Here is a 72,089-nt window from a genome sequence, read left to right as displayed (position 1 = left end):
GAACCACCTGGGAATCCTCAATGTCTTTCTCCCCTCCAGGAGATTGACCCATTCCTCTACGGAATGTACTGTCATTTTGTATAATTCTCATCTTTTCTGCAATAAAATCTGTTTCTGTGGAATTGCTTCCTATCTATGGTCACTCCATCACAGGGGCCAAAGAACCAGGACTTGACATTCACCTCAATTTCTGCTTGGCTTCATTTTGCAGATCGGTTCCTTTCTTACAGTTTGAAAGATGGCTACCAAACAAACGGCTTGGGCTTAGAAATCCCATGCTATGGTCTGAATATTGGTGTCCCCCAAAATTCATATGTTGGAACATAATCTCTAATGTGACAGTATTAAGAGATGGTGGTCTTTGCAAAATGATTAGATCATGAGGGTTCCACCCTCATGAATGCAATGAGTGCTCTTATTAAAAAAAAAAAAAATAGGGAAGCTTGAGTGAGCTTGCCTGCCCCTTCAGCCACATGAGGTCACAGCAAGAATTCTCCATCTGTGAGGAATGGGTGCTCAGTAGACACTGAATCTGCTGGTGCCTCCATCGTGGACTTCCCAGCCTTCAAAATAAATTTCTTTTGTTTGTAAATTACTCAGTTTAACGTATTTGTTATAGCAACCCAAACAGAGCAAGAAACATCAGTAATTAGAATTATTTTTTATTTATTTGTTTCCCTCTCAAAATCTGAGGGGACACCGTGATGTTCCCTGATGGGCTTATGTGCCATCTCACTGTTGTGAAGGAACTCAAGCCACAGATCAAGTGACATCAGGGGAGTTTTGTTATTCAGGAAGAGAGATGGGAGAACTTCCTGGGCTGATAAAAAAAAAAATAGTAGTCAAGAGTCCACCAAAATATCTGAATTATTCTTGTCTCAAACACAATCAGACTTTAGTCGGAGTCTTTGTATTTTGTTAATCGACATTCTTAAAGATACTTTCATTTATGTTTTACTTGGTATGCCTTTAAAGTTAGACTTTTGGTTAAAAATATCATACCAAGTTAATATAGCATGATTATTTTTCAAATGAGTTTTTTTTGGGGGAAGGAAGTTATACTCTTATTTAACATATCTTTCAAATGTTTAAAAGACTATTAGAATTTTGTATAAAAATGCTTTCAAAACCAGTTTTCAAGTTATACAAGAACTCAGCAGAAGGGGAGGTCAGAGCAAAAAGAAAAGAAATCCAAGCCAAGGTAACATTGTGTAAAATGCAACCAGGCAGAAACTGGAAGCAGTTCACTGTGGATAAAGACCAGGGTGTCAGGCCTTGAAATATCCTGGCTGGTTAAGGAATTTGGACTTCACTCTATAAATCACGGGGTCTGTTTGAAATAGAGAATCAATATGAGTGGGCTGCCATTCTGCAGAATCAATCTTGCAGTTAGAGGATGGATGCAGGTGGATGTGATTAGAAGTAGGGATGAGAGTTAGCCAACTTTATTCCATGGGAGAATAGGTGACAGACCTGAGCTCATGCAGGAGCAGGGAGAACAGAAAGTAAATCTATCTGTTGGATATGAGGATTGAGCGAGAAAGAGAGAGAGAGAGAGAGAGAGAGAGAGAGAGAGAGAGAGAGAGAGAGAGAGAGAGAGAGAGAGAGAGAGAGGAGTTCTACATCCTACACTCAGAAAGATCTTTGCAAAAAGTAATTATGATAATCTATTTACCTTGCTTAAAATGGCTTCATAGTCTTGTTGTTTTTAGATAAAAAAGAGAACATTCCTTATGTATTTACTTTTGCATGTCTGGTACTTTATAGTAGACACTTAATAAGTACAAATATTCTGCCTCAAACCTCCTTCTCCCTCTCCTATGAGTATGTGCCATTTAAATTGATCTATTTTGCCCCCTGAGGGTGGAGAGTGATTTTAAAGGAGATAAATTGATGTTACTGCCAGTGGCTGCAAGCAGCACTTGAGACTCACAGTGCCAATTTTGAGGCATATCTTGTTCAAATAAGATAACTGAGATAAAATTCTCAATAAACTATATATTTCAATACAAATATTAAAAATATTATTATGCTTTTTTGCACATTTTTCACTTACTAAATTGGTTCTTAGTCTGTGGTAGAATATTAGAGTTTTGAGGGTCAGAGATATGAATCTTCTAATCTTAGCATAACTGCAAGCTAAGACTGTTTATTATTTTAAAGCACTTTTTTCCTATAAGCAAAACGCAGGGGTATTTTACAGTGAGAAATTTTGGCAAGGTCATCTGACATATTCCTATAAATGCATGCCTTGAGGTCTTTCTCTAAACATGGTTAACCCATTTGGGATAAACATTCTTAAAATAAAATGATCTTATGTCAAATAAATATTGACATGCTTTTTAAGGTCATTTGATGCAAGGCTAGAATATTAACAGGAGGCTAGATTTGATGCATGTGCTTTCACCAATAAGTGGAATTAAAATTCACTGCATTTATTTTATAAAATAAATCTCAAGTATGAAAAATTGCATGAACTCTCTTTGAGTTTCTGTAGCCCTTGTCACACCTTAAGCATCTAGTAACAGTACACAGGCTATTCATATACAAAGCTTGTAAAATGTTTTTCATATCCCATTTTTAAAAATAATTGTACAGAAACCTGAGGACCTGAGATGATAAAACAGAAGTTATTCAAGCTATTATTTATCTCTGCATATTTCATTTTTTCTTTTCTATACTGTGCTTCATAGATAATAAAAGAAACAAAAAGAATGAGAATTGAGTTTAGAAAGGCAAAATTAGAGAAGAAAAATAATTTTTAATATTGAGATAGATGATGGATTTAGACAGGCAGGACAAAAGATCCAGTTATTCTTATAATGAATATTTTTGTTCCACATCAAAGCACAAATATGTTCCAGGGTTTTTGTGTGAGAAGGCATTCATTATGATGAGGAATGTTTCTACTTGGGTGCTAAATAGCAGGGAATAAACTTCATCTCATTATCAAGCTAGATACACATATTTTGTTTATTTAAAGAGAGTTAGTGATATCTTCAGATCCCATAGAGTAACCTCTTAGTTTCTAGGTTCCCAGGAACAATTTCAAATTCTCTCTCCACCTCCTAGGAGGCTTTTGGCTAAAATTGATTTTGAGAAACTACTATTATATATTTCCCAATTTTTGTTATTGTTTGTATGTACATGTGTGTTGGAAGGAAGGCTGCTCGATTTACAACAATTAACGTGTAATTTCTTGATAAGGGAAGAAATGGATCTAGCAGTTTCATTTTCTAAAATGAAACAAGGTGAAACCTATATAAGATGGTCCACTCTTTTTCCAAACCCACTCATGATCACTCTTGTACTATTTGCTCTCTAATGTCAACTGCTGAGGTCTGCTTTGTTGTCATGGCTCTCCTTGCATTGGCAGCTCCTTTCTTCTCTCCTTCTTCTCTTCTTTCTCCTATTTAAAGGAGTGTCCTCCAACCAAAATACCAAGTGAAAACAGATTGCCATAGTCTATGGCAGGTCATAACGGTTTTAAATGAGAATGTTAGATGAAGACAATATAATAGATAGATTCAGATATATTCCACATTTCATAGATGGTATGGGAGGCAGAATGTCCCCACAATCCTGTGATTGCCCTAATCCTGGGAACCTATAAATATGCCATGTGACCTGGCAAAAGAGACTTTGCTGTTATAATCAAAGATAAATTAAAATAGGGAGATTTTTCTGGATCATTTGAGTGGGCCCAATCTAACTACACAAACTTTTATAAAAGCAGAGTACTTTCTCTGGCTGGAATCAGAGGATGCAACAGAAAGAAAAATCAGGGAAATGAGAAATGTGGGAGAGGCTTGACCCCATGAACCTGTTGCTAGAGGAGGACAAATGAAAAGCATGAGAAGGAATGTGGATAGCTTCTGAGAGCAAAGAGCAGCCCCTGGGGGATAGTCAGCACAGACAGAAAAACCTCAGTTCTACAACCATAAGGAACTGAATTGAAACATCGACCTGTATGAGGTTGAAAGAGGATTCTTCCCCATGGCTTCCCATAAAGAATGCAGCCCTCCTGACATCTTAATTTGGGCCCTGTGAAACCCAAAGCAGAGTAGCCTACCCAGACTTCCAACCTGCAAAAGCTATGAGATAAAAAAAATAAAATTGTGTTGTTTTAAGCAACTGAAGTTTGTGGTCATCTGTTATAGCAGCAATAGGAAGCTAACACATATGGAGAGAGATTCTAATCAAAATCTGCACTTCTATTTTTACCATTAAAGTTTAAAACCTATTTGGGGTGGGTTTTTTCTCAACTTTTACCTTATTTTTATCAGGAGGATTCAGTTATCCAGACAAGAGAAACCATTGCAGGTATTTTAAGCAGGAAGGATTCAACATAACATATTAGGCACTTTAAAAACAAAAAGAAAAAACAAGGATTGAGGGAACAAAAGTCAGGAAAAGCACCCCCCCCCATGAAATATGGAAGTTGAAGGAATCATAGGAAACTACCACTGATGATCTCAGTCATCTGTGGCACCAATGAGTGATCACTCATCAATGAGTCATCACTCACCAATGAGTGATTTTCAGGAGAAGGGCTGGAGGCCACTTGTAGAACTCCACTTCTACTCTCTGCCAAAGCTGTGTTCCTGCCTTGCTCTGCCTGAGGAATAGTAATGGCTTCCGCTTCTATTCTGCTTGTCAAATGTGACTGCCTCTTACTGGTGGAAGCTAAAGCAGGACCCAGGCTTGCAGCCCTTGCACAGAAGAAGAGAGATGGCCCTGAGAGGCTGGCACATTTCTCTGTAAAGTTGTTTCCATTGCATCAATATTCATGTGTGCAAAATTAAATAAGGAAAAAAATAAGGCAGGAAGAGGAAAGAAACACCATCCACTAGAGCACTTAATGATTTAAGATTCAGACATTTTACAAGGTGAGATTGCAAAAGAGTTTCAATTCTTTCCAAGCTCCATTTTATCTGCATGAATGCCATCACTCTGGGTCTCAGGATATTTTTTTCTGTGTTTACACAATATAGAATCATGGAATGTTAGAAACTGTATACTTCAATTCTCTCCTTTTCAATTTTTCTTTTTTACAAAGAACTGGAAAGTCTGTAGAGGTTACTGCATAGTCCAAGGCACGATATTTAGAACTAAATAGGGCCAAGGTCTTTTGAAGTCTTACTAGTCTCCCAACTTACTGTCAAGGTCTATGAAGAGTCTGGGATTTGATTCTATTTTCAGGCTAACGAGTTAGCCTGTTGCTGGTTTATGGATGCTGGCAGAGGACACAAGACTTTTGAGTTGCAGCAAAGGACTTTAGTACTTATGGGACAACAGTGGCCGGCATGTCAGCATGGCCTTATCAGTTTCCCTTGATTCTCAAATGTCACAGAAGTGATATAGACTGGCCAAGTAGATACGATGCACACAGTAGGTTTGCATCACAGTGAGGAACACTGAGTTTTAATAATTTACTGTTTTTCTTTTTTTCCCAGCAAGTGGAAGCAAGCCTGTTCTTTGGTGAGATACATTACCTCAATCCTCAAGTTCACTCACTGCCAACATAATGCTAAGAAATGGGCCAGCTAGTGCAGCTAGCTCAGTCAGTAGAGCATGAGACTCTTAAATCTCAGGGTTGTTGTGGGTTCCTGCCCCATGTTGGGTGCCAAAATCTTAAAAAAAATAGACCAGCTAAAATGCCTTTCATTCTTGGCACACCAGCAAGAATATGGGCCCAAATTGCCTCTCCCAACACTGACCAAGGCAGGGAGGACTGAGAGTGTACACAGGCAATCATTCACATTTATACTTAAGAGTATTTCATATTTGCTACATATAAAATACATGTGATACATATGTATAATATATATAATAGTATATTTTCTGAAATTTACCCACAATTCTGCATATTTTTATAGCTCATTCATTTTTACTACCATAAAACATTGTATTGGGTGAATACATAACAGCTACCCCATTCTTCTGTTGAACATTTGAGCTGGTTTGCTGTATTTTTCTATTATGATACTATGAATATTCTTACATACACTTCCTGCTTCATATGTGCAGAAATTTCTGTAGAGTGTTTGACTAGGTGTGACATTACTTGATCATTAATGAGGCTAATATAGTTTTATGTATTTATTCACAATTTGTGTTTTCTTGTCTATGAATTCCTTGTTCAAATCCTTTGCCCATTTTTCTATTGGGTTGCTTGTCTTTTTAAATTTATTAAGAGTTCATGATTTCATTGCTGATTCACAGTTAAAACCAAGCAACATTCTTAAACCCTCACCTGCCAAAAATGGGGGTTGTATGCTAAAACCAATAACTTCAAACACCATGTTAATAGCAGTATGATTAAGAGACCAGACAATGACACCCTCTATCATACCTTCTGTTAAACATTGTATGAGGAGTTCAACCCAGATCAATAAGGCAACAAAAGGAAATAAAAGAAGATAGAAAGATAAAAAGAAAATAGTCATTAGTTACAGATAATAAAATTGTCTATTTAGAAAAGACAAAATGATTTACAGAAAAATTATTAGAAATGGCAAGATGAATCACATTTGTAGTTCTTTTGTTTTTGTTTTGTTTTTAGTATTAGACAACTTTGATGATCTTTTATTATGATCTCCCATGCTTGGCTGGTTTTAATCTGTGGAAAGTCTGGAGACCTAAATGGACAATCCTTTCCTCCAGTGAGTATTTGTATTTGCTTTTCACTGGAGTCAGGGAGCACCACTGACCTGGAACTTTCACTGTCTTCAAGGTTGCAGGTTAGAACCTGAGCCTTTGATTGAGTACCTTGAACTAGTGCTGGCAAGAGATTTAATCTTCTCTTGGCCATGCCAATGTTGGTTTTGCCCTCAGACAACATGCCCCTTATGTGTAGGCTTACATTTAACACACTGGTTGCAGTTTCAAGCTTTTTTCAGTGATAAAAAGGTGGGTGGTGGTCATAAGAGATTTTCTTTACTTCCTGTGAGCTCAGCAACACGTTAAAAATTATGTTTCATGCAGAATCTAATTGATTTGTACTGGAAGAGGTTTTTAACCAACATTGTGTTCCATTTGGACCCAGTTTTATTTTAAAGGCCATTCTTCTTATAGTTTCAGATTTCCTGTCTTGTGGAATATCAAATATCAAGGTGTGGCCAACACGGCTAGTTAATGCCCATCATCCATTTCTGCCTTAATAACAGAACCCGATTTTATTAGGGTTTATAGTTTTCAGCTAAACGAATATATGTTATTTGCCAGTTTTTCTGGCAGCTAGCCATGCTCATGTGACTCAATTCTGGTGAATTATCTGAAGCCAGAGTCATTTGGATGGGCTTTCAGAAGAGCTTGTTGACAAAGGTTGACTTCGTTGTTGTGTTTCTTTTTGCACTTTTCCTTCTTCCTCAATTTTCTTGCCCAAAAGGTTGCTAGATGCTGATTATTTTTGAGAGCAAGGACAAAAGAATCCCAAACATTTCTTGAGCCACCGTACCTGTCCTGGACTTCTTGTAACATGAAAGAAAAATAAACTACTTGTTTAATCCATTATTATTTGTATTTTCAGTTACATGCAGTTAAATGTAGTTTCCAACTGATATATTTGGTATATGATTTTGATGTAATATTTAATTATTGTCTTAACATCTTTACATAGGCTTCAGAAAAAAGTCACAGTAACAAATCACATTTATTTTATATGTTTGGTAATTTAAAGTGTTTTGCATTATTATGGTTAATTATAGAAGCAGCTAGGGATTAGATGCACCTATGGTTGTTATTTCAAAAAATACTTATTGAGGTTATAATTTGATTCATTTCTATGAGAAATGAAACTATAATTTAAGTCAGTAGTCATTATCTGATATTGGGCATTTGTCATGGTCAACACATTTATACTCGCAGTTAGAAAATGATCGGATTCTATTATAATAGTGTTATTTCTTCCAAATATAACCATTAATGTGCTTCAATATTTATCATACTGCATCTGCTTTAAAGGCACTGAAGGTTATTTACACATTGTTCTTCCTCTAGATCCCAAGTAGGAAAGTAATAGACTGGACTATCCCTTTAACTGTTTTCAGTTATTTTAACTTACTTTAATTTTTTTGACATCTGGTAACTGTTGTCATCCAGATGGCTATATTGGATGAAAATCACATTCTATATTCAAAATTAACAGTAAATGGCTCTTCAGGTTTGGAAGATAGGGGCAGTTTGACTTTGCTGTATAATCTTTATTGTCAATATTTTAACCAATTTTTAAAAACTCATTCCATCTCAAGTTCTATCCTCAGGCAGAGTTGTAATAATGATTATTCTTGAAGTGAAGGGAAGAAATTGAAGGAGAGGAAAGTATAAAAGTGGATGCTTCCCCCACTTTGCATTGAGCCTTCATGGTATAACCTCAAGCTGTCCAGTCTGATTTAAATGTCTCATTTCAGTGCCCTGGAGTCCCATGTGCTACCAAGATAATACCTCGCTGAATAATCTGTAGAACCCACTGGAGACAATTGGAGGACTGTAGTCTCAAGGACCAGAAAGGCAGGACTAAAAGGTGAATAGAGGGCTAAGCCATGAGCTAGTCTCCTACAGCCAGGTAGCAAAGGAAGAAGGAACTTAGCATTTAACGTTTCCCATGTGCCAGGCACTGTGCTAAGGGATATATATATATATATATATATATATAATCATCATATATATCATATATATATATATCATATATATATGATATATATATCATCATCATACTTAATCGTCCCAATAAGCCTGGGAAGAAGAGACTCAGTAACTGTGGACCAGGAACATCAAACTTTATGAATGTTCTTGAATCTCTTCAGCTTCCTCGTATTTGTTATCCTTATTCCACTGTAGAATACAGTGGTGAAAACCTTAAAATTAAACAAACTAGAAATATACTTGAAGGTGGACTCATGGTTGGGACTTCCTTTGTGGTGCTTTTTTCTTTATCTTTTCCCACTCCACTAAAAGACAAAGGCAACACGGGGAATTAATCCTACTAGTTTTCTCTCTAATGCAACTTTTTTTTTAAGCTTGTTTTTGCACTGAGGGTGTTGTCCCTTGTAAGTCCTAGCTTTATGCAAGAATCTCCAATTCAGCTCCTACTCTTCTTGGCCACAGAGCCTCTCTCTCCAGTACATAAGCTACTCACTAGAGTCCAAGTTTAGGTAACTGGGGATTTCCAGACAGTCCCAAACAAATGCCAGCTCCAGAGCTTGCTTACTATCTGCATCCTACTTTCTCATTCACCCTGGTCTCCTTGAACGTTTTTATTACTTTTTTTACCAGTTTAGTCATGCCCTGGAAAAAGTTTGTGATTCGTTTGCTTTTGTTTTGTCTTGTCCAGAATTTTGTGTACTCTGTTTTTACAGAGTTTCTCCAGATAGCTTGCCAGAAATAGAGATTTGGGCTTTATTGATGGGATGTATTAATACTTGACAGAAAATTTTGAGGTCATATTATAAAACCTTAGTGATTAGGCTGATGGGTTAGAGAGATGAAAGTACCTGGGTTGACTCCAAGATTTCTGATTTAAAACAGATGAATTAGTCCTCTGTGTTCACTGAGTTAAGACACCAACGAGTTTTGGGGAAAAGATGATAAATTCAATTTTGAAAACATGTCATTTCTCATGACAGATATAATTTCACCTTCTATTTGTAAAGTGGAGATAATATCACATATTACAATAGCAACTGAGTTTTTATGGGTATTAAAAATAATAATAGACCCATATCTAAGAGATGTGGTGGTGAGCATTGTGGAGGGGAAGGGCATACCTCTAACCCTAGCTAGGGAGGGGCAAGGATATAAAATGCAACCAAAATGTTTGTACTCTCATATTTTCTTGAAATAATAATATGAAAATCTTAGTAAACTATGAAGGAAATAGAGGTAGTAGATACTCAGAAATCCTGTCCCTCTTCCCAGAGCTAATTGCTCAAAAGAGGTACTGAGAGCATTTATTACAATTCATCTGGCCAGTGGATAACAGGGTGTGATAACTAGAGAAAAAAGTTGCTAGGCGAGTATGAATGGTAAAAGGCTGCTCCAAAACATACAAAACATTTGTTAAAAGATCATTTATCAGCCTAACTAAAGAATGTGATACTTTAAAATAACTGAGATGGAATCATCATCCAGTTATTTTGTGAACCACAAATATTTCCCTTCTAATTCTTAAGGACAGTGGAATGCACAAAAGGTGGACAACATAGGTGTCTGAATTGGGAATGTAATTTTATGAGCTGGAAAATGAAAAAAAATGTATGTATTTTATTGTCGTAAGAATACTTAACATGAGATCTATCCTCTAAACAGGTTTTTAAATTCACAGTATAGTAGTGTTATCTATAGGCACAGTGTTGTACAGCAGATCTCTAGAACTTACTCATCTTGTATAACTGAAACTTTATTCGTGCTGATTAGCAACTTTCCATTTCCCACTCCCCTCAGCCCCTGGCAAACACCATTCTACCATCTGCTCCTATGAGTTTGACTTTTTAAAATACCTACATATAAGTGGAATTATGCAGCATTGTTTTTCTGTGTCTGGGATTTATTTCCCTTAGTATTATGTCCTCAAGGCTCACTCATCTTGTCACATAAGACAGGATTTCCTTCTTTTAAAAGGCTGAATAATTATTCCATTGTATGTATATACCATATTAGAAAATGAACTTTTATTTGCAGAATTAAACAAACTTTAACTCCTTAAAAGAAGGCAAACTGAGAAGCATTTATAGAGTAGGTTGAGGAGTTCTGTAGTCCAGAGATCTCCACACTATCTGTCTCAGCACATTTTTGTGCCGCAAATGGATCAAAAGTGTGCCTGGACCTGAGCCCTTGAGTTGGGGACCAGAAATGAAAAAATCCTCTTGCTGCTAAAAACAATAGGTATGAGAAGTGCATGTCATATAAATGCAAACTTTTCAGGAAGGTAGACAAGTATGGATTTTACCTTCCCACCAAAAGAAGAAAATGAAAGGGAAAAAATAAGTCACAAACAGATCTGTCATATTTATCCCTGTGTGCCCTATAAATATTATTTTCTATTTATGTCACAGCAAGTAAATGTTTGGAATGAACTGCTATAAAGAGCAGCTCTCTAGATCTGTACAGCAGATCTCTAGAACTTACTCATCTTGTATAACTGAAACTTTATTCGTGCTGATTAGCAACTTTCCATTTCCCACTCCCCTCAGCCCCTGGCAAACACCATTCTACCATCTGCTCTTAAGGCTTTCATCTGGATTTTCTGCCTCTATTTTACTTAGTATTTTTTAAAAAAATAACTTGTAACAAAAGAGAACATATATAAATCATAAGTGCACAGATTGATGAAGGGTCACAGAATGAACACAATTATCATAAACAGGATATTTCCAGTATTCCAGAAACCCTGCTCGTGACCCTTTTCTGTCACTGCCTTCTCCCAAAAGTAAACCCTATCCTGACTTCCAACTTGATTAGTTTTGACTATTTTTGAACTTATGTAAACAAAATTATAGTGTGCTTTTTTTCATTGTGGGCTTCTTTTGCTTAACATTATTTTTGTGAGATTCATCCATATTGTTATGAGAGCTTGTATTGTGTCCATTCTTGTTGGTGTATAATATTTCCTTATATAAATATGTCACGTTTCATTTATTCATTCTCCTGTTAAGGGATAATTGGGTGGCTTATAGTTTTGAAGCTATTAGTATTGTTCTGACAACTAAAAGTATAGCTAATGCCCCACTTCATATATCTCTTCTTCTTCCCTCTCCAGGGATAACCAAAATATGAAGTTAGTGTCATTTCTAGGCATCTTTTGGTACTTTCACTAAATGTGTACATATCCATGAATAAGTTATACAATTGGTTTTTTGCTGTACACTTTTACCTATATGATATTATTTCAATTTGCTTTTTCTTTCACCAAACATAATGTTTTGGGATTACCCATTTTGATAATAAGAGCTAATGAATTTTAATTGATATATGAAGAGCACATATTATAATTTGTTTCTTTTCCTAATAAAAGATAGTTTAAAAATTTTTGATATTGAAGAGTGCTGTGATATCATTGTATATTTGCACATAAATTTTTTATGGTAGAGACCTAGAAGGAGAATGGCTGAGTTTTTGGTTTGGCACGTTTACCTTTAATCAACATTGCTAATGGTTCTTCAAAATACGTTTAACAATTTAATACTTCCACAAGAATTTCTTAAAATTTGTTTTTCCACTTTTCATTAATACTTTGAATTGCCAGGCTTTTAAAATTTGGCTTGTCTTATAAGTGTTAAATGATGTTCCACTGTGGTATTGGTTTGAATATTTTACATGCTATTTAGATTTCTTATTCTATAAAATCTTCTGTTCATGTCTTTTACCTATAATTCTTTTGGGTTGTTTGTAGTTGGCTAACTGAAATGGTAGTTCTCCATTTCTTCTGTACACAAATCTTTTGTCAGTTACATGGGTGTCAAACCTCATCCCCCTCATTTTGATTTGCCTTTTTATTTCATTTATAATACCTTTAGTCATGCTAAAGTTCTAAATTTTAATTTAGTTAGATAGATTATTCATTTTTTAAAAATTTGCTTTTTGTGTCTTAAGCAATCATTCCTATCATAAAGGCATTCTCATATAGTTTCTTATAATAGTTTTATATTTTTACTTTGTATATTTAGGTCTTTAATCCATCTGGAATTTATTTTTATGTGTGCTGTTAAATAAGGATCTAATTTTATTTTCCCCCATATGGATAGCTAACAGTAGTCGCTTCATTTACTGAACAATACCTCTCTTCTCACTAATGTTAGTATAAACTCTACCATTTACCAAGTATCCAAATGTAAGGGTCAGTATCTAGGCTTCTTCTTGAATTATATTGGCCTGTTTGATGACATCTGACTCTATACAGAATTGTTTTAATTATTAGATATTTATAATAAATAAAATATTTTTCCATTTGTGCTTAAAATGGTCTTGGCTTTTCATGGTTTTTTATTCATTCCTATGAATCTTAAGGAGAAATTAATCAAATTCCATTAAAAAAATCTCTGTCAGGATTTGATTTGAATTGCATTGAATTTATATTTCAGTTCCAGGTAGTTTTCATACCCCAAATTGTTTACTATAGTTTTGTTGTTTTATACAGATAACATTTTAGATTTACCCTATATAGTAAATAAATTGATTCCTCACTATTATTTTTATATTCCCTCTTTTCTTCTGAATTCCATTTTCACCTCCCTGAAATTCACCCTTTGGAATTCTTTCAGTGAGTGTCTGTGAATGGTAAAGATTCTTTGTCTGATTATTTCTTTATTTTGTCATCATCACTCTTTGTAGGGAATACTGGGACGTGCTACCCAGATCCCTCTTCGGTAAGGAAGGACATTTCTTGAGGTGCTGGAAGTGATGAAAGCTAACACAATTCAGCAACAGTCCCTCTTCAGGCACAGTCTAGCCCAAGGTTACACCATTTTCCTTTGGCAGCTCTTATCCAATGACTGAATGTCACAGGTGTATAATGGCCTAGCCCACTTGCCCTAACTCTAGACAACTTTGAAGGGACATCCCAGATTTGAAGCTGAGGCCCTCATAGAGACTACACTATAGGTCAACTCTTTCCTCTGTTCACTCCTGCTATTTATTCCACAGGTGGTGTTCCCAAAAGCATTCCCTAAGACACTCTCTATATTCCTCTCTGCCTCAGAATTTCTGGAGAAGCCAACCTAAAACAGTTGGTGCCAGGAGTGGTCCAAGCAAGTGGAGACTAAATTGTGACTTGTGACTTGAATCATAGGCCACCTGACTGTCAGTAACAACCTCCTCATTGGTGACAGGTGTAGGATAGACAGACCTTGGCACGAGGTAACAGTGCAGTAGTTAAAACTTACATCAGTAATGAATTAGGGTGGTATTCTAATGGAAGGTAATATACCGGTGGGTGAAATGTATAAGTCATTTGAAAAATATGAGGGAATAGTAACCTTAAGGACTGTGGCATTGACGGTTGCTACATTGATTTTTTGGGAATAGCAAAAAGGTTAGGAGTGGTTAATTAGCTATTAAAATCTACAAGTAAAATTCAAAAGGCCACTGAGGACTGAACTCTGATCTTTTTCTTTTGCTCAAAACTCCTTCCTATGGAGGCCAGCTGAGTCAGACTGACAAATGGTAAGGAGGCCAGCTGAGTCAGGCTGACAAATGGGAAATTCCAACTAAGCAGCTTTTGTTAACCAAATAAAGCAGTGGTTTACTTCCCAACCTGATTCCAATATAGCATTAACATCATCTACAAGATAAAAAGCCCCTATCTTAACTCGAGCATCCTAGCAGATGCCAATCTTAAACTTAAAACATTCTCCTGTCTGGACCTCCCAGAGTACTCACACCTTTATCTTAAATTAAGCATATACTTTCTGGTCTTTTTGATAAAGCCTAACTCTCTCAGACAATTGCCAGCCAAAGAATCTTTAAACCCACCTATAACCTGGTAAGCCCTCCTCCCACCTTCCAGATGCCCCATCTTTTTAGGCCAAACCAATGTATGCCTCTCATGTATTGATTTATGACTTTACCTGTAACTCTTGTCTCTCTGAAAACGTATAAAACCAAACTGTTACTCAGCCACAGTGAGCCCACTTGCTCAAGGCTTCTTGGGAATGGCTCCGGAACATGGTCCTCAAATTTGGTTCAGAATAAACTTCTTTCAAATATTTCAGGGTTTGGATTTTTCCATCCACACCACTTTGGCAGCAAATAAAGAGGCTTTTTAATCTCCTGCAGTGCTAAGGCAGAAAAAGCTGAGGAACAGGCCCAGCTCTTAACCATAAGAGTGGCAGAGCTCCAAAGGAGATTAACTAGAATTCCAGCTAGATCAGCTATGCCAAGGTTAAGGTGCTGATTGTAAAGAAAGAGACCTTGAAGCAGGGAAAGGACAGTCAGGTTTCTGTCAAAATCAGGCACAGCACACATTACAGGCAGAGCATGTGGGAGGATTTGTTCACCAAGGAATGGAATCCAAAGGGCACAATGGAAATAAACAGAAGTGGGTAGTAGAGATCTTCATCAGGCAACTGAAGGCACAGCTTGTGCAGCAACCAAGAAAAGGTGGGATGTGAAACTAGGAAGATGTAGATAATGGAAAGGTTTCCAAAAGAATTAGACAGGAAATGCTGTTTGAATCAAATGATTCAGCACAAGCCTGTGAATTCACTTTCCTCTTCCTTTTAGCTTTCTCCTTTTGCTGAAAAAATAAAATTCAGGAGGACTTCCCTCCATTTCCCTCCTTTTGCTTCTCAATTTTTCCTCCTCTTCCTGGCACCCCCTTCCTTCTCCTGCAATTCCTCAGCCTGGGAATGGGAACGCTGTCTCCCACTAGGGGGCGGGGCCGGGACGGAGCGAACGGAAGTGGGCGGGCCCCTTCCTGTCGACGTGTGCCGTAAGGACGCTGTGACGTAAGAGGACATCCGGTTCTTCTTCCAATGCCCGAAACCGTCAGCCAGCTTTCCTCGGTTTTAGTAGCTTCTTCTGGAGTCCTGGTCCACGAGTTGGATTTACTGCTGTCACAGGCCAGCCTCTCGCCATTCCCTGTCCCTCGGTCCCCGGAGTGAGTCCGGCCTCACCGCCAAAGTGAGCGAGGTCGGCCCGGAGCGCGCGCGAGGTAGGGTGTCCGGCGGACGGGTGACGTTTGTAGGTTCCCCGAGCCGCGTGGCGCCTCCGCCGTGTCTCATCTGGACACCCCGTCCACTCCACCGGGTCTTCTCACGCCAGGCTTTACTCCTAAGGGTGCAGTGACCCTGAGCTTGTTTCCTCTTCTGGCGACACGCCCAGTGTCCAGAAGAATTTGGTCGTTATTGGAAGAGGGCTTGAACCTATGTAAGGTTGAGAAAAGAGGTTCACTTTTTTTTTTTTTCATGTTTCCAGAAATAATTGGAGAAAAAAGAAATTGAGGCTTAAATTTCTCAGCGGATTCAAAAGACACCTAAGATAACTCAAAAAGTTCTTCCGCATGATCACCTCGTGTTTACTGATAACCTTGTGACTATTTTCTGAGCTCCTTTTGCCGGAGCTGCCCTCTAGATTGTGTCATTTTAAATATGGGAAGGGGGTGCCATAGTGGCTTCAACGTTAATTAAGTAACCACCTATTAAATCTCTTGACTGATCTGTCCCTATTTTTGAGAGGCTACCATACTGTCTGCCACCTGGTTTTTGATTGGGCATTCAATTCAGAAAACTTCAGTTTTGTAAGTGTGGTAGTTTTTTCAACTAAGTGATGAAAACCGGCTTTAAAGTCCTTGCTTTGATATAAATGGTGAATGTATACTCTTAAACATAAGCTTGACCCCTATGAAAACTCCTTGCTCACTACATGTAGAGAGAAGAGCAGCTTTCAGAGTCAAAGCAGCTAATATGTTTAATATCTTCAGAGAAAATGGTGTGACTTTGTAGTTAATGGTGTCATTTCCTATTAGATGTTTTATTTACATATTACATAGAAAAAATTAGACTTGATATATTTCAAATCTGGCAGCATCAGGTCACCTGAATGTGTAGCTCAAAAAAGTGACTTAAACTGGGTAAATTATGCACTTTTTTATGGTTTCTTGTTAATGATATATGCCTAAGTTTTTAAAGAGGTGCAGAATACTTAACATCAAATAAACTTTTTTCTTAGTGGGAAAGGAAAACTTTGGCTTTTAGGATAAATTTTTTTTGATGTTTACCTTTTTTAGAATTGTTTGGTAATGCATGTAAGTGCCTAATTTTAAAAGTCATCTACTTTATTTGGAATAATGTGTGCTTAACGTTTCATATAGGTTTAAAGCATGCTTAACCGTCAAATTGACAGTTGAGTTTAAAATTTAATGAGAATGAAACCCCTTTGGTATGCTATTTCTTGGTGTATTAAAATAGTAAATGCAGTCAAGCAATGTTTCTGTTTTTTGTGTAGAAATAGAGGAAAATGCCTAAAAAAAAGACTGGTGCGAGGAAGAAGGCTGAGAACCGCCGGGAACGTGAAAAACAACTAAGAGCATCAAGAAGCACTATAGATTTAGCTAAACACCCATGTAATGCTTCAATGGTAACAGCTTTTTTTGTTGTTGTTGTTGTTAATATCGGTTGATAGTTTAAAAACTATATAGAATTTTATCTGAAATACATCTGAATTAATTTGCAATGAATACAGTGTTGTATTTATTACTGAATTTGAAATCCATGTTAGAAGCATACCTGTTGTTTTTACTAACACAGAGTATAGTAATTTTTGTGTGATCTATAATATTTATAAAACCTAGCATATTACCTTACATACTGTTGGTAATAGATGTTAAACAAGAAAAGATAATAGAAACTGACATTTTCCAGCTTCTCTAATGCCTTAACTCAATTTGTCTTATTAGTTGAGTTCTCATCACAATTCTTAACTCATTTGATTTCTCTTCTCTGAACTTTCTATTTTTCTTGACATCTCTTTTGGCTTCTCGTTCTTTTACCTTACATGCCCGTGCCGAGTTGGTTTTTCTTGATGATCTCCGGGCTGCATTGAATGGTGAAAGTTATGAAAAAGCAAATGATTATTAGGTCATCATTACCTCTTTCTTTTCTTTGACCCTATTTCTCTGCGTTATTACACTTCTCCCTATTTTCACTCCTCTCTGCTTTTTCTATTCTCACTCTTCGTCTATTTCCCCCCTTCTTTTGTTTCATCAAACATATATGAAATGTTTAATGTGACTTAATTTAACAAGTGTTTATTGTGCACCTGCTCTGTGCTGGTACTATTTTAGGCACTGTGATAGATACATAGGTGAATTACATGGTCCCTATTTCCACAAACTTATAGCTCAGTTGTGTTGTGTATTACTTAGGACGTATTTGTTTATAAATGACAGAAATCCAATTTAGGCTGGTGCAGTTGTTCATGCCTGTAATCCTAGCACTCTGGGAGGCCTAGGTGGGAGAATCACTTGAGGTCAGGAGTTGGAGACCAGCCTGAGTAAGAGCAAGACCCCATTTCTACTGAAAATAGAAAAATTAGCTGGACGTGGTGGCAAGTACCTGTAGTCCCACCCACTCCAGAGGCTGAGGCAGGAGCATTGCTTGAGCCCAGAAGTTTGAGGTTGCTCTGAGCTAGGCTGATGCCATGGCAAGCTAGCGTGGGCAAGCTCAGTGAGACTATCTCAAAAAAAAAAAAAGAAATCTAATTTAAATAACCTTAGGGAAAAATAGTTTATTGAATAAATAATGGAATAACTCATGTATGAGAAGGGGATGATAAACTGGAACTTGGGGACAACTGGAACCTGATACCTGACATATCTCACATCACAAATTGTTCTCAGAGAAGGGCTTGCGCCTGTGCCCATCCCAGGACTAACATTTATTGTGTGGTGGGCGATAGTGAGCACAGATGTGACAGTGGGGACTCCCTTCTGTGTGTCAGAGTCCTTTCCAGAGGAGGAAGATGCTGGGCACACAGAACAATAAATGACTGGCGTGCATAAATATACATAATGACGTCTAGGTTTTGGTTAAGTGCTTCAATAAAGGTACAATATATTTGTTAGGACTCAGAGGTGATAAAGTTGAGTGTGTGTGGAGGGAGTACAGTTCACAGAGAAGATGGGATTATCACCAGAATAGCCAACAGGCAGAGTATGTATGAAGAGGGACTTCTCAGGGAAAAAGTATTAGAATAAGTAAAGGGCATGGAGAAGAGAGAGTGTAAGACATATCTGGGGAATGGCTGACCATTAGTCACTTGAATCTAAAGAGTATAGGCCAGAAAGATTTGGAAAGTGGTTAGGGACCAGATTGTGGAGAGCTTTTAAAACCATGTTTTGGAATCTAGATTTTCTGGGAGGTTAATTATTTTGTATTCTCTGCTGTTTCTTGTGTTTATTATGTAGTATTTGATTCCTTGTAAAACAAACAAAAAACAAACTACCATTGTATTTAGCCTCGTTTGTGATAATACACTTCTTCCTCTAGAGTGATATTCCTAGAGTATACCTTTGTTGCATACCTTTGTTATTGAAGTATGTGTAGATGCTTGTTGGAGGGTTTGGTGTAGTGTCTCTTAAATTTTAACATGAAAAACAGGCTATTCTTTATAATGCAAGTAAATTTGCAGTTTTCAGCCAACAGAAAAATTAATGTGATATTTTTACATATTACAGGAATGTGACAAGTGTCAGAGGTAAGTTTTATTTGTTTCTCTTTCTATCTATATGTAATAAAATAGTCCCTCTAACCCTTTATCTGATACTGACTATATTTTTTAAATTTTATTTTACATGACAAGGAGGCAGAAGAATAGAGCATTTTGCTATTTTTGTAATTCTGTACAGAAGTTACCAATTTGTGCACAGTGTGGTAAGTATATAATAACTAAGGACACATGCCTTTGTTTAGCACTTAATCAATTTGAACTTGCTTATTATTGCTTACAATGGTTATGGTTGCTTATAGAGTTACACCTGACCATTATAAAACACCATAAAATGTTATTTGGCTTACCAAAAAACTATCAGGTCTTTGTTTTGCCTCTTTGATGTAATGTTGGAAAATAATTAAGGTACAATTTAGATATAGGTTGCCAATAAGTTGTTTTATACATTAAAAGATCAGATTTCAGACTGATAACATTTGGTGATCCTGAATTTTTAATTATACCACCTTAGTCTTGTCAATATCTGTTTGTTTACTTTTTTAAATTTCTAAATTTCGATTCCTGCTGATACTGCCTGCAGTCTATTAGACCATTGGGAATAATTTTATTCTACATTATTATTATTATTCCATTTTTATTCCACCGGTGCTAATTTTGTAATCAGTAGTTTTTTTGTTTCATGCTTACCATATGATTCTTGAATTTCCTCACATGTGTTCACAAGTGATTTAAGTAGAATTCCTCAGTCATGCACCCATTTCCCAGGTACAAATGGAAACTTTTACTGTAAAATGATTATTTGAAATAAAACTAAATTGTAGCAAGATTGGTGTTTCCTAAATAGTCTTTCACAGACTATCTGAGATAGTAATAGGTATTTCTTGAAAAATATATACATTTTAGAAATACTGTGTGCTTCCTTCTCTCATTCTCATCTGGAAGATTTCTATTACATATTTATATGTTAAAAGTTGTAAAGACCTTCAGTGAAGATATCTGTTCACTCTAGAACTCCAGATTTACCCCTGCCACTGGTATATCCACTTAAATGTGTTTATGTATGATAGTACTACAGAAAATTAGTAATTTTAGGGCTCCAGTCCCTAAATATTTTTAGTGTAGTTTTAGCTTTCAAAGAAGGTATCTTTTTTAGTTCTACAATTAATGAAAAAGAGAAAGCTGGCCTAGATGGAACACTCATCTGCCAGTTTTTATATCCTTATTTTAGAAAGGTAAATGAATGTAGAGTGAGAAAATTGATTTTGTGGAAGATTAAGAGATGGGATCTTGCTAGGACCTTCCTATATTTTCAGCGTCACTGGGCTTGAATTTTGTAGTGCCATACATGGGTGCCTTTCACACTTACTGATTCTTATTCTGGATGTTAGACATGGAACAGTTGGGTCGCTGCTGTCTCTCATTTCCAGCTGCTTCTCATTTCCAGTTTGTCTTTCTTCCCATTTTCTATCCTCTAAATTTGTTCCTCAGGAAATCAAGATAATGGAACATTTAGCATCTTCTGTTTCTTAGAGTTTCAGATGGATCATTAAAGTGTCATCATTAACTCTCAAATAGTATCTGATAAGCAAATTTTATAACAGTGTTTTGGGTTGGTAATATAATTTGCTGCTAGATCAGAGCTTGAGTAGCTATGTTGTGATGTCACTATATTCTTGTTTTTGTGTTTACTTGGACATGATTTCAAAATTCTGTTGGAAAAATGTTTACCTGGGGGCTATGTTTATAAATTTTTATGTATGGATAAAATTAAATGAATCAGATAAATTGCATAGTCCTTATTTGGTTTGTCTTGAGGTATTCTGTGGAAAGAAATAAGTGATAACTTTAAATCATACTGTTATTGTTAATTATAAAATGTGAAATTCATTTTAAAGCATTTCTTTCTTGTTTTCTAGTTTCTTTTTTTTGTTTGTTTTAGCATATTATGGGGGTACAAGTGTTAAGGTTACTTATATTGCCCATGCCCCCCTTGCCCCTCAAATAAGAGCTTCAAGCATGTCCATCCCCCAAACGTTGCACATCTTACTCGTTGTGGTTGTTTTGATTTATCTGAAAATTCGTAAGATTTGAAACCGTTAAAATGATCATTAGATTATAAAGCATAGCTTACAATTTCTGATTTTAGTACAAACATGAATTAGCATATAAATTACTTTATTATATAGTTCATTTTTACAGATTTATTAATAAATTTCTAATCTCAAAAGATCTCACTCAGGTAATGAGATCTCAGCTATATCCATTTTCTCTTTTTAGTAAACTACACTGGTTTCATTCCATTTGTTTTTAAATTATTTCTACAGGAACTTGGGCTAGATGAAAAGGGAAATTTGTGAATACTTACACTTCTCCCATTCTAAGGGGAAATCTGAGGATGCAAATAGAAGATATCCAGAAAATCACATTTCTAGAATTCATAGAAAATATAGAATTTATGTTATTGTACTACTTTGGAAGACTAACAGTGCATATTTTTTTCTTTATTAGGGAAAACAAAGTGCATGATGAAGTCGTCAGATTGTGTCATAAAGCATGCTGGTGTATACAGTACTGGCCTTGCAATGGTGGTAAGCTTCTTGTCATTATCTCTTGGGATAGTGCTTTTCCAAGGATAAGAAAAAGTCATTCTGTTTAATGGTTATGTTTTTCTAAATATCAGTACTTTGTCCCTTGTTCGCAGTTAACTGGATTATCTGTGGCATGCTTTTTATATGATTTTCCCTGTTACCCATTTGTTTCTATCTGTTTCTTATTGGGAAACTTATTGACCTAAATTGACCTAAACAAAAATTCATTTCTCAGTGGGACCTTTCTAATGTGTCTTAACCAGACACCATAAATCATCATTTACTATACTGAAAGCCCTGCTTAACCAAACATTCAAGCCTTTTGTTAAATAAGCAACTTAGTTCCAAAAGAACCTAGGATTAAAAATTTTCTTTAAGGCTTTACATTTCAAAAAAGTGTATGTATTTGAAATGTAATCGCTTCATTACAATGAGGGTTTTTCTAAGAAAATCCAATAAAAATAATAGGATTTTCTAATGCATTTTGTTTTTTTACTGAAATATATATTTTTTTAAATATGACTTAACCAGTATATTCTGTTGTGTGATTTATGCTTCAGTTTCAAATTTTAGTCCTTGAAGAAAGTAATACTATTTTTGGGTCAAATGGAATATTTTATTTATGGTAAATTTCCAAGGACATATAATCTATCATGAAGCAGACCTTTATGTGGTACATTTCATGTGTGCATATTTTATAGAAGCAAGGAGCCAGAATTATTATCTTTCGAATTCCGTTTTTCTTAAAATTGTCAGTGTTATCTTTATTCAAAAACCCTTTCAACTTTCCTTGGTAGCTTATTTAAATTTATCAAATTATTTTTTTTAATTTGAATTCACTGTGTTGTATGAATGTGAATGATTTCTTCTTATATAAGAAGACTTTAAATAGAGTCATTTGTTATAAATTCTAGATAAGCAGTTTTCTGGATATCTTCTCTTTGCCTACCCAAATTCCCCCTGAGAATGGGAGGAGAATAACATCTGGGTGTTTATTCTCCCATCTCACTCCCTTCCAGGTTATCCTGTTTTGGTTATGTCCTTTTCCTAAGGGCCACGGTTCCTCCCTGTATGGCTAGGTAGTCCTTTCCTGCTTGTCCTAAGCCCTTCCTTGTCCTTTGTAAATTATCTCTTTTAAACTCTCCTAGATTACCTACTTTGAGAGAATCATCTCTGTTGCTAGAACCCTGGCTGATCCAGGAGATATAGTTGAGGATTTGCTAGCTATACTGCTAGCCCATATTTAAAAGCCAAAAAACATTTTCCTATTTGCTGTTTCCTACTTTTGTTACAAAGCCTTGAATAGTAGAATGCTGAATTGAGATTCTAAAGACCTGGATTTAAATCTCAGCTCAGCTGTAATCCAACTCTGGGACTTGGGTTTAGTCTTGGTCCTCACATTTTTTATTTATAAAGGAAACATCATTTAGTCCTACTCTTTTAAGAGTCTTTATAGCTCTTAATATTCTGTAGGTGTCAATGTGTTAATGAAACATATATTCTTATTGTCTGATCTTGATATAGAATTGGAAAGTCTTGCCTTGTAGTTTAGTTCCATATATTTTACTTGATTTTTTTCCACAAAGATATATAATAATGATTTAAAGCATAAATTGCCATAAGATAAAAGAAGCTTACAGAAATTCAGTATTTTCTCAGTTATTCTAGAAAAGCTATGTGATAAATTACACTGATAAAAAGGAATTTTCTTAAATTAGAACTAATAGTATTTAAAAATTCAGTTTAGTTACAAGAATTGCTGTAGACAAGAAAGCCTAAACCAGGGGTCCTTAAACAGGGGGCCAGTTCACTGTCTCTCAGACCACTGGAGGGCTGTTGGAGAGTGCAGCGCACATTCCACACATGCGCACTGTGGGCCCTGGACCAGTCGGCTACTGAGCAGGACAGGCAGTGGTGGCAAAAACACCTGGCAGGCTGGTCCTCGGTGGGCCGCCCCATGTGGCCCGCATGCTGTAGTTTGAGGAAGCCTGGCTAAACTATAGGTTCCAAACTTCATTTGAATTAGAATTTGTTTTGAAGGCAACACTTCCAGCTCCTTGTCTTAATTTAATAATATTAGGGTACTTAGGGTATAGTTCCCCTTTACATCTTTTTCTTTTGATTTATAGCTAAGTTTTATATATTATGGATAGCTGTTGGTCAAGTTGTTTTTCAGAAAATCCTTTTTATTTTTGGTTTAGAATAAATAAAATATTTTCTTTAATGAAGCTGCCCACTATCATTCGGGGTTGATAAATTGTGAAATGTATACAATTTTGATGGTTGCTGTGGTTGAACAATGTTGGTCAAGTGACAATGATTACGTTTCTTGTTCCTTTGCTTCAGGGCGCGATATGTGACTTCTGTGAAGCTTGGGTTTGCCATGGTAGGAAATGTCTCAGTACACATGCCTGTGCCTGCCCTCTTACTGATGCTGAGTGTGTTGAATGTGAACGAGGTGTATGGGACCATGGTGAGTCATTAGACACAAGTAATGAGCTTTGTTTTAGTGAAGGCTGACTTTTAAGCATTCTGAATGCTATTTTTGAGATTGTTTTTTAAGGGGGAAAGGATATTGTTAGTCTTAACTACTGGTACTGTTTGGATTAGCAGTTTAGTTGGAAAAGGGATTTATACTAGCAGTAATAGTCAATGTTAGTATTATTTGCCTAAGTAGGTAGGAATGGAAATTAAGGGGAAGCAGGTAGTCCCCTTGAGTACTGTGAGTATTATATAAGTAGCCAGGGCATAGCAGGAGTCCACTTTTTCATGGTTTAATTTCAAATACTTCAACAGTTTTCACATTTTAGCTTTTACCAGAATAAAAATTGCTGTGTAATTTTGGTATACCTTTCAAGTAACTTTCCATCTCTTCTCAGAAGTTTTCTAGATCCAAATTTTTTAAATTAAAATTTATCATATTTACATTTTGGTTTTTGTTTTTTAATTTAATAGGAGGCAGAATATTCAGTTGTTCTTTTTGCCATAACTTTCTCTGTGAAGATGATCAATTTGAGCATCAAGCCAGCTGCCAGGTTTTAGAGGCAGAAACATTTAAATGTAAGTTTTTTTATATTAAATATTCTTTATACCCAAGATTCTGAATAGTATAATTATTAAATTTAATGAAAAAGGAGTCAAGCTTTTTTATGTAGCCTCTTACGAACTGTACTTTAAATCAGTATCTATTTTCTGTTTCTAGAGAAAACTCAGAACATGTAGCCCTGAATTTTTCAACAGGGATGCTAGTGGTATATTGGTGGGGTCAGTTCTTCATTTTGTAGGCTTAAACAGGAATGGCAGGACTTAGTGTTCCTTGTTCAGTGTACCAAATATTATTCTTCAAGTTATTGTAATAGCCAGCATCACCCTTTCTCTTCCCTTCTTATTTCCATATGCCCTCAAGCAGGTGATACCACCCTAAGTTTGTTCCTGCTAGTTGGTTCCAGTGATTCTTAGATAGGAGTGTGCATTAGAAATAATTGTAGAGGTTTTAAAAAAAATCCAGGTGCCCATGCCTCGTCCCTGGAGATTCTGTCTTTAAGTCTGTGGTGGGTGCCAGCCATCTGTATTTAACCTGCACATACAATTCTCGTGTATTTTCCAGTTGAGAACCAGTGTTATTGACTGGGTTAATAGTGTCATCTTTATGGATAATTTCTTTCTCAAAAGGTTAATTGAAATCAGAATCCATATAAAGCAGTAGTATGTGGTACCTGGCCCTTAGAAAGCCCTTATTAAATAGTAGTTAACATCATAGGAAAAAGACTGAAATTCCCCAAATAGTCTCCTCCTTTAATTTGGTTCTTGTTCTGGAATGAAATGCTAATTCCTATACTCATCTAAAAATTTAAAGATCATAAATCATCTATCTGAGATACACAACACATCACATATACCATACACACTATACGTATATAATTCTTGCAATATGTATAAGATTCTCAAAGATTAAAAGAGTATTTAAAGTGTATAACATTTTTGAGCCTTTCTTAGCCTTCCATAGAATGTATAATATAAAAATTGGATTACTTTTATTGGAGGCATGGGGGTTTTACATGTTGTATAGCGTTTGAACCCAAAAGACAAGCAGCTGTGAGTGATAAGGCCATAATTCTATCACAGGCTTTTAGTGATTCAACAAAGACAAAGGAAAAATCTAAGAACCAAATAATGGATAGGATTTTAAGAGGAATCTCTTTCCCACAGGTGTTTCATGCAATCGGCTTGGTCAACATTCATGTCTCCGTTGTAAGGTATACTTACATATTTTTTCTTTTTAGATTTTTTTTAATCCCTTTACTCCTCCACCAGTCCTTGGATTATTTATAACTGTAATTAATCTGTAAGGGACCTTAAAGTTATGTAGTTTAATTCTTTTATTTTTGAGATTTTAGAATTGAAGTTAAAGCCTTAAGTGCCTTTCCAGTGGTCATCCAGTTGGCTAGTAGTAGAGTTGCCACTAGTGAACCTGTGTCTCTGGAATCCTGGCTCAGTGCTTTTTATATCTTATATTTATGGAGAACATTCTGACCAAAGTATAGAAGCATATTTTAATAAATATCAGAATGTTCTACTTAGAAGAGTTTGATTAAAATAAAGATTTCTATAATATTCTGTGTCCTTAGTCCTTGCCTCTAGCATTTCTGTTTGTCAAAGATCACTAAACAGATGCAGCCAGTTCACTTCCTCTCAGAAATGTTTCTTTGGTTCTTATTCTTATATTCCTAACCCCCTTTTTTTTTTTTTTGAGATAGTCTCGCTCTGTTGTCTGGGCTATCATGCTGTGGTGTCAGCCTAGTTCACAGCAACCTCAAACTCTTGGGCTCAGGTGATCCTCCTGCCTCAGCCTCCTGAGGAGCTGGGATTACAGGCCCACACCACCATGCCCAGCTAATTTTTTTTTCCCTTTTTTAGCAGAAACAGAGTCTCACTCTCACTCAGGCTGGTCTTGAACTCCTGATCTCAAGTGATCCTCCCGTCCCAGCTTCCCAGAGTACTAAGGTTATAGACATGAGCCACCACCCCCGGCCATATTCCTAACTCTTTTATTTCTCTCCCAGCTCTGCTCCAGTTTTACTAAATGGATTTCAGTTTATGGAGGTGTTCAAGCTCTTAAGCTTTCAAGCATTGTCTGCACTGTTTCCTCTACCTAGAACATTATTCCATCTTTGTTTGCCCTACTATATCCCCATTCTCCTTTGGATCTCAGCTAAGACTTTGTCTCCCAAGAATCCTTTCCTGAATCCCATGCCTGGCTTAGCACCCCTCCTATGTTCTCTTTCTGTGCTTAATGTCTTGTGTTAATAATTGCCTCTTCCCTGTCTCTGTTCCCAGACCATATACTCCGTGAGTAAATAGGCTGTGTTCACCATTATTTCATCATCATTTGTGAATACTCAAGTATTTATGAATGGCTAAATGTGCCTACATTTCATATTCTGTGTATAGTTAGTCTTCCTTGTGTTAGATCATGGTTCAGAAGAGTACTGGCAAAAACCATTTTCCTTAAGAAATTGAAATGAGGACTATGACTGGTCCCAACAAAAACTTTAAAATTTTTATTTATTTACTTTATTTTGCTTATCTTATATAGGCTTGTTTCTGTGATGATCATACAAGGAGCAAGGTGTTTAAGCAAGAAAAAGGAAAACGGCCTCCTTGCCCTAAATGTGGACATGAAACTCAGGAGACTAAGGATCTTAGCATGTCAAGTAAGGCTCTTCTTAAAATACCAATGGAGTGATTTTGCTTTAATGCTTAGACAAAGCATATCTTTTTTTCTCCATTCCATCCATTCATCTTATTACTTCTTCGTGTTTGAGAAGATGAATGTGTTCTCTTAAGCAAGTGCAATTTTATAGCCTAGGAAAATATGTGGGTAAAATTTTTCAATTTAACTTAAGAAATATACTAGTATTCACTTTGATACTTGATATATGCCTTAGTTAATGACAGTGAATACTGAAATTTAAGATTAAAAAAAGTGATGTTTTTGTTTTTGTTGAGGCTTCCTTTTTAAATAATTAAGTGGCTATAAATTTTTAATATTCAAGTGGTAGTAATCTTCAGTACTTGAGAATCAGATTCATTCAGAAACTGTTCTTAGGTGTGTGGTATTTGAGCAGCTGTTTTTATGTAATATATTACTACTATAGGAAGTTGTATTATATAACTTTTTTATGAAAGAGTAAGACTACTACAAACATGGTTATAGCAATGTAGCTCACAGTCTTGTTAAAGAAAAATTTGACTTTTTAACAGAATGGTACCATAATTCTAAATAACTGACAGCACTTTCTTTAATCAAAGATGTAGCTGCATAATGCAGTGATTTTTGCAACTAAAAGACTGGCGATTTTGCTGATCTTCTGCACTAAACTTTAACTATTAAGGTAGAAGAAATGAAAGCCTTTGTTTTTCATGGCATCTGCATTATAAAATAACTGTTTTAAGAAAAATGTAGGGGTAGGAAATCAACTCTGTTGTGTGATTTATGTGATTTGAAAATAAATTTGTCATTAACCAAACAAAAGGTATTTTAGTTTTTAATATGCCTTATTATCTTTGGAGTTTTCTGTTGGTCTAATTTTGTTTTTTAAGTTTAATGAAATGACATTGTAATCTTTATTATTTGTTACAATGTGTATATAGACTTACTACATGAGAAAATTAGTAAAATATAATATAGTTTTTCATTTGGGAATAAAGCAGCCAGTAAAGTTCATGTAATTGTATATATGGTAGAGAAAAATGAGTATGTAGAGAATTGGACCTAAGAAAATGCCATGTACATGTCTGTCTTTTGTAGCACGCTCCCTGAAATTTGGCAGGCAGACTGGAGCCGAAGAGGGAGATGGAGCATCTGGGTATGATGCTTATTGGAAGAACCTTTCATCTGACAAGTATGGTGATCCTGGGTACCACGAAGAGGAGGAGGATGAATATGAAGCAGAGGATGATGAAGAGGAAGAAGATGAAAGCAGAAAGGATTCAGATACTGAGTCATCAGATTTGTTTACTAATTTGAATTTAGGAAGGACCTATGCCAGTGGCTATGCTCACTATGAGGAACAAGACAACTAGGAGAGCTGCTTGCCTACTGGTGGCCATGTGCGAGAGGAGCAGGGATGTGTGTGGTGGATGAATGGTGTGTAGATGAGGAATTGTGTGTGGATGTTTAAAAGTACCATTGCTGAGCCTTGTGTGAAAGACTAGTTACACTTACTGGGCCAAGGAGTGGGGCATAGCATTTTTATAGGAACCAGTAATCAAGTTTATGTCATAAGAAAAATGAATTTCAAATAGTAAGATGTATATTGATCCAAGCAGTTGAAGCATCATGGAATTTGTTAACTGATTTCAGTAATCTAGTAGGTTTTGCCAATTAGATACATATATATAGGCTAAAGGAATAGAATGGTAATATATTTGTTTGAAATGAAATTGCTGTTTTTATTTAAGAAAACACTTCTTATAAATTCATCGTGTCTGATTTTGTAAAATGTGTTGGGTAAAACGGATTACCGTATTTTTCCCTTTTATGTCCACAGAAGGAAAATCATGTTACTATATTATAAATTTTCATTAAATATTCATGTTATCTTAAATAGTCATATATGTTTTAGCATTTGACTCATTCATCTTTCTTTACAATCCATGTCCTGAACCGTTCCTATTATTAATGCCTAAATGTATTGACAAAGATGATTACTCATCCGTTTTTCAGATACACAATATCAGAAATAGTAATATTACAGATGCTTTACCCAGGAAATTTCATTTCTCTTTGAATAAATCTAGTATTTCACTTACATACTTTTGATATTTTTATTTCTTGTTCCGTATTTTCAACTTAGTTTGGAAAGCATTCCGTTATTTTTTATAAACTGTTTCCTTCATTTTTTGCTAATATGGATAGCAGAAGTTAATTGTGTGGAATACACAAAGATAAGTAAGCCAGATCCCATCATTGATGACAGGTGGAGAACAGGCCCTGGCACAAGTTCTAATTGTTACAACTTACATTGGCAATGAATTATAATAGGATGGTGTGATTGTAGAAGAGAATGCATGGCTGGCATTTTAGATGTATGGAGTAAATTGTAGCTATGAGGATAATAGGGCTGGATGCCTATTGTTAAGCCATTGTTCAATAGAGATATAATGAACAGCTGAAGATGGTAAAAGGCAATGGAAAACCAGATGTGAAAGCCAGAGGGCTTCCAGTGGCATGTGAAAAAGCTTAATTGGGAGGTGCTGGACCTGAAGTGGGAAGAAATAGACTATACCCCAAAGGAACTGCAAGAATTGCCCAGCATATGCTGGGAAGAGCTGGGGGAGTATGCTTGAGACTGGAATCAGAGTGCTTAGGAGAGTTAGAACATAAAATTAGGGTGGAGTTTGATGGTAGCCCCCATATTGGGTCATTGGATTGCAGGAGAAGAGCTATCTTAAATTAAAGGCTTTAACACCCAGCTAGGATCCTGGGAGATGGTGTGAACTCATTATCAGGCTGGCTTCTAGAAGCATGGAAAAAGTAATGTCCCATTCTGAGCAAAGTTGAAATGCCAGGATCACTGACATAGTGCAGAAAAGGACTTAGGAGGTTGAGGGAAGTGGGTGTGCTGGAATGGATAGACTGTTTGGCTGGAGGATCCATCAGATGATTATGTTCCATGGGAAGGCTCAGTGGACACACCATTTGACAAGGCTATAGAGACATACACAGACGACAAGGCATAAGCATTCCCTAAAAAGTTTAGTGGTAGCTCTCTGTAGGCCAGTTCTAACAGTTGGAAAAAACAAGTCAGCTTGCTGATAGCAATCTGTGACAAGACTGGAAAATAGTGGCAAAAGTGGCAATCCCTAGCTTCCAGATTCAGGAGGTTGCAATTAACGTAATGACTATCAAAGTGAGAGCGGCCGGCAAGGGGACCTAACCTGGAAACAATTATGGAGAAGGTGAACACAACACAGCACCCTTAGGGGCAAAATAAATGGGCAGCCAGGAGTACTACTAGGTTTGTGCCATTAGACAAGGATGGATTACATGGAGACTGAGGGTGGTCACCTCTCAAAAGGTTACCACATCTTGCTCAATTTCTGGAGCCCACTCACTGTCCCTCACCACTAGAACCCTAAAAGTTTGGTGAGAGTGGCAAAGAGTTTATGAAGTTTATCTTCTGAAAGTTTATAAGGTTTATCTCTTCCTTTTGAAACATGTGTGTTACCAAGTCCTCAATGTTCTAGACACTTCTTGTTCATCCAGCCTCATCAACATAATGTCATTGGGTAAGAGATCTAGAGATTGCTGGGTGGGAGGAAGGACTCTACAACACCATGGCATCTATATAGGGCAACGATTCCCTCAGTGCTGCCCCAAAGGGACCTATAGCCATTTGTTCTGGTAATTCTACCCTCAGGGAAGGGGGAATATAAGGCATTTTATGGGTTGTGGGATGTTGAGTCTGAATCATCATATCCAGAAATTTAGTGTCCTTATTGCTTCCCTGTTAGAGTCAGGGAGAAGTTGAATAATAAAAGGAGTCCCGGCCAAGCTTAAGCTTGGTTTTACAGTGGTTTTACTGGGTGTGTGGAAGGCCAAGTGGAAGCCTTTGAAACTGCCTAGCCTCATGCTTCCTGCTCACTCCAGTCAAGATAGTAATAATCAATAGTATTGCCTGACTGATGGCAGAACACAGTACAATCCTTAGGGATCTAAAGGACACAGAAGCAATGTTCTCATTACATCTAAGTTAATTCACCGTTCTGGCCTCTGCAGAAACTGGATAGATCTGTAGACAACCTCAGCCAAGTAGTAGCCTTGATTGCAACCTCTACGCCAGATTTGGTATCTTTGTTAGAGCAAATAGATGTGGCCCAAGTACATGAGATATCTATCATCTTGATTTGTACAAATGCATTCTTCTTTCTCAATGAAAAGGGAACCTAACAGTTCGCATTCACATGGAATGGATAACAATATACATTTACAATTTTGTCCTAAGGCTTTGTTAACTATACCACTTTATCCTAAAGAACATAGATCTGTTACCTAATGACATTTTGTTGATAAGTCTGGATGAACAGGAAGTGCCTAGAACATTGAGGCTTTGGTAAGACATATTCCAGAGGGAGGAGATAACTCTTTGCCACACTCTTAAAATGTCTAGGTTTCCGGTGGTGAGGGACAGACTGATGTGTTACCTCCAAAGTATAAAGCAAATGACTACATGCACCCTCTTACCCTGAAGAAGGAAGCACAATGCGTGGTGATCCTTCTTGAGTTTAGGAGGCAGCATATTTCACTGCCTCCTGCATATTTCACTGAGGATACTGTTCTGGTTCCTATACCAGTTGATACAAAAGGTTGCTGACTTTGAGAGGGGCTCTATGGCAGGAAAGGGCTCTGTAGCAGCTCTAGGTTGCAGTGGAAGTCACCTTGCTTTCTGGACCATTGGTTAGATACTATTATATTAGAGGTATTAGTGATGAGATAAGGTGTGTTGTGCTATGCTGCACTAGGAGAATCACAATGCAGGCCCCCGGGTTCTACAGGAAGTTTTTGCCATCTGCATTTAGAAACTTATACACCCTGGGGCAGACAGCATGGTCTCTCCAACTTACCAAGGCCGATTGAGTTACCACCACTGCCAATGTCAGATCTGTCAGCAGCAGATGCAAGTGCTGAGCCCCTGATGGAGCATCATTGCTTTAGGAGACAGATCAGATTAGCCATACTGGAAAGGCCAGTGGTTCATTTTCAGTGGAATAGATTCACATTCTTGGAAAGGTTTACCTTTCCTTCCTGTAGGACCTCATCCAGCATAAGTACCTGAGAGCTTACGGGGTGTTTGAGAGTCCCACATTGTGGGGCGAGGTGGCAACGCCATTCCAAGATGGCGCCCGCTTCCTGGTCAAACCCTGCTGTTAGTCTGACAAACAAGTGCTCAGCGCATGTGCAGAGTTTGTCTCCTCCCTTCCAAGTGCCTTATCCAATCAGACAATGCCCAGTGTACTTACTGCCTTTATAAGCAGCCGCCGAGAATGCCTCGGCGTCTTCCGCATGTAACCAGTTAAGCAATCCCCATTAAAGCGCTGTCAGAAGAACTCCGGTTGCCTCATCTTCCTTGCTGGCGAGGCGGGCGCGACAAGTGGTGCCGAAACCCGGGAGCCGAAACAACTTTAAGGCAACAAGTGGTGCCGAAACCCGGGAGCCGAAACAACTTTGAGGCACCAAGTGGTGCCGAAACCCGGGAACCGAAACAACTTTAAGGCACCAGCGGAAGGCGACAAGTGGTGCCGAAATCCGGGAGCCGAAACAACTTTGAGGCACCAGCGGAGACGACCTCGATAGAGGAGAGTTCAGAACTGACGCGTGGGACGGAATCGAATTCGGACCTTTGCTGACCAAGGTAGACTGTTATTGAGAGCCCGTGAGCTACCTGCTTTCGTTACAGGCAGGGCAAAAAGTGCTCTTTGACCATCAAGACAGTACTTCAGAGTCAGACAAGAAAGAAGACCAAGGCAGGAGCCAGAGCCAGAGCGAGAGCCAGAGCCAGAGCCAGAGCCAGAGCGCCAGGAGAAAAGGGAGAGAAAAAAGAGAAGGCCGAGAAAGAAGAAAAGGGAGAGAAAGAAATGTAAAGGTACCAAAAAATAAAAATGACAAAGGAAAGGACAGGACAGAAGACAGGAGATGCCTGCTTGACTACTGATACATTCCTGTTTCTGTTGAAGCTCCTAGCTCTATGACTCTGTTTCGGTCTTGCAGCCATGGCTGTCTTGCTGCTTGCTGCGGCTGGCAGCGGGCTGTGGGCCATCTGTAGGCTGCAGGCCCAGAGACGGAGGGACCATGTGGTATTGGCACAGGCATTTGCTGCGCTTGAACTGGGACAGTCTACACAGGTGTGGTTGACCATGCTTAAGGGTTAGCCTAGGTTTGGGTTGCACCCGCTCCTACCCCCAGGCATTTGGCAGACATGGCCTTTGCACTCTGAGGGATCTCTCCCATTGCACCAGAGAAGGCATGTCCTCAGTCCCACAACCAGCCTTTGCACACCTCAGAGTTTTGCTCATTGCACGAGGTAAGGTGGTTGTTGTTGGGTAAGTGAGGCTCTGCATCCTTGCTAAACTGTTGCTCAGTTCTCATTTAATTAATAAAATAGGGGGAGATGTGGGGCGCGGTGGCAACGCCATTCCAAGATGGCGCCCGCTTCCTGGTCAAACCCTGCTGTTAGTCTGACAAACAAGTGCTCAGCGCATGTGCAGAGTTTGTCTCTTCCCTTCCAAGTGCCTTATCCAATCAGACAATGCCCAGTGTACTTACTGCCTTTATAAGCAGCCGCCGAGAACGCCTCGGCATCTTCTGCATGTAACCAGCTAAGCAATCCCCATTAAAGTGCTGTCAGAAGAACTCCGGTTGCCGCGTTCTCCTTGCTGGCGAGGCGGGCGCGACACCACATAACGTGTTAGTTCAGGGGATCAACTTTTAAGCAAAGGACGTGCAGTAATAGGCCTGTGACCATGGGATCCACTGGTCAAATCACATACTACACCACCCAGAAACTTCCTGCCTTATGTTATGTTACAGTTGTGTGCTGAAGACACAGCTGAAGCAGCAGCCCAGTGGCAATGCTTTGCAAGGATCTCATACCATGCTGCAAGCCACAGATATGCATTAAATCACAGACATTTCTTCTAGTCCACTGTGTTCCTAATAGAAAAAATGTGTGTGTGGTAGGTTGAATAGCGTCATCCCAAAATTCATGTCCACCTGAAATGTCAGAATGTGACCTTTGGAAGGTCCTTGCAGATGTGACTAGTTAAGATGAGGTTATACTGGGTTAGGGTGGGCCCTTATCCTAAGACTCGTGTCCTCAAAAGAAGAGGAGTGGACGTGCAGACAGATGCACACAAAAAGAAGGCCACGAGAAGATGGAATCAGAAACTAGACTGACAGAGCTACAAGCCAAGGAATGCCAAGGATTGCTCACGACCACCAGAAGCCAGAAGAGAAACATGGAACAGGTTCTCCTGTTCCAGAGCCACCAGAAGGAACAAATCCTGCCAGCACCTTAATTTTGGACTTCTACCCTTCATAACTGTGAGTACATAAATTTTCCATTGTTTTAAGCCACCTAGTTTGTGATTGTTACTGCAACCCTAGGAAATGAATATGCCATGAGGATTAAGAGTAGCAGCAGGAGTTGCCATTCCTCTCAGTGGTTCACTGGGGAGCATTTGCTTGCCATCTCTGTGACTCCAGGCTCTGAATGGTTAGGATTCTCTGTCATCAAGGGGGGGCTCCTTTCTTCAGTGTGCCAAATAAGTGCCTCATTATTATAATTATAAGCGATGCCTGCCACCTTGGTATTTGTGGTTTTTTTATGTCGAAGGACAAAGAGGCAATGAGAGAAATCATTGTCTTGGCAGAGATAAGTGACTCTCTTTGTCAGGAGGAGATAGGGTTGCTTTTACATGATGGGGACAGGGAGGATTATGTATGGAATCCAGGCAATTCACTTGAGTTTTCTAGGTGGTTCTTTGCCCACTTGTGACTATAAGTGGACATGGATGGACATGGCCAACAAACCCAGCCTGTGAAGGGCGTAGCAACTAGACCTTGTGGGGATGAGGGTTTCAGTCATGCAGCCAGAGTGAGCCCAGAGACGGTAGCTGTCATGTAGGGTCAGGATTTGCCCCAGCTGCAGAGAGGTGCCTATGGTGTAATCAAGCCCTTCCCGGGGCAAAGCATGCATCTGGTGACTGAGTAATCGGTTTGGCTATTTCGGCTCAACATGGTCCAATTATGACAGCTATTCACTTAATATCCTTATGCAGAATCTAATGGCTGACACTTAAGAACATGAGGTAAATATATTTTCCTCCTCTGCATTTTGGTCATGGTTTGGCAAACTCTTTGTGGGAATATTGTAATGATGTATGTGAGGGTGACCTTTATAAGTCACCTACAAGCTTCTGCTCATGCAGAATGTATTAGTCCATTTCAGAAAGTGAATAGACCATATAGCATGCACACCTGTGCTTTACAAAATGACCCTTGTTACTTATTTGCCTAATGGGAACAATTCAAAGGATGAAACTTAATATATTAAACCCTAATAATATTTTGTGGATTCAGACATAGTACGATGATAAATCAGACATATCGAAGCATTCTTAATAGGGAATCAGAGTTAAAATATGATATACATACGAGCAAGGACATTTTTGTTAAAAAGCTTTTGTGGGAAAGAAAAAGGATTCGCTAACTGCAATTGGCTAATTTGCATAACCCAACTTAGCCATCAAACAGCAGCATTTTTTACCTTAAATCCAAGTAAAAATTCAGTTAGCATTTGCTACATAACTATCATCAAAATACTAGAACAGGAGGACAGATGAAAGATTTAAAGATAAGCAAGGTATTATTTAAGCCCTTAAAGCTTGAATTTTATTAAATAAAATAAGATGCAATACAATGTGTTTTCTGTACTGCCCAAGTGGCTTTCTGTACTGCCTGAGCTCATTAAATGCTCACGACAGAGATAGTATGCTGCATTTAGCTCCCAAGGCAAGCCAGGTTGCCGTGCTTACCCTGCTCTGGACCAGAAAATATCTGTGTGGAATTCTGAGAAAGGGCTTTCAGAAGTCTTCTCAGCACCTTTAGAATCAATTAATCATGTTCCAAACTGATTTCAAAGGAGCAACAGATATTTTAAATATAAATTTACTGATAATGTTTGCATATATTTCATTGATTCATTTTTTATTTGGGGATCAAATATTGCTTGAAATCTTAAGTTTGCCACTTCTTAAATATTAACTTTTTTTTCTAAGTTTCCTCATCTATAAAGAGGGGTTATTAATTCATAAGGCTATTTTGATGATTAAATAAAAAAAAAATACAATGCCCCTGACTTTTCTAGTACTCTTTTAGGCACCGTAGATCATAGCTCATAGTTAAAGCTCTGATATGGCACAAGCCTAGAACTTGACCAAAGAGTCAGTAAAAACAGGCTATGCTATAGGTGCGTGTGCATGAGGGTATTGACAAGCCTAAAATGGTACAACTGACATTAGTCAGCTAAACATGCAGCCGCTACCTTAGTACATGTGGAAATTTGGCCAGTGTGATTTTGGCAGACTTAGAAGAGAGCAATGATAATGGTTTGAACCGTATTTATTAAATATCTGTCTCTCTGTATAAATGTTTTGACTGCCAGGCAGCTCAATTACAGTAGTTTTTTGGGGCCTATGCTGTCCACTAAAATTATCCCTAGCCTTTATGCTTTTTCTAAAAACTATTTGAGGCATAATTCATATACAATAAACTATACATATTTAAAATGTATGCTTAGATAAGCATTGACATAATTGTATATCCATGAAACCATCACCACAATCAACACACCCAGCACACCCAAAAGCTTCCTTTTGCAATCCCTTTCATAAGCCTCTCCTGTTCTGTCTTTACCGACACTAGACCCATGCAACTAATCTGCTTTTTGCTACTACTGAGCTGCTTTTTGATACTCTAAATTAGTTTCTATTTTATAGAATTTTATATTAATGGAAGTATGCAGTATGTACTCTTTTTTGTTTGATGGGTTTTTTTTTTTGCTTTTATTTTTTTTACTCAGTTTAATTATTTTGCAATTTACCCATGTAGTTCATTCCCTTTTATTGCCGAATGACATTCCATTGCACAGATAGACCATGACTTGTTTACCCATTTGCTTGTTCCTTGACATTTGGGTTGTTTCTAGTTTATGGCTATGACAAATAAAATTGCTATGAACATTTGTATACGAGTCTGTATGAACATATGCTTTTATTTCTCTTGGTTGAATTCTTAGGTGTAAAAAGGCTAGAGCACATTAAGAAACTGCCAAACTTAAAAAATTGTTGTGTCATGTTGCATTTTCAGCCAATTCCTCCTTATTCTTGCCAACATTTGATGTGTAAGATTTTTAATTTTAGTTCATCTAATGGGTCTGTTATTAGGTACATAAACATTTAGAATTGTTATGTTATCCTTGATCGAGCTTTTTATCACTATGAAATGACTCTTCCATCCCCAGTAATACTCTTTTTTTCCTGGAATTTATTCTCTGATGCTATTGTAGCCACTTCAGTTTTCTTTTGATTAGTTTTAACATGGTTTATATTTTTCTGTCCTTTTACTTTGAATATGGAGTGAGGGGACCATGAGCCTAGAAATAGGGCAGCTTCTAGAAAGGGGAAAAACAAGGAAGCGAATTCTCCCTTAGAGGATCCGGAAATGAACACAAGCCTGCCAGCACCTTGATTTGAGCCGAGTGAAGCTTGCAATGAGACTCCTAACCTACAAATGCGCATTGTTGTAAGCCACTACATTTGTGGTGACTTGTTACAAGAGCAATAGTTATCTCAAAAACCTTACATGAAAGAATAAACACTTTGGCACGTTTCATGTGACTACAGGGTCAAATTCTTTTAAATAAGACATTAACTTTTTTCCACACAAAATTGAAATATTTCCAGAATTTACTGTGAAGTGTGCATTAGCTAAACTGTAAGCGAGGTACAGAAATTTATAGACTATAATTCTTCAAAGAGTAGAAGTAGAGGGTGAACTAACACAGTCTCCCACAACATTAGTACCTTGTCTGATATTTTATTAATAAAGAAATTTAAACTGACTCATGAAACATGAAACTCTCTACTCTTTGAGATACTGTCACCAGGCTGCAATTAGAACAAAAGATGCTAAATCATTGTTACTGGCAGTCACCATGGCTGCCTATTTGGTCCCTGGAGTTCTTTATTCAATGTGGCCTACAAGTTTTTGTAGATCAGTGAGGACTAAGTCATTAGAAACCTCACAACAAACTTATTCTAAACATTGGAGAAGTAAGATTCCATTACGGTACAATTTCCCTAGGCTAGATGTAGGCTGAGAATTTCACATTTGAGTTAATATAAGAAAATATACGGAGAAAGAAGAAATACTCTGCAACTCTTTTTCATATTTGAAACCTTGCACAGACCTGAGAATGCAGTTGTGGATGCCCACAAGTCCATGGGATGTAACAGCTAAAAGGACATAGCTCTTCTTGTGCAAAACCTATGATCTAAACACATGTATAAAAGCCACAGGAAATACAGCAACAGACTCTTTAAATAGTTCATGCATCTATAAAGCAAAAATAATTTTTATATGCTTAAGGCAAGGAAATGACTACCGTATGGTGGAATCACAATTATAAGTATGTAGGGAAGATACATACACATACAGACACATTGCTATTTTACATTTTGAGCTTTACGTGTCACCTGTGAAACATTTCTGTAAGATTATGTGTGTATATATATTCCTTATCACGCAAATTTAATATAAAGGGTCCTCCATTTACTTAATATAAGCTTTTCTTGGCTTCCAAGAGAATAAAACACAATGAAAGCAGAGTTCACATACATATATAGCTTTGACTTAAGTATCTGCTGCCAAGTGCTGCCTAAGCCCATGACTGTGTAACATACATGATGAGTTTAGTACTTACTTTGCTGATAGTATCCCTATTTTAAAAAAGAAATGTTATACTTAATGCTACCAGACAATCATAATAAAAAAAAAGGACTAGTGTTATTGAAGCTTTATTTGCCTGGAAACTGTTCTTGTTGAATAAAAGGAAAGTTTAAAGAAAATATCTTTTTTCTGAATTTCAGTCTGGAATGCCACCCAGGCGTCTCAACCCAGCTTTGAACTTGAATCTAAAAAAAAAATGTTTGATCTTTTTTGTCTTTCAACTTGGCAAAATGTCCTTCTTCTTTGAAATGCCCTTTTTTGTTTTATGTATGCTTGTCCATGTGTTTTGGAAAATGTGTTTTAGAAGCTCTTGGGAGTACATTATGAGTCTTTTTTGCTTAACCTTTGAACATCCTCCTAAGTATCTAGCCTACCAAGTTAGCATTCCAAAAATATTGCTCATTAAAATCTTATTCTTCCTATAGTATTTTGGAAGTAATAATAGGAAGTGTTGGATTTAGCTTTTTCACTTAGATTCTTTAGAAAATAAGATAACTTAATGTTAACATTTCATTCCATTCAACAAATACTTGTCAAGGCCTTTCTGCTTGGCACTGATTAATGTTCATTAAAAGATTAACTGACATAGCTGGTATGATTAAGTTATTGATTGATACTTAAGAAACTTAAAAGTAATTAATGAATTAATAAATATTTATGTTCTTGATGGGACCAAAAAAAACATACTTGTTGCCAAATAATATTATTTGGTCAAATGACCAAATAATACCAGATTCCAAGCCTATGATAACTACCATTCATTGAATGAAATAAATATCCTGAGAAAAAGGCAACGTTATACTTTATCACCAAGTGGAGATTTAGCTTTAATCCAATGCAGGACTCTAGTGATCTCAGTTGAAACCTGACAAAAAACTCTTTCCTAAGTGCTACTAGCCTGAAGTGCCCACACAGCACATCTCCTGTGTGTATATATCTCTATATATGCATTGAGTACAGTGTTGTAATTTGTGATTTCATTGTCCATCTCTTTAAATTATTGAGTTTTAATTTTTATACCTCTAGTGCATGGAATATGTTTGGCATTCTAAAAAAATTTTAAATAGGTTAATGAATAAATAAATAAATAAGTGAATAAAAGATGCTCATCTTTCAGAAGGAACATGTTCAGTCACCATTTCACTTTTAGGGATTATCTTTGACTATAGCTTAACAGTCCAAGAAGTCAGCTGAGTCAGCTGATCTTCAGCTGAGGGGTCAGATTGGGTCTCAATGTCTCCTTTCAATAAGCAATACACAGTTTGCAAAATCCTGAGGGGGAACTTGTGTTTCTTGAGAGTGTCTAACACAGGGACCAAGGGGGGAAGACTATTTCCTTCTTTATCATTCATACCAATTCAAAAGGTGTCTTTAAGAAAAAAAACACTTTTTAATTTAAAAATAAAACACAAACAAAATACATGAATAGTGTATTATTATAAACCAGACAACCATGTCAAGAAGCAGACCTTTTCTAGCCACCTCAGAGGCCCTCCACCTCCAATTAGGATGGGATGTGTCCCATCCTAATTGCAACTTGTTCCCATGACCCCAAAGTAACCACAACTTTTAGTGTAATCGCTTGTGTTTTTAAAAGTTATTTTCTTATCCCAATATGCATACCTAGATGTTATATTTTACCTTTGCCCATTTTTTAAAATTTTGATATATCTTTTAATTCTCTTTTAATCTACAAGCTCCTCCTCCCTCCCTTTCATTTTCTGATGACTAATCTATTGAAAAACTCATGCCATGTGACATGTAGAGTTTCATAGAGTCTGGATTCTTCTGATTTATACCCCTGTTTCATACTCAATGTTTTCTTATATCCTTGATATATACTGAAATTGGCAGCTGAATTCAAGTGCCTGATCTGATTCATATTTGATCCTTTTGGCAAGACTGTGGGTGATTTTGTGCTCTCTCACTAGGAAGCACCTGGTTGCCTCTATTTGGTGATTTTAGCAGCCATTGATACACATGACTGAGATCCATTAATTCATTGGAAGTTGGAATTATTTTTCTTTACTTGCTGGACTAGTTTCATAAAGAGACACTTCCCTCTTCTAGTATAGCCTACTCAATGGTACAGGTCATAAAAGAAATGCATGGTAAATGCTTGATTCCTTTCCATTATTTTCTAATTTTCAAAACCAATAGCAGATTCTCTATTATCCTTTGAAGATGACTAGTTAATTTCTTTTATTAAATATTATCATGAACTTTTGGATTTAAATGTGTTGCGGGTTTTAATCTATTGCATTCCTTATTTTTTTTTTTTCTTTTCTTACTAGGATAGACACTAACACTGGAGTATTCTTATTCTTATTGAAGCTCAGTTATGTCTTTAACTAGTGGAAACCTCTTCAATTTGGCCCTTGAGTTTGTTGGATGTGACTCTAATTTTCTTTGGTAACTTCTTGCCATGGAAAATAACAGGTTTCAGGATTGTCTGATGTAATTCCTGCCCTGGATCTAGAATACCAGGTTTTCCAAGAAACCTAGTGAGAAGTAATATTTCAAAACCACCCTCTGGGTGCTAGTGATGCTTGTTGTTCCTGGAATGATCACTGTTTCTAGATTAAAAGGTTTCTATTTTTTTAAGGAGCCTAGTCTTAAGAATAGTCAGTTATTCATATGAGAGGATAGGGTTAGAAGAATTTGGATAGACTGTTTTTCTGTACCATAAATTTCTTCAGCTGAGAGCTGGTAAAAAAAAAAAAAAAAAAAAAATCCCTACACTTCATTTTTGCCTACTTTAAAAATGCAAATGCATTTAGCAGCATTGTGCCCCAGACATTTGTCTTCATCATTACCAACCTGTGCAGGTCAGAGGCTATCAAGATCAGAGAGAATTTAATGAATAACATAGCCCAGGGTTATCTCAGAGGCTGTCTTAAAATTTGCAGAGCTGTGGTCCTGAGCAAATTTTTTTCTGGAAGTCTCAGAGCAGTGCTTTATCAACAACAACCCTAATATAAACTTGAATCAAACATATACAGTACAAAAGAGAGCAAACGCTTTGTTTATCATTGTGAGAATACACACAAAAATAACAGAATGAACAGTTCTTTCCACAGTTATTTCACAATTTATATGGTTTTTACAAAATAAATTTAAGTTTTAAAGAAATCATTTCCCTTTGACTTCTCAGTGTTTACACAGTTGCTAAGCCCTTCAGGCAAATATAATGAAATATACAGATGAGAATACTTTTCTTAGCACTTGACTGCATAGTGATTCTCAATAGACGCTTGTTGAATGAATACTAATAATGGTGATTTATTTATTAAGTCCCTACCAAGTGCTAGGCATTTTCTCCCTGTTATCCTCACAGTAACCCTGAAATGTCTATAGTATTTTCTCTATTTTACGAATTAGAAAATAGAGAATGGGATATTTGAAGAAACACATAGATTGCAATTTTGTATCTGAAATTCTAATTCAGAACTCTCTGATTTCAGAGTCCGTGTTTTCATCTGCTTTACCATACAGCTGGCCTCGCTTTGACTACACAACCAGAGAAGAAGCTGTTTTTCTTTTCGTGAGTAGAACATGGATGGCCTTTGTAGGTTATCTGTTATTGATACCTCTTCTACCTCCTTGGTACTATTGATGGGAATAAAAAACAGTTATAACATTTCAATGAATTATGATGGACTTTTAGTATTTTAAGTAGCTAATAACTTAAAGAGTTAATGAACATGTTTAATTAGACAATTTATGAATCTGTTAAATACTGGGCATTGTGGGAGATACAAAATGTAAAAGACATGATGCCTGTTCTTTCAGGACTTTATAACCTAATGAAGAGATAGATATGTACATGAATAATATAAGGATGTTTCCATGCTGTCAGAAACTTCAGGCCAACATTATTGGCTGAGGGCCTGGGAGCGCTGCCTGCCCCAGGTGAAAAGGGTGTGTAGACTGGTATTTGTGAGAGGAGAAGGGGTCCATGGCCTGTCTAGGATCTTAACAGAAGAGATTTAGGTAATTTAAGGTTGGGATTGAGGTGTGAACGAAGGAGAATGTTTTCTCCTGCTGGAAGGAATGAACAATTTAGAGTTCATTCAGGTGAACTCAAATGTACTAGTTCTAGAATTGTGCCAGGGAGAAAAATTATAGGTGCAGGAAGCTGCATTGTCCCCTTTCTTTGTCTCCAGTCCCCAAATTCTGAACCCTTTTCCCCATATCACTCTCAAGAGATAAACTTGCTCCTACTTTTAGAAAAAAAGAAGTCTTATGTTTTAATATGAAACATTCAGACTTACCTATAAATGTACTTGTCTGCCCTTCTTCCTCCCATAGAAATAAAAAGTTGTCTCTTCTAAGATTAATTCCTGCTCCCCATCCCTCTAAGCCTCACAAGAATCCCTTTTCCCTCTTTTTCTTTTAGCCTCTCAGCTGGATTCTTTCCATTGGCTTTAACAGCTCATTTCCTGCCTGTTCACATATACAAAAAATCCACTAGAGCTTTACTAGATTCTAGTGCCAGCTTCATCCTATTTCCCTCTCACTCTCCATAACCAAATTACTGGAAATGTCTAGAATTCTGTGTCCATTTCCTCATACTGTAGCTTCCTCTTTAATCTCTCTATTGAAATAACTCTCTCTAAGGTCACAAGTGACTTCTAGGTTGCTAAGCCTAGTTGATGTTTTTTGGTTTACACTTGCACTAGTCAAGGTAGTTAATACAAACTTCCACAACAGACAAAACTCTAAATACCAGCAGCATGAGACAGTAAAGTTTGCATTCTCAATAATGTGCAATTTGGTGTTGGTTAGATGACCCCTTCTGTCTTGTGGTTATGCCATGGGTAATATGTAACTGTTCTAGTTACTGAACTGTCTCAAATTTGAGTAGCTTAAAACAATGGCAATGTTTATTTTGTTCCTGTGTTAGTATCTGTAATTTAGAAAGGGATTTGCAGATGCAGTTTTCCCTGCTCCACTCAGCATCAGCAGCAGTAGCTCCAAGGCTGAGGGCCAAGATCACCCAAGGACACTCTGTCACGGGGCTGGAGGTCAGCACTGGCTGTTGACTGGGACCTCAATTGGAACTGTTGCTGGAACTACTACCTGTGGCTTTCCCAGATTACTGGTTGGCTTTCTCCCAGCATGATGTCTTGAGCTGTCATCCCCAGGCAAGAGGTGGACCCACTTTTCTAACCTGCTGCTGGAAGTCCTGCAGCATCACTTCCACTGTATTGTCTTCAGAAGCGAGGCACTGTGGCTGGCAGCTGCATCACCTGACTTGACTCCTTGGCTAACTATTCTTCCATGTGAAACATTCTCTTTCTTTCCTGTTTTATGATCCCTACATTCTCCTGGATTTCTATGCTTATTTTTTCTCTTAGGACACAGCCCTAAACCCATGCTATGGTGTGGCCCTACATACTTCTCCTTTCTCATCTTGTACTCTATTCTCCCTTGCTTTTTCTGCTCTAGCCACAGAGGCTGTTTCCCTGATCTGTTACCTAGACCATATTCCCTCACACTTTGGGGCCTTTGCCTAGGCTGTTTTTTGTTATTGTTTTTTTTTTTTTCCCCCTCTGGGCTGCTCTTTCCTCTCTTCTTCCCTTTTCTCTTGTGTCTGTCTTCTTAAGGTAGTTTTTCTTGACTTCCAAAATTAGTTCAAATCTTCCTATTATTCCCTTGAATGGCAGCATATACACTCCTCCTTCAAAGCATTTATATCAATTGTCAATCATGATTATTTGTTTTTTATTTATTGTCTATCTTCATCTTTACAATATAAGCTCAATAAAAGGGGTCTGTTTTGCTTTTCAAATGATCCCTAGTGTCTACCTAGCACAGTGCCCGCACATAATAAATAGTTGCTGAATAAATGAATGTAAAACTCAGCCTAGTAATCACCTTTCTCCACTAAGCATGCTGGGATGGCACTGCTGGGGAATGGGGGATGGGTGGGTAGCACAGGCAAAGCAACAGTGACTTTTCTGCCCTCTCAGAGCCTCTTTCTTAGATATAATGTTAAAACCAGGTACTGTGATCACTCGCCTGATTTTTGGTTCTGCTACAGGTGCTTCTTTGCATAGCTGGTTGTTGAATTCAGTGTTCATGTGGAGGGATGACTGCTGTAGGTTTCTGTTCAGCCATCTTGCTCCCAATAATCTCAAAAGTTATTATGAAGACTACATAGTAACTGAGAGAGGGACAGGATACAAAATACCTTTGAACCTCATCATTTGCAGATTCCATATCTGCAAATTCTCCTACTAGCCAAAAATTTATTTTACCCCAAAATCAATGCCCATGGCCCCTTCCTCATCATTTTTAGCCATATGCAGAGCAATGAAAAATTTGAGTCACCTGATGTGCATGTGCCCAACTGAGGTCAAAGTTGCATTCTTCCTTCTTGTTTCAGCTTTCATATCATAAACAAGTGTTCTTTTCACGGTTTATTTAAAGCTATATTTTCTGCATTTTTTGAGCTTTTTAAAGTGATTTTATTGTTTAAAATGGTTCCTAAGTGTAGCGTTGACATACTTTCCAGTGTTCCTAAGCACAAAAAGGGCTGTGATGTGCCTTATGGAGAAAATAAATGTGTTAGATAAGCTCCATTCAGGTGTGAGTTATAGAGATGTTGGCTGTGAGATCAAGGTTAATAAATCAATGAACAATATATGTTAAATAAGGTGTTTTCAAACAGAAACATACATAAAGCAAGGTTATATATTGATCAGTTGATAAAGATGTTGTGATAAGAGGCTCACAGGAACCTAACACTATTTCTCCTAGGAGCAATTGTTCATTATTTGTTAAATCAGTGTTTGTGGTGACTTTATTGAAAATAGCTATCATGAACAATGAGAATAGGGTGTATGTAAAAACTACATGCAAGAGGAAAAGATTAGAAAAATGATGAATCAAAATCGTAACAATGGTGGTGTCACACTGATGAGACTGTGAATTTTTTCATCTTTCTCTTAATTTTCAAATCGTTAAAAATAAAATAATATCTCTATGGTAAAAATATATCTTACATTTTAGAAACATTGTACATCAAGAAAATCAACAAAACCTGCACTAAAACCACATTGGGCCTTCTATTCAGAGTCAATGTAAAGTATATGAAAATTAGTTTATTACTTTAAGGTCTCACTTCATTAAAAAAATAACGTCTTTGTTTTGACATAATTCAATTTGGTTGTCCACTTAAATCACCAGGTTAGATTATTAATGATTTTCCCCCAAAATCAAATTTATTTCTAAATGTACCAAAGCCCTAAATGCACAAACTATAATAATCAGAAAATTGAAAAGGACACTGGGGTTTATTTCATCTAACTTCCAATTTAATACAAATATTCTCTTATACTCTCCCCAAAAGAGAAAAATCTGATTTTTTGAATGTATTCTATAAAGGAAAGTTTACTATCAAATGATACCATTTCAGTCAGATATAATTGTTATGAATATTTCTTATATCTATCCACATTCCTTCATAGTCTGTGTTTTTTGACAACAGAGGATAAATCAAATCTCCTTTGTAGAACATAGCTCTTCAATGTTGTAAGGGAGCTATCGTGTTCCTGTGGCTTTTCTTTTCTAGGTTAAATATCCCCAGCAGTTTTATCCATTCTTCATAAGAGTATTTCTCTAAATCTTCTGTTGTTCTGTTCTATCTTGTCTTCATGAGCTCCAGCTTAGCAATACCCTTCTTAATGTGATGAAATCAGGACTGAGGAACATGTGGGATTTGTAGACCCAGTAATACCACTGTCTCTACTGCACTTGACATTTTCAACAGAGGAAACACAAAAGGGCTCTGAGAAATAAGGCTTCTGGAAAGAATACATTTGTCTCACAATGTGACTTCTGTAAGAGGATAAACACTTATTGGGACAAATGGGATTAGTATTTTTATTAAAATAATCAATTTATAGACATAGCTTGTATTTCTATTTTAAGTTTTTTTATTTTCTCTATTTTCTAGTCTTTAAAAAATTTTTATTAATCATAAATTAAAAAAAAAATATGCCCTTCTTATCCCATTCAAGCTTTTTATTTTTTAGTTCTTGCTCTACCCACTTTTATGTAAATTTTAGATTTCTTTGACATTGTTGTCTATAGAAACTACAGAAGCTACAATTCAAATTTTTCAAATTTTTAGGAGTATTTTTTTGTCGCATTACACAGTGTAATGGTTTTGGTTTTGATTTAACCTTATGTTTTTATGGCATATTGAATAACTAATGTTTTCATCTGTTAAACCTGCATATGAGGTAATATAATGTTTATAGCCCCTAATACTACTCACTGAATAATAAAAGCAATAAATTGTAGTATGCTAGATGATATAGAATAATGCATAAAAGAGGTTTTGTTCTTGTTGTTAATTATGTTTTTTAAAAAAATCTTTGTGTATCTAGCTAGCTCTAGTGATAAAATTATACAATTTAGATTTTTGTTTGGAGGATCTGTCCTGTTCTGTCAGAGGGGTGTTGAAGTCTCCATCTCTTACAGTGTTGCTGTTTATCATTTTGTTTAGATCAAGTAGGATTTGTGTTATTAATCTGGGTGCACCTGAGTTAGGTGCATAAATATTTAGAATTGTTATATCTTCCCCTTGTTGAATTGTACCCTTCGCCATTATATAGTGACCATATTTGTCCTTCATTACTTTTGATGATTTGAAGACTAAGTTATCTGAAATCAGAACTGCCACACCAGCTATCTTTTGGTTTCTGTTTGCTTGAAATATTGTTTTTCATCCCTTGACCTTCAGTCTGAATGCATCCTGTGGGTTAGATGTGTTTTCTGAAGATAGGAGATACTTGGCTTGTGTATATTTATCAGTTTGGGCAGCCTATGTCTGTTTAGTGGACAGTTCAAGCCATTCACATATATTGAGAGAATTGATAACTAGGGTTGATTTCTGTTCATCCTGTTGAGTTGAGCTTTGCTTTATTTTATCTCTTGAGCCATGTGGTATCTGGACTTTGACCTTTAGCTTTTGGATGATTTTACATTAGCAAGTGTTTATTGTGCTGATCCATGTTTTGAGTACTTCCTGGAGGGCAGGTCTTGTCTTGATGAATTCCCTCAGTCTTTGCTTGTATAAGAAGATCTTTATTTCTCCTTTGTATACCAAACTTAGTTTTTCAGGGTACAAGATTCTAGGCTGGGCATTATTCTGTTTGAGAAGAGTGAAAATGGGGCCCCAGTCTCATCTGGCTTGTAAGATCTCAGTTGAGAAGTCTGCCATTATTCTGATGGGTTTTCCTTTATAGGTTACCTGCTTCTTTCGCCTGAGAGCTTGTAGGTGGGCCTCTTTGGTGGTTATTTGGTCAGCCTGATGACTGTGTGTCCTGGTGTCTTCTTGTTTGCATTGAATCTCCTAGTAGTCCTTTGAGCTTCTTGTACCTAGATATCTAGATTTTTAGCCAGGTCTGGTAAATTTTTCTCTATTATATCCTAAAATAGCTTATCCACCCCTATGTATTTTCTTCTTCACCCTCAGGGATGCCTATGATTCTGACGTTAGGCATCATCACACAATCCCATGTTTTTGTAGGCTTTGCTCTTTTCTCTTATTTCTCTGCTCTATCTCTGTGACTGACTTATTTAATTAAAAGGTGCTATCTTAAGTCCCTGAGATTCTTTCTTCTGTTAGATCTACCCTGTTCTCAAGGCTTTCCACTGTGTTTTGTAATTATTTGAATAAAGCCTTCATTTCTAGAAGTTCTGTTTGATTTTTCTTTAATATTGCAATTTCTTTATGAATTTTTCTTCCAAGTCCTAGATTTTTTTGTGTGTTTTTTTGTCTTTGTGTTGGGGGGTATCCATTTTCTCTTGTATATCAGTATATCATTGAGTTTTCTCACAATCCATGTTCAAAATTCTTCTGTCATTTTAGGGTTCTGAATTTGGTTGATGTCCATTACTAGAGAGCTGATGTTCCCCTTTGGGGGTGTGCTTTCCATTTGATTATTCATACTTCCAGAGTTCTTTTGCTGATTCTTTTCCATCTGGATCAGCTGTTGCTTCTTACCTTTAGATTTTCATTTGGCTAACAGCATGCTCTGTTTAAGTCTCTGAGCCAGTAGGTGGTGTTTGTGGGTGAGATTTGACCACACCCTGTATGATGAGTCAGTAGATGTAATAAAAGGGTATGCAGAGTGACCTTCTTGTCAGTAGGTGATGCTTGCTGACAGGAGCATGCTGTAGAGTTGTTTTTGGGTCCTGTAACCAGCTCTTGTTCCTTTGGAGAGGCACTCTAGTGTCTCAGCTCTGGGACTTTCAGGTATGTCTTTATTTTCCACCTCACTGGGGGTAGGTGGACGAGTGAGGCTGGGCAGAGCTGGGTTGGGTGAGCCTGCCCTTAAGCTCCACAAATGCTGTTAGCAGTGGTCAAAGGTATATTCTCTACTTTTGGGCAAAACTGTGGGGCTTTGGGGCTGAAATGGCCCCACTCAGCCAAAAAGTCTCCATGTGGGTGTGGGGCTGTCTGGGACCTGCAGTCTGGAGCAGGCCTCACTCCCTTCCACCCTCCCCTATTCTGTGGTTTCTCTCAGGCCTCTGCCAGCAGGCAGGACCTCAGGCCATCAGATCTTCCCTGGCTGTAACACAGGGTGGAAAGTTTCCTGCCCAGGATCGCAGCCTAAGCTGGGAACATGGCCCTCCCATAGGAGGAGGGTTGCCCCTCAAGCAGGCTGATCTGCCCCTGAAGGCACACACACCTCAGTAGGCTCTTCAAAAATATCCCTTCTGTGCCCCAGGGCAATGTGATTGAGACCTGGGTGTACAGGATCTGGTCTGCAAGCCTGTCCCCTGGGCCCTGGAGATCAATCCTTGACCCTGTCAAGGAGAAGAGTGCTGGTCTCAAGTAACCTACAGGGTGCCCAAGCTGGATCAATGTCTCTCTGTCTTGGGATTTGCACTGCTCTCTTGGAGTCACCAGGCAAGCAGCATCTCCAGGGCTGGTGGGTAGGGAGCTCACAGTCTGAGTATCCTTCAGTCTGCTGTAGGGCCCCCAAAAGAGCAGTCTCATTCCCTGAAGATGCCTCTGGGTGGTGGCTAAATTGTCTCTTTCTTGGCAGCCGTGGGTAGGGAAGGGGAAGGAGAGAATGAAGCAATATGGTGCCTGCTAATCAGCTTAAGTCTGGGGGCCAGGAGGTTCCCCAAGGAAGCTGGGAGCCTGGTGCTCTGTCTGCAAGAGGCTCACTGCTCAATGGCAGCAGCCATTTCTGGGCTGGTGTTGGCAGGTCTCTCCAACTGCCCAGGAGCCAGGAAGGGGATATTTAACCACTTCACCTACGCTTGTTGCTGATCTCCAAGCTTCTTGGGGGCCTCTCTTTTTCTGTTCTCCTCCACAACTTCTTCCCATAAAGTCTCTTATTGTTTCAGGCACCCTTCCTACCAACCCTCATCTGATCTATATTTGTCTACCTGTTATTTTTTTTTTTCTTTCACTTTTTTCTAAAATCTGTCTTTCTTGCAAAGACACTCTGGCTAGAGGTTTTTCTTGTCTGCCATCTTGCCCCTCCCTCTTGTTATGTTTCTTATGTCCTTCAGTTGATATCTTCACCTCTTTTGTAGCAGTCAATTCTTTTAAATTTTTGAATTTGCTTTCGTGGAGGAGGACTTCTTCCTGAAGAGGTATCTATTGCTTTGGTTGGGTAGGGCATTTTGGCTTTGATTCTGAGTCTCTGCAGTAATATAGTCTTTGTATGATTTCTTGGACTATAAACAGCACTGTAGGGTCTGTGATTTTCTCAGTAAGTTAGTGTCAAAGTTGTTAGTGAAGGCTATTGTGAAGTTTTGGTGGAGACAAGTAGCTCAGGTGGTTTGGTTCTTAGGCCCCAGTGGTGGCATCAATGAGCTTAGTCTGCCTGTCCTTGGGTACGAGGGTGACACATGCTGGTACAGGTGTTAGTGCATCCAGATAGGCCTTGGATCTCCTGGTAGCTTGCTTTGGTGCTGGCAGTAGCAGCAGTGGGCTGGATAGGTGGGTGGGTTCTTGGGGCCATCAGTCGTGGGTGTGCCATGGTCATGGCTGTAGCAGTGGCAGGACAATTCTTTTGCTTTTAAGTGGTCCATGCTGGTGTTGGCACTGCCTATGATGGGTTGGGCATCAGTGCAGTCATTCTTTAGTTCACTTTAGTAATTGAGGATAACTTTACCTATAAAAATTCATTTAAAATATATGTCTCTCGATCTCTTTTTTCTTGCCTGCCTGGACATTAAGGATAAAATAATCTTAAGTATCTTTTATGTAATGATTCATTCTACTCATATTAATTTACTTATCTACTCTGTCTATATTTTCATGACAGTTTACATTCCATACTTCCATATAAATTCATTGATAAAAAACTGATTAGTACAAAGTAAAGGTAGGTTGGGGAATGTGTGGCTTGACATCTTGAAGGAAAATTTGATTCATTTGTGTGAAAGATATTTGGGTTACATACTAGTGTTTTTGGCTTTACTCTTTCTAGGCACATGGGGTTATGATGTATGGGTGGGAAAGAGGTTGTATTTCCATTTCTTCTTGAGGATTGGTGTGATCTTGTGACTCACTTTAGCCAATAAAATGTGAGTAGAAGTGACAAGTAATGCTTTGGTGCAGAAGTACTTACTAGCCATGTGAGACTGCCTAGCATACTCTTTCTCTGCTGCAGTGATCTTGAGAGCACACTTATGGGGTGATGCCATGGGATCGAAGAAGCCAGCAAAGCCAAGCCCATGGCTCCAGGGCATGAGGGGGTATGGGGGAATTTAAGGAGGTAAGAAACAACACTGTTATATTTTTAAGCCTTGGATATCATAATTTTTTTTGTTACTGTAGCATAAACCAGCCAATCCTGACTGATATACATGCATACCATTTTTTATTTTAGCTTGTACTTTAACTGGCAGTCACTCTCTTTTCTCTCTCACATATATCTTTGACTGCTTTTTGATAACTAATTGTCTTTTTTTCTCAGGAATATGAAACTTTAGCGCCTTTCCATCTTTTTGCTTGTACCATCCCAGATTAAATGCACTGACATACTGGCTGGGTACAATGCTTTGTAATTTATTTGTACTAGCTCCAAGAAAAGAATTTTTTGAAGCATTGGGAGGACAGTTTTCCATTTGTTTTTATTTTGTGGGTGAACACAGTATACTACAGAAACAGGACTTTGAAACTACTGAAAAAATTGAAAAGCATTAAGCAATAGCATGCCTGTCTAACTTTGATTTTAAAAAAAGATTGAAGGGTTGACATTCTCTCTTCTCTAGAAATCCCTGTTCTTGAATAAATACAGTGAGTGAAGAAGTTCTTGTTTTAATGGAGACTTCCTTAAAATTTTCTTTTTCTTGGGGTTTATTCTATGTGATTATATCCCTTATATGAAAGTGGCCCCAGAAGGAAAAATTCAAGGTATTTTATGGAAGAGGAAGGAGCATAGTGGTTCATTTGATTTGAACTCTTACCAGGTTTTTGGAAATCTTAGTCTGGCATTTCCTAGTCAAAGAAAAGATAATTTCGGAAAAAAAAAGCTATCTATTTAATCCATTTATAAAATACATTCTTCTAGAGCACATTCATTTACAGTCTAAATGAGGCTTGAACTGATCCAGCAAAGAATGTATTTGCAATGCCAGGTCTCAAATGCAGAGTGCTGGATACTTCTTTCATCTGCAGGTGGTGTCATTATACATTGCAATCACCATTATGGCACCTGCTCATTAGGAATTCATTGAGTGCTCAGTATGGCTATAATGCAGTTCCATTTGTATTCTGAAACAATTTAGCATTGGGAACTTAAAAGTTATTTGATCAATCCTGTGTGGAGCTCTTGTTTTTCCTCCAGGCATATTAATGTGAAGATCATTGTAACATATTAAACAGCTTTAATTGTTCATTGATCAAGCAGTAACACTGAAATGTACATACTTAAAGGTATAATTTTCCTCAAAATTTGAAAGCATAAAAATATTTTTCCTAGTTAGATTGAGTGGCAAAGAGAAAGGAAGATGACCATTAAAATTGGTAACTTATTTTTTTTTGACATGAGGTTAGTATTATAGTTTAGGAAAATGGAAGGTATATTATATTATGTATGGTTTGCTCATGAAATAATAGTTTCTTATATATTACATTTAAAAGTAATTAATCTTAGAAAATTCAAATGATGCTGAATTTACATATTAGTTACTTGCTTTACTTTAATGCATTTAAAATGATTCTATAGGAATTCATTTCTATAGGAAAAAATTATGGAAACTGGGATTTCATAAACTCTAACATGTTATGCAATAGTGAAAGTACTTATTTTCAGAAAAGAGATTGGAGAGGAAACAGAGGAGAAATTCTTTCTCTAACTTACTGCATGCAAATGTCATATGTAATATTTCTAAAAAGTCTTGTTTTTGAATGGTTGTTAAAAAAAAGGTATGCTTTGTCATCTTAGCATTTTTAATGATTTCCAAAATTCAGAGATTTTCTCAGGTTAAGAAAAGCTTCTCAACTCTTTCTTTGTTGCTTTTATGTATTTGTAAATACAAACTTACATTTTCATGTTTTGTAGAAGAATCTAGAGAATGTGAGAATATGAATCAAAGTCAGTTTTATACCAAAAAAGGCCAGTCAATATATTTTGTTAGGGGCTAGGACTGGTAATATCCCAGATTGTAATATTGGAGCAAATAACTGAAAATGTTAAGTTGGATTTCAACCTTTTAGAAGAGATGATAAGAAGAGATGAGTACAATCATCTCATCTTACAGATGAAGAAACCAAAACCTAGATATCAAATTAAAACTATTTTTTACAATGCAAGATCTTAGAGAAGAGAGCTTAAGAATGATGCTAATAGACACCACATAGCAATTTGAATATTTACTTGATTCTATAACTCCAAATACTCCAGCAGAACATTTCTAAGGTCTTTTTATTATTTTAGGTTTTCTTATACTTAGTTTATATGGTTAACCTAAAGGTAACCAGACTCCTGAGTTAATTCAAAGTTGAGCATTGAAGTAAACATGCAGTTTTATTCACTCATTTATTTATTGAAAATTGTCTTTTGAGAACAGTAAAGTAGCAGGCACTGTTCTAGATGCTTGGAATGTATCAGTACTTATAGAAACAAAAAGTTCTGTCCCTGTAGCAAAGAGATAACTTGGGTGGAAAATCATTCTTGGCGGAGGAATCAGTCAGCACAAACTCTAAGGTGAGATTGTGCTTGGCATATTAGAGGAATAGCAGGGAAGCTAGTGTGGGGTGGAGTAACAAATGGGGAAATATTTAAACAGGAGAAAAGGTCAGAGAGATTGTCAGGGGTCCAGACAATCTTGTGGGACCACGTACAGAATGTGGCTCACTGTGGGTGAAGAGAGGAGGCGTCAGAGAGATTCGAACAAGAGTGACATGATCTAATATGATGTTTTAAAAGATCATTTGGCTGTGTTGATGAGAACCTCATCTTTTTTGTAGAGTTTTATCTTATATATAGGCTTCCTGCAGACCTCTTTTCTTTGAGCTCTTTAGTTATCTTGTTCCTCTGTAACCAGTGCTTTTCCTTGATGTGAAAAGGTTTAGAGCAGTTTATTAAGGGCGGCGTGACTCCTCCAAAATCAAGGCTCCTCCTCTTCCTGGGCCTGCAAAGCTTTTGGTGACCAGCTTCGCGGTGCTCTCCACACCTGGTGACCCCAGCTTTGCTTATGGTGGGTCAGCCGCTCCAGTTTCTTTTCCCACCTGGTACCTTGTTTTTAGCCTCAAGCCATGTCTAGCTCTCCCTAAGAATTTAGCTACCATATTGCTGAAATTCCCACATATGCTTACGGCTTTGAGAAAATTAAAAACAAAATATTCCATCTTCTCATTTTCAAACTTTTTTTTTTTGTAGTTCTGTCACATCATTATAAAAGTTGGCTGTTTATTTTTCCCCCACTTCTGGGAGACTGTGTTCATTCTAATAGGAAAATGGTTATTTCTGCTAGTGTCTCCTCTAAAACACATACCAGTTGAATTCCAGAATGTGTCTCTTCTTTAAAGATTTTCTTTTAGTGAATTCTGAGGAGGGAGATATACCTCTACACCATAGCAGAACTTTCTGAAAATTTCTCCTTCTCCAAAATTGTAGCAACTGCTACAATTAGCAACTGCTAATTCTCATCTTGATGTTTCCTTTCTCTTGTCTTTGTCTCTCTCAGTCTTTTGTTCTCTCTGTTTTTCTTCCCAGGATATTTCTTCCTCCTGGGTGGCTCTAAGTGAGGCCTATGTAGTAGAGAAGTCTAACCCTCTGTCGTCTCTCCAATTCGTCCTCACCCATGCCTTTGTGCCATGAAACAAAGCATCTTTCTTAGTATCTATTCTCCTTAGGAGGTGGGAGAAGGGTGGAATTATAAATATTTAGAATTTAATATTTTAGTCCTGACCCCATAACTTTTCTCTAATTGTAAAAGCAGCATAGTTTAAGTGTAAAATATTAAAAAATAGAGCATATAAAAAGCTCTTCAAAAAAGAAGGTATTCATAATCTCCTCACTCAGAGATAACTGTATTGAACACATTTTTTGTATCTTTCCAGAACTGTGTGACTGTGTGTGTTTGTGTGTGTATTTTCTAATGAGAGTAGGACTTCTATCATGCATAGGCTAATAATCTTCTCATTTCATTTACTATATCATGACTGTATCCATGTCAATAAACCTTTCCTTATATCAATGTTTTAATGACTTAATAGTATAAGAATGAACTATTATTATTTATGTAATCATCACCATATACTTTGACATGTAGATGGTAGAGAATGTCCATATAATTTTTCTTTAAAGTAATTGTCTAGAATTAGTATTTTAGGTAGGTCAAAAGGTATACATACACACACATATATAGATTTATGTATGTCACATCATACTGAGAGTGATACTAAAAGTTTTCTCATTCTTACCAGCACTCTGTCAGACTACTTCCCCCTTCCTCAAACCCTCACAAGCACAGAATATTATTTTTAAAAAAAAACATTGCAAATATTAATATGCAAGAAATTATATATTATTGTGTTACTTTTTATTTCTTTGATAATTAATGGCAATAAATATATGTCAACACCCTGCAGATTTCAACTTGGATGTCTTTCTTTCTTCTGGAAATTGTTTCTAACCCTTCTGTTCTTGGTTGGCTTCCTTCCATATCATGCCATAGAATTCTGTGCTTTGATGCCACGTTGCAATCACCAGCGTATTTCTCCTTCTGCTTCACTAGACTTTAAGATCCACAACAGCAGGAATCCTGCTGTCTTGTCATTACCAGCCGGTGACAGGCACATCATAACTTCTTAACAAGTAGCTGTTAATCACATCCTGGAAGTGACAATTTTTAAATAATGGAATAATTATAATAATTAATAATAATTATGTAATCGGGGCTTAATATCTTTTCCCCCTTGTTCATGAAAATATATTTTACTTAACCATTTGAGCAACATAGCAGCAACATTTTTTTTCCTAATTTCCTAATTTCCAAACATACACATCTTAAGATCATGGAGAATGAATAAATGAATGGGTGGATGGGTGGATGAAACCTCTTTCCATTGTCTCTTCTATTTCTAGACATTTGAAATCTGGTAGGTTGATGAAAACATACCTGAACCTCTAGACTGAAAATTGATTTTAAAGAATACAACAAAACAAAAACACAGGCAAAGAGGAAACCCATAAAGAGTGTGTGTTTGACAATCCAAAATGGATCATATTCTGCTTTATAAGTTAATTCAACTTCAAAGTTGAATGACTGGGTTCTTTGGCTTTCCAGGTTATCTAGTGTTCTGGAAGCACTATTTTAAATGAATAATGGGTTAAGGGACGTCTGTATTGTAAACTGAAGATCTTGTTTCTATTGCACATACTGGAAATTTCCAACTGAATTGCTACCACGGTTTATTCCAAACCTAAAACGATTGATTACTTTATTTTGTTAATATACATTTCAAATTAATTTTTATAAACCAGAATGTTATTTGGCTTAGCTAAATTAATGAAAAGGTGTTAACACTTGAATATTAATAAAGAAATAAAGGATGTTAGTTATCTTAATATAACTATTGACAAAGCAAAGAAGTGATTTGGTAAAAGCCAACTGGGAATGTTTTTTGATTATTTGGAAATCTAAGTTCAACTAATGCAAACACATAGAGAGAGGACAGATTAACACATTTAGGAAATAATTTATAGTTATCTGTTGTTACTGATAAGACAGTTACAAAAGGATTGTTTGAATGCAATATAAATAATCTTTCCTTAAAATTATATTTTTAAACATAATGAAGGTATATTAGGGATTGAGAGCTGAATGCAAAGTACTAAAAAGAAGAGTTTGAAATAACTTTAAAAAATAATGATTTTATTTATTTCTAGTTTCTACTTCTAATTTTCTTTTTTTCTTTTCTATTTATTAAGAGATAGGGTCTCTATATGTTGCCCAGGCTGGTCTTCAACTCCCTGTGAAATGATTCTCCCACGTTGGCCTCAGAAAGTGCTAGGATTACAGATGTGAGCCACCATGCCCGGCCTTTACTCCTAATTTTCAAACTCAGCAATGACAAGGGCTCGTACCTAGAATAGGTATAAATAGCACAATTGGATGGTAGATAGATTGTTGAGAAGTGGTAACTCTAATTCTTCTGGAGATCTGTTTATCTTTCAATTAACAAAGAATAAAAGGCTTTTTCTGACATTTTTGTTTTGGGGAGTGGATTAAAAATATGCCACTTATGCTTGGTACATTTAATTAAATGTTTGGTTTGAGCTTATAAAGAACTATTTATTTTAGTCAGTTCAGATTGCACTAGATCATTAAAAATTCAATTAACAATTATTGTTGACATTTTGATTTTAAAAAAGTATGTTGAGCAGGATAAAGCCTCTCTGGTACCAAATTTTTTATTCTTTCTTGACATATTTTTTGTTTGGTGAATGTTTTCATTTCATCATCTCTTAGTGGTTTTCTGATTTTGTAGTTTATGACTCATACAATGCTATTTAATCAGTGGGTCAAACTAATAAACCCGAGCTCATGCTCACTAAAATTTCAGCACAAAAATATTTGAATGAATATGTTATCTTGTTAGCATATAGCTTTTTTTGTGCAATTGCCCATATAGTTATTGCCCATTTTATGTTGTAAGCTTTGGCAAGATGGGAAGCATGTCTATGTAACTTAATCTAAATAGTTTTTCATAACATATGAAGCCACGCTACATTAAATAATGATGATAATAATATTAATAATAGTTTTAACAATAAATAAAAAATTATTGTATACATACTCTATTCCTGGAACTGTGTTAAGCATCGTATGTCATGGCAACATGGATATTATCTTCATTTCATAAATGAGTTAATTGAGATTCTGGAAGGTTAAAGGATTTGTTGAAGATTCAGTTATTAAATGTTAGAAATAAAAAACAGCTTGCTTTACTGCAAAGATCATAAAATTCTGTTTTATATGTTGTTACTGATAGTTGAAATACCATTTATACCATTAAATATTTTGTTTTACTCTATTCCTACCACAATAAAGCAGTGATTCTCAGACTTCACTATGAGGATCTAGTTAAAATGCAGATTCTGTTTCGGTAGGTCTGAGTGGGGACCTGAGATTCTGCATTTCTAGCAAGTTCCCAGGTGATGGCAGCGTTTTGCTTGCCTGTGGGCCACCATTTTGGGCAAGGCACTAAAACAGTGATGCTCAACATGGTATACAAGGAATGTGGGGAAACTTGCTCATTAGACCTTCACTGGAAGCACTTACAAGAAGTTTTCAACCTGCAGAGTTTCCCTTTTCCTGTGAGAATCTGATACACCCTTCTCTACCTCTTAAAATCCTCTTAAAATCAGTGCTAAAGAGAACCATGAATACTGATGGGAGTGCCTGCTCCATCTATCCCTTGTGTGTTTGGGGATATAAAAGGATTGGAAATGACTGATCTGGCCATTCCAGAGCCTAGAATGCTAGAAGCCAGTATGAGGTCGGGTGATGGTGTCAACAACGCTACAGCATGGGCAAGGCTGGGGAAAAGGAAAAAGGAAAAACAAAGTAAGGGGACTGAGGTAGGAAAAGAAGAGAGGTAGGATAAGGAGAAAGATGAAAGAAAGTGGAGGAAATAGCCAGTTACATATGGTGGTGACTGAAAGGATGACACTGAAGATGGCCAGAAAGAGCCAATTTCCTATCGCTGCATAGCATCATTTGAGGAGGCTTCTCATCTCAAAAATATGACTTTCCTCAGTTTATTATGGGACCTCCTGCAATTAGATTAATAGTTTTTATTCAGAGCAACCTTTAAGATAGTATGCTATGTTAGTTAGCTTCTCCTACTCACTACAAATTTCAAGGTGAATATAAAAAAAATCTTTCACCTTCACTGGAATCATTGATGTAGCAGTTCTAGAACTATCTTGTCTTTATAATTTGGCTAATGAGCTTGTGTAATTGAAAAGCGTGGGGTGGAATGGAGGCAGTCAAGTTTCATTAGTTGCTTTGTTTCTGAGAAGTATGTGTGTGTGTGTCTGTACATGCACATGCACGCACACGCACTTCTCATCTCATATCAGTGGACTGTTAAAAAAAATAAAACCTACTTTTCTATCAGTTGTATGTTAAACAAATATAGGCATTGCTTTTATAATACCTTGGCAGAAAAGGCAAGTAGGTGAAAGTGCCTTGGCTAGGTTATGGAGGTAGATGGCAGAAGGAAATATTATGGAAGCCACCAGGTAGCTTGTGAAATGTTATTATAAATTTGTTATTGCTTTTCCAAACCCTTCAGTAAAATAAAACCTTGTGGGAGGTCCTGCTAGTAGAGATAGTAATAAGGGAAAACTTTGGATCAAAGGCACCTTTGACTTGAACATAATGATGTAGACATGAACCCAGATTTTGACGGTCACCAGAGCGGCTCTCAAAACAGCAACTGCCCCAAGCCTCTTTGATCAAGGCCTTCTCAAATTACCTCCTGGTGATGTGCTTTCATGTGGAACAGATGATTAAAACACCGAGCGTCGCTAATAATACATGATTTTAAGTCACTATATCTCTGACTGGAGTTTTCTAACTCTTACAAATTTGTTTACTTTCATCAATGGCTCCATCTGTGAAATTTATCTCAAAATTTTAAGAGGCTTTCCCAGATTATTGATACATCAATTTCTAGTTTTGTAAAAATCTACAATCTATGCCACTTTCCTCCTTGAGAAAGTTCAAGTATGTGCTTTTTAGCCTGGTAGTCTCTATGAGAAGTATATTGAGTATTAGTCATAGTTCTTTCACTATTGATCATTGTGATGTCACTTATCACCTTGTGAAGAAATTTATCAGGAATGACATAAGATTGTTTGCAGTATTTTTGATGTATACAGAGCCTTCTACTTTGTGGATAATATAGATATAATCCAAGTTTCATGAACTTCTAATTGACCTTAAGTTACTAATGATTCTCCAGAACTGCATCTTAATAGCATAGACTGAACATTTCATGAAGGAGCAGAGATAGGCTTAGTACTTCTTTCTTCCAAACTTGATTCTAAGTGACTTCATATTGCTATAGGATCAAATGGGTGTATGTACTCTGCTATATAAAGCTAAAATATAAGTACTATATTGTTTTCTATATAGATGACATGGTTTCATTTATCCCAAATTATAAAGAACATAAAATGCAAGCAGTATTTCTTAGTTCAGGCTGCTATGACAAAGTACCATAGACTGAGTGGCTTATAAACAACAGAAATTGATTTCTCACAGTTCTGGAGACTGGACATCTGAGATCAAGGTGTCAGTGTTGGTGTTTTTGGTGAGGAACCTCTTTCAGGCTGTAGACTGCTGACTTCTTGTTGTATCCTCATGATGGGAAGAGAACTGGAAAGCTCTCTGAGGTCTCTTTTTTTAAGGGCACCAATCCTATTCAGGAGGGCTCCACTCTCATCACTTAATCACCTTCCAAAAGTCCTGCCTCCTGATACCATCTCATTGGGGGGTTAGGATCTCAACATATGAATTTTGGAGGACTGCATAGACATTCAGTTCATAATAGTTTCTATTGCACTCTAGTGCCTGAAAAAATACCTTGAAGATAAATTTAGAGCTTAAATCATTGTTTTTAGTATATGTACTCTAAAATATACTTTAAAAAAATATCTATCAGCTGTAAATACTTGTCTTACTGGTCAACTTAAGTAGTCCTTCCACAATGTTGCTTTTTCTGTCAGGAGACCAGGATTATTATTTGATTACAATTTTGAATTTTGTCCAAATGTACTGAATATTAAAGTATTATGGTTATTTACTCTCTAATTCTATCCTTAAGTGATAGAAGACAATCAATTCTGGTTTAGTGATAGTCTATTAAACACATAAAATTAGGATAAAATTAGCTCAATACTATTAAATACTAGTCTAAATTATTGACTAATTTGTTTTATTATGAATTTACTTCATAGTTTTCTATCTTTATTGATAAATTTTATTTAAAACTCTCTAAATCTGAAAAATTCAGTTTGGGATATTTTATATTACATTTTCTTTGAGAATATATTTGTGAAACAAAACAAAGGAGATTATGTTTCTGCACTAATATTGGCCCTGGCCAAAGTTGTCAGTTTAAATAGTGACTTTTTTTCCTCCCCTAATATGCAAATTGGAGACCAGCACTGCTTCTTTGATTAACTAAAGATTAATTTAATTCTTAAATAAAAAAAACATGCCTTATGCACATGGAAAGCTTTGCTTTATAGCATTCTATTAAGTAAGTAAAATTATAGGAAATAAGAGACACAAGCCAATGAATTCCCATTATAAATAGCTAAGTATGAATTAGATCATCATAAGAAATTTTTGACTTTTCCTCACTTCTTAAAAAAGATGTCTTCCTCTTTAATTTTGCATGATTATTTTGTAGATATGTATTCACTCAAAATAAAAGCATATGGAATCATAAGTGCCCTACTTTTAAATACTCAATTAAAATAAAAATGTAATATTTTTCAAGATAAACATCATAATGGAAGTATGGGCAGTTGAAGAAACCTCTTTGGGTTTTATTATAATATAAATCAGCAAGTTGGGAAAGGCACCCTAATTTCTCAGAGTGAAATACCAGTAAGGGATAAATAATTTTACTAAATGCTTTCCAACACCCCCAAATGAGTTTTGATCCATGCAGGGTGTTGAGGGACAAAGCATTACTGTGGTTTCTCCCATGAGCTCAGTTCTATCAAAGATGCATGGGAAATAAAGTATAAAACACAATCTTGTTCCAAAAGGAGTTTCCAACTTTGGTGAAAAGTCAAGATCAATCCCCACATAAAGATCGTATTAATCTAGGTCTCCTTTAGGAAAAAGAATAAAAACTGCAAATGCAAAGTTGGGGACAAAAGTGAATGCTTAGCACCAAAAAGAAAATTCTGATAAATTATTGAAAGCTTGGAGATTTAGGTGCCTTTCTTTTGAGATCTTTCTAGACAATTTACTAGAATTGCTTACATGGAAATGCTTCCTGAGTGCAGCTGGACTTCCTCTTCCCATGTGGAACTTTCCATAACAGGAATTCCCAGCTCTCATAGGGGTTTGCACAATGAGGAGGTCTGGGTTTCCGCTTCATTGGCTTCACAGTGCATCTATCGCTGCACATACCTCGCTTAAATAGTCATTAAGTGAACTTTTAAAGACCAGAAATACTAAGAAATGTGTTAAACATTTTAAAAACATCATATTTGGAATTCTTTCTGAATTCATCTATTTTAAACCTGGAGAGTGAGGTTTATAAGTTTTTAGTCTGATTGGTACTGCTATAGCAAGATACTATAGACTGGGTAATTGATAAACAATAGAAATTTATTTCTCAGGGCTGTTGGGGCCGGGAAGTCCAATATCAAGGCACTTGCAGAATTGGTGTTTAGTGAGCACTGATCTCTGCTTGTATGATGGTGCCTTGCTTTTGTATCCTCTGGAGTGCAAGAACATTATGTCCTCAAATGGTAGAAGGGATGGAAAGACAAGAGAGCTCTCCCCTCCACATCGAGCCCTTTTATAAGGTGACTAACCTCATTGATTAAATATACCATGTGTCATGCAGTATGTGCCAAGAAGGAAAATGCAACAAAGGATGATGGGCTAGGGGAATGAGGAGAACCTCTTTTAGAGGTGACAATGAGATGAAAGCACAAGCATGAGGAATTATGGTGGAAGAGCATTTCACTCAAAGGGATCAGAAAGTCCAAAGGCCCTGAGTCTGGGCCACACTCAGGATGTTGAAGTACTGTAAGAAGGGAAGTAGCTAGGAATAAGGTTATGTAAGGCCTTATAAATTGTGTTGAGGATTCCAGTAGGGTAACATAATTCGACTTGGGCTTCCAGAGGCCCACTCTGACTGTGGTGCAGGATGAAATTCAAGAGTGAGGAGCAAGGAGGCCAGTGAGGAGGCAAGTGGAGAGGCCACTACAAGAGCCTCTTCAGGTGAAGAGAGGCTGTGGGGTTTTAACTAGTGTTTTGGTAACAGGGATGTTAAGAATTGGTTGGATTCTGTGTTTTCTAACATAGTGTCTGGGATCCCAGCCCCAAGGAGACTGACTGACAACTTTTCAAGGAGTTTAATCAAGGAACCCTACTGTTTGCTACACTAGTATTTATTCAAGTGCACGGCCAGTTGCACCACAAGTTCCCATGGCTTTTGTTAAAACAAACATCCCAGGGCCTTGTCCCAGATTTGCGTAGAATCTCTGGCAAAGGAGGTCTAGGAATATAGGTTTTAACAAACTCCTTATGTGATTCTCAATGCAGGACAAACTTTTAACCTAGTCCTTACAGAAGAGAGTGTTAAGCCCTCACAAAGCCTTATATCTTTTTAGACATTCCATGGCCACACTTTAAATCCCTGTAACCCCTGTAGGTCAGAACTGAGAGTATGTTGTGAGCTTAATAGTGAGAATTGCAAAAGCTCACTGTTTTTGCCAGAACTCTCAATATGGGATGTCTCCAACAAGGTGTCACATATTTCTGCCTTATCAGAGGTTTCATGAAACATTCTGTCATTTTATATTGATTTTCATATTACTGAAACTTCTGGACAAACTTAAGTTTTAGATTAGAGACTATAAATACTAACAAATAAACCTAATTTTTAAAAGCTTGTGTGAATACATGCCAAAAGTGTGAAATTGTATGTTTAAGAGAAGAAAAAGGGGATTTGCAACACTTTATATGGCTATTTTGCTTTTTTATATACTAATAAGTGAAATACTTTCTCTTTACAATCTATTAGTGAAATAAAATAGATTTCTTTGGCTTCCAAAACAAACAAACAAACAAACAAAAAACAATACTTTGAGATTAGGCAGTGAGAAATGAGGCACAAAACAATAGCTAATGTTTTTTTTTTATCTTGCTTCCTTTCCCTCTCCTACCTTTATTGCTTCATTCTGAATCATCTTTATCGATAAGAATAAATACTAATCTCTAACTATTTACCATTGTACACACTTGCATTGTAGTAAGATAGTGAACATCATTTTTTACTTTGTGTTTTTCCAGTACGTATATATAGTACATGTATTATGTCAGTCCTTGAATTTACAATTCTTAATGGCTTTATAATAAAGCATTGTAATACTATGCTTATATGTCATATAAGCATTTCTTTACTGTTTGCCTTTTGTATTTGAGTTTTTCTAGTTTTCCACTATATGATAATGAAGTGTAACATGGCTCTAAGCATCTTTATATAAATTACTTCATTTTCTTTGGGGCTATTTTCTTAGGAAATATTCTAAAATGTATGATTACTAAACTAACATGTAATAAAGAATTTTTCAAATATTGTAACTCACTGTCAGATTATTTCTCAGAAAGCATGAACTGATATTTCATGCCATAGATAATATTTCCTCTTCATCATAACAATATAAAATTTAAGCACTCTCAAGAAGCTCAATGAACTTCAAGACAACACAGAAAAAGAATTTGGAGGCCTATCAGAGAAATTTAACAAAGAGATTGAAATAAAAAAACTCAAACAGAAATTCTAGAGGTTAAGAATTCAGTTGACAAACTGAGAAATACATCAGAGTCTCTCAACAGCAGGATTGACCAAGCAGAACAAAGAATTAGTGAGCTTGAAGATAGTTTATTTGAAAATACACAGAAGAGAAAAAAGAATAAATAAGAATGAAGCATGCCTATGAGATCTACAAAATAGCCTCCAAAGAGCAAATTGGCCTTAAGAGTTATTGGTCTTAAAGAGAAGGGGGAGAGAGAGAGTGAGAGAGAGAGATTAGGGTAGAAAATTTATTCAAAGAAATAATAACAGAGAACTTCCCAAACCTAGAGAAAGATATTAATATTCAGGTACAAAAAAGGTCATAGAACACCAAACAGATTTAACCCAAAAAAGGCTACCTCAAGGCACTCAATAATCAAGCTTCCAAAGATCATAGATAAAGAAAAGGTCCTTAGTAGTATGCTCACCAGCACACTGGTATTAACTGAGCAGCACCTAAATGGACACATAGGAACTATAGTAATTGGGTATCGAGGAGGTGGGAGGGGGGAGGGGGGTGGGTATATACATATATAATGAGTGAGATGTGCACCATCAGGAAGATGGTCATGCTGGAAGCTCAGACTTGTGGGGGGAGGGGGGAGGGGCACTTTTTGAAACCTTAAAATTTGTACCCCCATAATATGCCGAAATAAAAAAAAATTAAAAAAAATAAAATAAAAAAAAAAAGAAAAGGTCCTAAGGAAGCAAGAAAAAAGAAAAAAATTAAAAAACATGTAAAGGAGCTCCAATACATCTGGCTTCTCAGTGGAAACTTTACAGGACAGGAGAGCGTGGCATAACATATTTAAAGTGATGAAGGAAAAAAAGCCTTAGCCCTAGCATATTATATCCTGCAAAAATATCCTTCAAACATGAAAGAGAAAAAAGACTTTCCAAGAATAACAAAAGCTGATGGATATTATCAACACCAGACCTGTCCTACAAAAAATGCTAAACGGAGTTCTTCAACTTGAAAGAAAAGGACATTAATGAACAATAAGAAATCCTTTGAAAGTATACAACTCACTGGTAACAGTAAGTATAAAAATACAGAAAACTCTATTGTTGTAACTGTGGTGTATAAACCACTCATATCTTGAGCAAGAAACTAAAACACAAACCTATCAAAAATAAGATATGGATGCAAAAACAAAAAAATTAAAAAGTGGTGAAAGATGAAGTTAAAATGTAGAATTTCTGTTAAATTTCTTGTTGCTTGTTTACTTATTTGTTTGTAAGCAGAATTGTTATAAGTTTAAAATAATTGGTTATAAAAATTTTTTTGCAAGCCTTTGGTAACTGCAACTCAAAAACCCTACAACACATACACGTAAAAAAAGCAAAACATTAAAACACATTTTACCAGAGGAAGAAAATCACATTTAACAAAGGAAGACAGGAACGAAGAAAGAAAGAGAGGATCACAAAACAACCAGAAATCAAATAACAACATGGAAGTAGTAAGTCCTTACCTATCAATAACATTGAATGTGAATGAACTAAACTCTCCAATCAAAAGACATAGAGTAGCTGAATGGATTTTAAAAAAGAACAAACTATATATTATCTGCAAGAAACACACTTCATCAGTAAAGATACATAGACTGAAAATAGAGGGATGGAAAAATATTTTCCATGCAAATGGAAACCAGAAAAGAGCAGGAATAGCTATACTTCTATCAGATAAAATAGATTTTAATACAACTATAAAAAGAGATAAGGAAGATCATTATATAATGATAAAGGGGTCAATTCAGCAAGAAGATAACAATTCTAAATATAGATTCACCAAATACTGGAGCACCCAGATATATAAACCAAATATTATCAGAGCTGAGGAGACAGACTCCAATACAATGATCATTGGAAAACTCAGCATCCCACTTTCAGCATTGGACAGATTATCCAGGCAGAAAATCAACAAGGAAACACTGGACTTAATCTGTACCATAGTCCAAATGGACCTAACAGATATTTACAGAATGTTTCATCCAACAGCTACAGAATACATATTCTTCTCCTCAGTTCATGGATCATTCTTAAGGATAGACCATATGTTAGGCCACAAAACAAGTCTTAAAAAATCAAAATCATATCAAGTGTTTTCTCTGACCACAATGGAATAGAACTAGAAATCAAAACAAGAGGAACATTGGAAAATATGCAAACACATAGAAATAAAACAATATGCTATTGAATGACCAGTGAGTCAATGAAGAGATTAAGAAGGAGATTAGATAATAAAGAGGTTCTGGGATCAAGATGGCGGACGAGAAACACCGCCAGACAGAGTGTCTCTGCAGAAAAGACAGATTCTAGCAGAAATTAGAAAAAAGAAGCAAGAAGACGAGCATACAGCAGATGAGGGCTGGAAGGAGGGGTACCTGAGACCCCAGGAGACTCCACGGGAGGAGGCTGCAGAGGAGAACTGGAGGCTGAGACCACCGGAGCAGCCCGGAGACCAGCGGCAAGGGTAGGTGGATAAATCACCTTTCCCCTCCCCTGCATTCGGGACTGCTGGTGGGCTCCCCAGCAGGTGGAGAGACTTACAAACACCAGCCCAGCGACGGCCGCCGCCAGCCAGCGGTGAGCCTGTAGCGGACGAGACACCAGACTCCCAACTCCCTCCCGGCACCTCCGCGTGTACAGACCTGAGCCTCGAGGCAGGTGCCATATTGCCTCCTCCTCCCCTCCACCGAACCTACTTGTGGCAGCCCAGAGAGACAATACAGCCACCAGCCGGAGGCACCTCCAGGGAACGGGACCTTCCCCTTTGGGACCCTACAGCTGACTCAGGGGAACTCAGACTGTGAGCTCCCTGCCCACCAGCCCTCCCAGGTGCTGCTGGGATGGTGTTCCCAGGAGAACGGTGCAGACTCAGAGACTGAGAGACATAGACCCAGCTTGGGCACCCTGTGGGTGAATGGGACCGGAACTCCACTCCCTGGTGGGGATACAGTTTGAACTCTGGGACCCAGAGGTCGGACCTGCAGACCAGATCCTGTGCACCTAGGTCTAGCATTGCCCGGGGCACAGAAGGGATATTTGTGAACAGCCTGCTGAGGTGTGTGTGCCTCCAGGGGCGGATCAGCATCCTAGAGGGCAACACTCCCACCAAAGGGAGGCCATGCGCCCAGCCCAGGCAGCATTTCTGCACAGGGAACCTCCCCGCCGGCATCACAGTCCCGGGAGGCCTGGTGACCTGTGGTCTGGCCTGCTGGCAGAGGCCCAGGAGTAGCTGCGGAGTTGGAGAGGGTGGAAGGAAGCGAGGCCCGCTCCAGACTGCGGGTCTCAGACAGCCCCACCCACACACCCAGACTTTCTGGCTGAGAGGGACCATTCCAGCCCCACCCTGACAGCTTTCCCTGGAAGCAGAGAACAGAACTTTGACCCCTGCTAACAGCCTGAGGCAGGCTTACTCAACCCAGCTCCGCCCAGAACAAGAGCTGTTAACAGGACAAAAAATCAACAGTATAGCCTGTTCCTCCAAGCAAACGCCACCTACTGACAGGGACGGCATCTTGCACAGCCTTTCCACAGCACCCACTGACTCAATATACAGGGAGTGGTCGAATCTCACCCACAGACACCACCTAACGGCTCAGAAACTAAACAAGGTGTGTGAATACCCAAACAAAAACCTAAAGGAAAGAAACAACAACTGATCAACATGGGAAGAACTCAGGGAAGGAACTCCGGAAATATGAAGAACCAAACGGAAAACACACCCCCAAAGAGGAACACCAGCCCCCAAGAAATGGACACCAACCCAAATCAGGGAACCAAAATGACAGAAGAGGAATTTCATATGTGGATCATAAGAACACTCACCGAGCTGCAACACCAACTCAATAACCAACACAAAGAAACCACAAAAAGCCTCCAGGACCTAGAAATAAAGTTTACTAAAGAAATAGACACAATGAAAAAAAGATTAACCGAACTCCTGGAAATGAAGAATCAATTCAGGGAACTACAAAACGCAGCATAAAGCCTCAAGAACAGGGTAGATCAAACAGAAGAAAGAATCTCAGAGATTGAAGATAACATCCTCCAACTAAATAAAACCATCACAGAGATAGAGCAGAGAAACAAGAGAAAAGAGCAAACCATACCAGAGATGTGGGATTATGTGAAGAAACCTAATGTGAGGGTCATAGGGTTACCAGAAGGGAAAGAAGACAACACTCAAGGGTTGGACAAGCTATTTGAAGATATAATAGAGGAAAATTTCCCAGGCCTTGCTCAAAATCTCAATATACAAGTTCAAGAAGCTCAGAGGACCCCTGGGAGATTCAATGCAAACAGGAAGATGTCACGACATGCAGTCATCAGACTGACCAAAATATCAACTAAAGAGGCCCTTCTAAGAGCTGTAAGACGAAAGAAGCAAGTGACATACAAGGGAAAGCCAATTCGAATAATATCAGACTTCTCTAATGAGACTTTACAAGCAAGGAGAGACTGGGGGCCCATTCTCACTCTTTTGAAACAAAACAATGCCCAGACTAGAATCTTATTCCCTGCAAAACTAAGCTTCATCTATGAAGGAGAAATAAAGACATTCTCAGACAAGCAAAGTCTCAGAGAATTCACCAAGACAAGACCAGCCCTACAAGAAGTACTCAAAACAGTGTTACGCACGGAACACCATAATAAAAACTCACAAATATAAAAACAACCAAAACCCAAAGATTAAAGGCCAGATAATACAATGGCTCAAGAGAGAAATCAAAGCAACAACATCAGACCCAACAGAATGAACAGTAATCTACCTTACCTATCAGTTCTCTCAATAAATGTGAATGGCTTAAACTCTCCACTCAAGAGACATAGGCTGGCTGAATGGATAAGAAAATACAGGCCAAGTATATGCTGTCTTCAGGAAACACATCTAATCTGCAAGGATACATATAGACTAAAAGTAAAAGGGTGGAGATCAGTATTCCAGGCAAGTGGAAGCCAAAAGAAGGCTGGTGTGGCAGTTCTAATTTCAGACGATTTAGTTTTTAAACCAACAAAAGTAGTAAAAGACAAAGAGGGTCATTATATAATGGTGAAGGGCACACTTCAACAAGAAGAGATAACAATTTTAAATATATATGCACCCAACTTAGGTGCACCCAGTTTCATAAAGCAAACCTTACTGGATCTAAGCAAATGGATTAATAGCAACTCCATAATCACCGGAGATTTCAACACGCCACTGACAGCACAAGACAGATCCTCCAAACAGAAAATTAATAAAGAAATAATGGACTTAAACAAAACCCTGGAACAATTGGGTCTGACTGACATCTACAGGACATTCTACCCCAAATCCACTGAATATACGTTCTTCTCATCAGCTCACAGGACATTCTTTAAGATTGGCCATATCCTAGGACACAAAGGAAATCTCAAGTAATTTAAAAAAATAGAAATCACACCATGTACCTTCTCAGATCACAGTGGAATAAAACTAGAAACCAACCCTATCAGAAACTCACATCTCTACACAAAATCGTGGATATTAAACAACCTCCTACTAAATGATTACTTCATAAATGAAGAAATCAAGATGGAAATAAAAAAAATTCTATGAAGAAAATGACAATGGAGAGACAAGTTATCAACTCCTCTGGGACACAGCTAAAGCAGTTCTGAGAGGAAAGTTTATCTCCATAAACGCCTATAACCAAAAGACAAAAAGATCACAAATAGACAATCTAATGAAACGACTCAAAGAGCTGGAAAAAGAAGAACAGACCAACCCCAAACCCAGCAGAAGAAGTGAAATCAACAAGATCAAATCAGAACTAAACGAAATTGAAAACAGGGAAGCTATTCAGGAGATTAATAAAACAAAAAGTTGGTTCTTTGAAAAAATAAACAAAATTGACACACCATTGGCTAAGCTAACGAAAAGCAGAAAAGAGAAATCTCTAATAAACTCCATCAGGAATAAAAAAGGAGATATCACAACTGATCCCAAAGAGATACAAGATATAATTTATGAATACTACAAAAATCTTTATGCTCACAAACTAGAAAATGTGGAGTAAATGGACAAATTTCTAGAAACACACAGCCTCCCTAGGCTCAACCAGGAAGAAATAGATTCCATGAACAGAGCAATCTCAACAGCTGAAATAGAACAGCAATTAAAAAATCTCCCTAAAAAGAAAAGTCCTAGTCCAGATGGCTTCACACCCGAATTTTACCACACTTACAAAGAAGAATAGTACCTATCTTGCAGAAAGTATTCCACAACATTGAGAAGAACGGAAACCTCCCGGTCACCTTTTATGAAGCGAATATTACTCTGATACCAAAACCAGAAAGGATGCAACAAAAAAAGAAAACTACAGACCAATATCCCTAATGAATACAGATGCAAAAATTTTCAACAAAATCTTAGCTAACCGAATCCAGACACTTATCAAAAAAATAATCCACCACGACCAAGTGGGCTTCATCCCAGGGATGCAGGGATGGTTCAACATACGTAAATCTATAAATGCAATTCACCACATAAACAAAAGCAAAAACAAAGACCACAGGATTCTTTCAATAGATGCAGAAAAAGCTTTTGACAAAATTCAACACCCTTTCATGATGCGAACACTTAAGAAAATAGGCATAGAAGGGACATACCTAAAAATGATACAAGCCATATATGACAAACCCATAGCCAACATCATACTGAATGGGGAAAGATTGA

At 37.2% G+C, this 72,089-nt stretch overlaps 1 protein-coding gene across 1 annotated transcript; it reads left to right on the top strand.

Moving 5' to 3' along the window:
- Window positions 1-15,428: 15,428 nt before the first annotated feature.
- Window positions 15,429-29,574, top strand: ZNF330 (zinc finger protein 330). Its single transcript, XM_012783823.3, has 10 exons — window positions 15,429-15,649; window positions 16,942-17,073; window positions 19,172-19,191; window positions 19,297-19,367; window positions 21,673-21,752; window positions 24,099-24,225; window positions 24,708-24,812; window positions 25,962-26,008; window positions 27,349-27,466; window positions 28,564-29,574. Exons 2-10 carry the CDS (start codon window positions 16,954-16,956, stop codon window positions 28,836-28,838), a joined length of 963 nt encoding a protein of 320 aa, XP_012639277.1. The 5' UTR covers window positions 15,429-15,649; window positions 16,942-16,953; the 3' UTR covers window positions 28,839-29,574.
- The last annotated feature ends 42,515 nt before the right edge of the window (window positions 29,575-72,089 follow it).

Source organism: Microcebus murinus, chromosome 15 (genome assembly GCF_040939455.1).
Source record: "Microcebus murinus isolate Inina chromosome 15, M.murinus_Inina_mat1.0, whole genome shotgun sequence".
In the NCBI taxonomy this organism is placed as follows: Eukaryota; Metazoa; Chordata; class Mammalia; order Primates; family Cheirogaleidae; genus Microcebus; species Microcebus murinus.
This window is presented reverse-complemented; position numbering and strand designations above follow the sequence as displayed.

Coding starts and splice junctions, on each gene's coding strand:
- ZNF330 (XM_012783823.3), top strand. CDS start 16,954: ATGCCTAAAAAAAAGACTGGTGCGAGGAAGAAGGCTGAGAACCGCCGG. Junction 19,368..21,672: donor ACCAATTTGTGCACAGTGTG/GTAAGTATATAA, acceptor TTTCTTTATTAG/GGAAAACAAAGTGCATGATG. Junction 26,009..27,348: donor ATTCATGTCTCCGTTGTAAG/GTATACTTACAT, acceptor TATCTTATATAG/GCTTGTTTCTGTGATGATCA.